The following is a 72,089-nucleotide window of genomic DNA, read 5'->3' as shown; positions in this document are numbered from 1 at the left end:
TATTTCATCCAAAAGTTCGCTAATTTAGAGGCATTTGTTTCACTTTCAATCACTTCCTGCTTCAGAACACATGTATTTTTTCATGGTTCTTGACTGGTCTTTTCATGAGACTTCTTTCGAAACATATTATTTTTGATTTCCATAATCACTTTTGAAGAAAAACTCACACACCTTTCATGATAAACCATAACCTTAATTTTACTATTAGATGTATAACTAGTTGGAATGAATGTAGGTATATCAATATAAGATTTCTTATATATTTTAAGATATGAATCCAATGCATTATTTAAAGTGGACCAGTTATATTATTTATTAACAGTATGGTCTATTCATGCATTAGCTCTATATTCATAGACACAAGGTACACCTCTTTGTACCCCCAATACTAACTTATTAATCTTCAAAATATTGCTCCCAGAAATGATGGAAAAATTACTCATGTCACCTGATCTACATATACATTTTATCACAGTAATATTCTGCAGACAAAATTCAAGGTTCACACTTATTATTGTACCAAAGCCTAAATTGAAAATGAACATGGATTACTAAACACAGCCATGTCCAGGTTGCCTAATGCTCTCAAATATCAATCCAATTAGTGACTACATATTGGTATCTTCCTAAGATCATATATTCAAATTCAACCCTGTTGAAAATGTCTAATCCTATCACCCACTTTATATTTTGCCTTATTTCGTAATATCTCTATTGATATCTGTTTTCCTACATATTTTCTCCGGTTCACTATTGTGACTGACTCTTCACGTGGGCTAACATTTACATTCACACTCTAAACAAAACCCTATTGATAAAGAATATTTTTTTTCCAAAACCTATACTCATTCTTCTTCCTAAACCTAACAACTATCTTCCTAATCCTACCGACTATCCCTTTTTGACTGAATGTTCTTTTCTACACCCAATCATCAAAGTAAACACTGGGCGAGCTTCGGAGGAAGAGACCACCAAAAGACTATCTCATGCAACAGCAAAGGGTTTATAGGGGGTCAGCATGCAGGGGATCGGAGCTCACTTGAATAGAGCAGAGAGCCCTGAGAAGAGCTTAAGCAGAGCTTATATACTTTCTTTGGGGAGGGCAGGGAGTGAAGTTTTTTGATGGGTGAGGGAGAGTGGGCGGTTTGCATTCAACCGGGTGAGGGAGTACATTCTGCAGTTTGGCATTTGGGGACAGGACATTCTGGGAACAAGATTAGCAAACAGTTCTCAAGATTTCAACAGTGTTTTGTTAAGCATACAGAAAAAAAAGTGACAAGTACCTATTTTATTAATCTTTCATTCCCCACTTCTTCTTCTAGCTACTTTTAATCATAAAAGTGATCATTGTGGGGTGTCACATTCTATGGATGCTAGTGGGGTATTACCATGAGTTTAACTTGTCCAATTTGAGCTTAGAGAAAAGAAATTACACGGTTGAGCAAACAGGGTTTTATAGTTAGCAATAATATGGAGATTATTATCGGACAGGCCAGGGTTGATAAAAAAGTAGTCAAACAGGGGGACTATGTGATCCAACAAGATGTCTTTTTAATTAAAATTAAAATAAATTAAAAATTGGAAAAAAAAATAAAATAAAAAAAATATCATATTTTTTTTTACGACTCCATTATGCTCGGAATAAACACAACATTCTTCCCAGGAAGTGACAAATACCTATTTTATTAACCTTTCACTTCTGACTATCCCTTTTTGACTGGATGTTCTCTTCGACATTCAATCATCCAAGGTACAAGGTCCTATGCCATTGTATATTGTTTAATCTGACCAATCTGTGCAGAACCTAATTCAAATCTAAGTATTCCAATCAAGGGCAAAATGCTCTTTTGGGCTTCAAATCTTACCTAGATTTCTGTTTTCATACGTATATTTCACCTATATATTCTCATACATATCGCAGGTTCCCAATACCATTATTCATCCAGCAGAATTATTCCTAATCCAAATCACACATGTTATTAACCCTAACCATACACTGTTCCCTCAATCTAACATTACAGAACAGCAGGGACAGAGTTGGTCTTACAATACAGGAATGTAGTGGATCTTCCACCTGCTGAAAACCTCAAAGGTCCATGCAGAAATGATCCCTGGAGAACATGTAGGCAACTATGAAGAACGTGAGAGAACAAAAGTCATCTTCCATGGAAAACAACCTGGTAAGGATGAAGGGTTGTGTCTCATTCACCCTCTCTCCTTAATGTAGAAAAGATAGACCAACAAAGGCCTTTGTGGAGAGCTGTTCCCGGGTTCCTATGGTTGAGATACCAATCTAACTTGTGAAAGTGTCAGAGGAAGTATGGAAGCAACTGTTCGGAAAAAGTGGTTGCTAAGGCAGTGACGTCATTCAGTTTCTGAAGGAAGTGACCTCACCTCACTTCCTTGGTGATGGAACTCTCTGAACTTGGGATCCAGGAAGCCAGGCATCCAGAACCAGTCCCAGTCCCAGTACAGTGGGATCACTTGTTTGGATTTACCAAGGACAGAGTAAGTCTTTTTTGGTACCTACTGATATGAGGATGGCCAAATGCCAGGAAATTTTGAAGACTGGCCTTTCCAGAGAAAGCAAGAAGTGGCTCACCGCGGGCCCCTGATATTTCACAGAGTTGGCCATGGAGACCAGATCTGAGACAGGACAGGCCATTTCTGGGGAACATAGTATGGCCCACCAGTCAGAGGACACTCTGGATAGTCACAGACTTACTTTGGGGAAGGAGGTGCCTTTTTCAGTGTGGGTGTGAGTTTGTGGTTTTGTCTTATGTTCTGAGAATAGGTAGGAAAGGCGGCTTTCTTGGTTTGGAGTGGAATGTTTCTAGAAAGTCTTTTGACAAGGCGAGTGTTTCTATGTCTGTGTATCCCACTGTGTCCGTGGTTGTAGACATTAGAAAAGAGAATGCATCAATGGATGTGTCCTGTCTAGTAGAAAGCTTCCCAGCATTCATCCTACCCATTTTAGGAATGGACTGCAGGTTGCCTTATCGATGGACAACATGTACTGTCTTCCTAAGTTCCTGTTTTCTTCCTGAATTCTGGCCACTCTCCACAATAGGCTCATGGTTTTGTGTCCAAAATATGTACCACCTCCAAACTCTGTGACGTGGCCATGTAATCCATAGCTGATGGGAATGGCAAGCATCTCAGAAAACTCAGATATCAGTGTGACCAGGAAAGTCTCAGTAGAGAAACCCTGCTTTGGGCCTTTTGCTTACCTATTGTTCTGTTGCCCTGAATGTCAGGAAGGTCTTTGCCTCAGGCCACCCTTTGTGAAGCCTGAAGAAAACAGTTTTAAAATGGAAAGGAATGGGCATCACCAGTGGCTCTTTGCTTAATTACTTTGGAAAGGGATGTGTCTGAATCAGCCTCTTGGCCCTGTGTGAGGCTGTGTCTTATATTATCAGCATCGGATGGATCTAAAGAAAGATCCAATGTGTGCATCCAAAACCAAAATGGCAAAAAATCAGTCATTGTGGGTGAAGTCTCTTGCCTTCCTGTGTTTGGTTCTTGACCTCCATCAAGGGAGTATTGGAATTTTTGGGTCAAATGAGTTCTTCCAATCCCTGCAAAGGTGCTTGGGTTTAATAATGACTCCAAATCACATACTATACCTGATAGTCAGTAGGCCTCAAATTGGAGAAGTAGAGCAGTATTAATGGCAGAACTATGTGATCAATCCTGGTTCACAGGAAGGGTGTCCAGGCCACCCTGAATTTAGGTAAATGAGGAGAAGGGAGCTTATTATGGACACTCTATTGGGCTGTGCCATTTAAGGAAATCTCCAGCCAGAGATTATGATGAGTGACTATATGGAAGTAGATGAGGGCCATGTGGGATTGTTTTGATTTTAATTGTGGTAACTTGTGTGGCTTTTGGAAGAGATGACTGTGTTCACCTGGGCTTTAACACTGGCGTGATTCTCCTAGAAGACTGTGTTCTGTAACTGACTTCAGAGTAGTAATTGCTTTGGAAATGGATATGTTTTAATCAGCCTCTTGGCCCTGTTTGAGGCTGTGGCTTAGATTATCAGCACCAGATGGATCTAAAGAAAGATCCCATGTGTGCATCCAAAACCAAAATGGCCAAAAGAGCAGTAATTGTCGATGAACTCTCTCGCCTTCCTCTGTAAGGTTCTGAAAGAATAAAAGAAATTGAAATTGAAATGTAAAGAACCAGGTTTTGTAAAGTTTCCAAGCTGCACTCAGCACCTGAAATTTCTGTGGCAGTTAAGACAATTCCCGGATTTGCACATTAGATGTGTGTTGAAATCTTCCCTGAGGACCTAGTTACTTAACAGCCCCTTCCCAGAAACCATGCAGCTCACCACGTATACATCACAGTGCATCCACCAATCAATTTAAATGTATACCCCTTCTTACGGCTGACCAATCACCCCCTGCCCAACCTGTTCCCGCCAATGAATGTGCTAATCATGTTTTAGAGTTGTTATTTGATTTTCCCGCGGTATATGATGATTTGCTAAAGGATGCTATGATGTATGTAAAGTCCCTGCCCTCTCTAAAGAATGTATATAAACTCCACTCAAGTGGTTCTCGGGGCTCTTTGTTCTTTGTTCCTCTGAAGTGAGCCCTGAGCTCCAGCACGCTATACCCCCAATAAACCCTTTGGTGTTGCATGAGAAAGCCTGTTGGTGGTCTTTTCCTCCGATGTTCGCCCCACCTTTTCATCTGGAGGCCCCAGGTGAGATATCCGGAGCAGCGGACGAAAGACCCCAAGGGACTCCTCTCGGGGTAAGAAAGGCGCCTCTTTCTGGTTTCGGGTTTCAGGTTAGGGCTTGGCAAAGTGGCTGTCGGTGAAGAGCATTAGCTCTCTCTGACAGTGGGTGGCAGACGTGTCACAGAGCTACTGGCCACGTCCCTGGAGGACACTCCAGAGGACGAGGGAAATCAAGGAATATTAGTTTCCTCAACTCGGTTATATTTTGCTTCAGGATTCGGTTTGCCAGCCCATCAGGTTTTGCTGGCTACACAGTTTTGTTCATTGTCCCGAAATCATGTTGAGTTTACTGTCTGTCTTTATTGTCTAACCCATCAGGTTTTGCCAGTTACTGAGTTCTAATATTTGTCTTGGACCCATGTTAAACGTTTACTGTTTGTCTTTGTTTGTGTTGCGTTTGTGTCTTCACTGTCTCTTTTTGAGTAACTCCCATTATGGGACAAAGCACTTTCACGCTTCTGTCTCTGACCCTTGATCTTTGGACTGATGTCCGCTCAAGGGCCCAGAATAATTATTTTTCAGTTAAATGTCAGACCTGGCAGACTCTCTGTGCTTCAGAATTGCCCATCCTCAAAGTCGGGTGGCCCCCAGAAGGATCCTTCTACTTCAATCTAATCCGAAAAGTCAGAGATATTGTCTTTCAGCCGGGACCACGTGGCCACCCAGATCAACAGCCATATACCCCTTCCCCAGGATCCTATCATTCAAACCTTCCGTTCCCTCCCCATCTTCCCCCCATTCTTCCTGAGTCACAAGACTGGACAATCCTCCCCCTCCTTATCCTCTGCCCTCGCTCCCCAACCCCCAACACATTCCAGATGATTCTCCCGCCACTGACTCAGCCTCTCCGCCACTAGAGGCAATTGGGCCAGACCCAAGCCCTCCAAGGGACTTCTCCGCAGCAGCAGCAGCCCCTCCTTTTCTGGTGGTAGCTGGGCCACCTAAAGAAACCAGCCAGCTACGGAAAATAGAAAACTCAGAAGCCACTGTGATGCTCCCTCTTCATCCTTATGGGCCCATGAACCGACCAAACTGGGATCCCAACACCTTTGAAGGTTGGTAGCATCTTTCCACTTATCACAGGGCTCTAATAGCGGGGCTCCGAGTGGCCTCCAGAGGGCCGACTAATTTGGCCATGGTAAGAGAGATAATCCAACGTCCTAATGAGTCTCCCTCTATGATTCTGGAGAGAATTATGGAAGCATATAGGAAATATACTTCTTTTGATCCTCAGGCAGAGGACGAAAAAACATCTGTTGCAATGGCCTTTATCCAGTTTTGATTCTGACTCCTTAATGTGTTCGACTACATGATTGGTTGCCTTAGGTGGCATAATCAGGGTGCGGCCAACAGTCATCCACCCTGTGGGTCTTGCTGAGGTTGTCCGAGCATAGACAGCAAACTCAACATAGCCCCAACGTTTGGCCTTGGGGTCAGGTATATCTGAAGTATACGATCCATTGTTATCGGATGAAGAGCCTTTATGCCACTTTAGGTAACTAGAAGTCAACCCTTCAGAGTAGCCAAGTGAGTGGTAAGAACAGCTACCACGTTCATCATGGAACCTGCATGACCAATAGGGACACCCATTATATATCTCAGGCCACCAATGACAATAGTCTTTGGTTTGATTAAAAAGGAAGCAAATGAAAGGCCAGTTCCAGCTACCAGGGACGAAGGTCCTTGAAGGTGACAATTTTAGGGAAATAGAGGTGCAGTTGTGGATGAAGCAAGTAGTTGCATCCACTGCGCGGACCTTCTGCATGCCATGTTCTGAGTATCGTTCCCGAAGAGTGAATAAATACATGGTAGGTTAGGAGGGTAAAGACAAGTCCCAACAGAGCACAGAAAAAAAGCAGAGCACAAAAAACAAGCAGTTAGAGAAGACTAGGGTGTTGGGAGAGCTCATTGTGCCTTCTTTAAGAGGAATTGGGCTGCAGGGAACACCGTGTGAGCCGCAACTTAAATGGGTGAGATGGGTGTGGAAAGCAGGATTAAAGGGGAGCTTCAGGAGGTGATTCTTGGAGTTCCTCTGGCATGGTCCTGTGGTCAGCAGGTGGGGCCTCCTGGTGATATGGCTTCAACCTAGAAATGGGAATCCAGGGAGTGAGACGGTTGTCTGGTAAGGAGAGTTTGGCGGCGGTGGGGGTACAGAGAATGAAAGGATAGGGGCTTTCCCATTTTGGTGCAAGAGTCCCTTTCTCCTCTGGGGTATTATAATAGACTAGACTCCCAGGTGTTAAGGGAGGAGTGTTTGGAGAGGAGACTGGGTCCGGAAGAAGCCAGTTCTGACATTTCCAGTGTTCAGAGCGGAGATGAAACAAGAGAGGCAAAGACAAATCCCGGGTGAGAGGTCCTTGTGAAGTGACCAACCCAGAGGGTATAAGAGGTCTTCCATACATTATCTCAAAGGGAGACAGTAAAGATGGTTTCTTAGGGAGAGCTCTGATTCGAAGCAAAGCAAAGGGAAGGATTTTGACCCAGTCTAAGTTTAATTCCATTGTCAATTTGGTAAGGACTTCCTTCAGAGTATGATTTACCCTTTCCACTTTCCCTGAAGCCTGGGGGTAATATGGACAGTGGAAATGCCACTTGAAGGAGAGGGCTTGAGAGACCTTTTGTGTGATCCTATAAATTATCTCAGGGCCATTGTCATATTGTAGGGAAGTGGGCATACAAAACCTAGGGATGATGTCTGTCAGTTAGATTGAAGCTACAGTGGAAGCCTTTTTATTGGAAGTGGGAAATGCCTCAACCCAAACAGAGAAAGTGTCCACAAAGACAAGGAGGTATTTAGTGTGCCATACTGTGGGCATGTTGGTGAAGTCTACTTGCCAGTCAGCAACGGGAATGTGTCCCCGGGCTTGGTGGAAAGGGAAAGGTTTGGGCCTTAAAGGAGTATGAGGTTTGGTCCGCTGACAGATCTGACAATTAGAGGCTATATTCTCTATCATGGCTATGTCAGAAGGGTTGAGGGAGAAGAAGCTCTGTAAAAAAAGGGTCAAAGACTGAGAATTGGAATGGTGTAGAGTATGAAGGAACTTGAAAAGATCCTTTTTCTTACTGGAAGAAGTAGGGGCTTCAGATGAGCTGTCTAAAGTGGCCATAATATGTACCCCATAGGGGCCATAATTGGAAGTGGTAGCAGGCATTCGTGGCGCCTGGTCAGCTTTGGCATTGCCCTCAGTGATAAGAGAGCCGTCCTTCTGATGGGACCTACAATGGACAACTCCCAACTGATTGGGTAAGTGGGAGACCTCCATCAGATTGGTTATAAGAGCCGAATTAGTGATCGCATTACCTTTGGTGGTAAGTAGGCGTCGCTCCCTTCATATTGAAGCATGGGATAATAAGATCTGGAAGACATAGTTTGAATCAGTATAGAGGGTGAGGGATTTGCCTTGTGCTAGAAGGCAGGCACGAGTGGCTGCTATAAGTTCAATCTGCTGGTTGGTAGTTCCTGAAGGCAAAGCTTTGGCGTCTATAATCTCAGTGGCTGAAACTACAGCATATCCAGAGTAATGAGTGCCATTCTGCCTAAAGGAACTGCTGTCAGTAAACCAGATAAGGTCAGGCTTGGTGAGTGGTTCCTCAGAAATGGAAGAATGACAGGGGAGGAAATCTTCTAAGGTTTCCAAGCAATTATGAGTTGGTGTGTTAGACGTGGGAGTCATTGGGAGCAGTGAGGCAAGGTTCAGTGCAGAGCAGGGGAGGAAAGTAATATTAGGGTTTTCCAGAAAGGAAGTGAGGAGCGACAGAACTCTGGATGGAGGAAGGGTTTGAAGGCCCTTATAAGCTGAAAGATCTTTCAAGTGATGTGGGGAGTGGATAGTTCAAGGTGCCCCAAAACTCAGCTTAGAGGCTTCTTTGTGTAAAATTTGTCCAGCAACCAGAGCTCTTAAGCAAGGGGCTCACCCACGGATGGTAGAGTCTAGTTTCTTGGAAAATATGCCACAGGTGCAAATGTAGGCCCATAGTTTCGACCTAAGACCCTAAGTGCTTGCCCCCCTTTTTCATGGACATATAGATGAAATGGTCTTGAAAGATCAGGAAGGTGAAGGGCAGGTGCCTTTAAGAGGAGTTGCTGAAACCTGTGGAAGTGGTAGATGGGGGAGGAGACAAGAGATTCACTAGGGGGTCCATTTGCTTGGTCATACAGGGGTTTGGATAGAAGAGAATAATTTGGGATCCAGGCCCTAAAATAACCTGCTAATCCTAGGAATGATAGTATTTTGGCTTTCATATTGGGCACTGGAAGATCAGAGAGGAGTTGCCTCCTATCCAGTGTTATTTCCTTTTTCCCGGGTCTAAGGCAAAAACCAAGGGAGGTGACAGAAGAATGGGAACCCTGGGCCTTGTGGGGAGACTCCCTATATCACTTGTCTGCTAGGAAATTAAGAAGCTGAGCGGTGTGGGATTGAGAGTGTTCCCAGAGGGACTACATAGAAGAAGGTCATTGACATATGGAAGGAGAATAGTGTCAGGACAGGTCGGGTGAAAGGATGTGAGGTCCTGGGCAAGAACTTGGCCAAAGAGATGGGGGCTATCCCTGAATCCCTGTGGGAGGACAGTCCAGGAAAGCTGATGAGAATGGTGGATGTGAGAGTCAGTCCATGTAAAAGCAAAGATATTCTGAGATTCTGAGAACAAGGGAATAGAAAAGAATGCATCTTTTAAACCTAGGACCGAGAAGTGGGTAGTAGTGGCAGGGATCTGAGAGAGGAGGGTGTAAGGGTTGGGCACTAGCCGGTGGATGGGGACCACAGAGGAGTTGACAAGGAGAAGGTCTTGAACCAGCCTGTAGGACACTTTAGGTTTCTTAAGTGCCAGAATGGGGGTGTTGAAAGGAGAGTGTGTAGGCCTAAGATACCCCTTTCGTAATAAATCCTGGATGATGGGTTCTAATTTGAGGAGGGCTGTGGTTGTGAGTGGATATTGTGATTGACTAATATATCTTGAAGGGTCCCGTAAGACAATATGAATAGGACTGCATTTAGCCATAAGGGGTGTAGTTGTGTCCCAAACCTCAGGCTTAACTGGTTTAGAGAGTCATGGGAGAGTGCATTAAGGAGGTGTATCTGCCCCTAGGAACATCATGAGGAAATGAGAGGTAGGAGAGGTGTGGGGTGATATGTGAATGGTGACTTTTAATAGTGAGAGTATGTCCCTTCCCAGAAGGGGAATGGGGCAATGGCTCATAACGAGAAAGAAGTGAGTGAAGGACAAAAGGGATCCCTGCATATAACATGATGGGGGGGTTTGAGGGAAAATCTGTTTACCTCCTACCCTGACAATAGGAGTTTTTGAGGGTGTGGTAGAACCCCAATACTCCCTTAAGACCGAAAAAGTGGCACCAGTATCCAAGAGGAAGGTAATGAAGCATCCATCCACCAGGAAGGTAAACCTAGGCTCTTGATTCTTGATGGTAATAGTCTGGAGGGAAAGACCAGGGATCCGTCAATCCTCCTCTGCTAAGCCCAAGAAAGGCTGTGGTTGCCTGGCGGCTGACCAACCTCCCTTTCGGGTTGTTGGGCAGTCTGCCCCCCAGTGTCCCCTTTGATGGCATTTTGGGCAGGGGTTGTAGGGTGTCCTCAGTGAAGAACAATCCCTGGCCCAATGTCCCTCCTTACCACATTTGAAGCAAGCTCCCGGGGGTGTCATATTGGGATGGCGTGGTGATGGCCTTCTCTGAATGACCTGGGCCAACATTTGGAACTTGGCATTTTCAGCCCTCTGCCTACGGCATTCACTTTCATCCTCTCTATCATAAAAAACTTTGAAAGCGACAGCGAGGATTTTAGTCTAAGGAGTAGCAGGGCCCTGTTCAAGCTTTTTAAGCTTGGCTTTAATGTCAGGGTAGCTTTGGGCCAGAACATATTTCATTAAGACATGACGGCCATCAGGGGTTTCTGGGTTGAGGTTTGTGTACTGTTAAAGGGCCTTGGTTAGTCTATCCAGGAATTCTGAAGGTGTTTCCTCCTTCCTTTGAATGACCTCCTACACCTTTTTAAAGTTAACAGCCTTGCGGATGGCCTTTTTCAGGCCTGCCAAGAGGCAGGATGTAAAAAGGTCACTAGACTGTAAGCCTTCAGGGGTGTTGTAATCCCATAGGGGTTCCTGCTCTGGGACAGCATGAGGGCCTGTGGGGTGGTTAGGATTGGTCCCATGATTTTCATCAGCATGGGCTTGGGCTAGCTCCCAGACCATTGCCTTTCCTCAGGGAGAAGTGTATTGGCCAAGAGCATGTAGATGTCATTATGAGTGAGACTATATGCTTGCAGGACCCATTGAAACTCCCGAATGCAAGTGGTGGGGTCAGTGGTGAATGAGCCTAACTTCCTCTCTAGCTGAGTAATGTCCGACATGGAGAAGGGCACTTGGATTCTGATGACACCCTCGGGACCAGCTACCTCACAAAGGGGTGCGATTGTCTTGGGGGTGGGAAGGAGTCCCTTAGACCTGGTAACAGGAGGACTGAAAGAGGCAGGAGGCGGACAGGAAGGAGAGGGAGGGGCAGGGAGTGTCTCTTTGGAAGAGGAGGAGGTGGAGCAGGCAGAAGAGGGCGGAGGGGAGGAGGATGAAATGGAAGGCTGAGGATCCCTGGAATCAGGCAGAGGAAGAGGAGGGTATAGTGGGAGAGAAGGGGCAGATAGGACTGGGGGATAAGGTGGGGGTTCATCTGCTGGGTTGAATGAGGAAGAATCTGTGAAGTCAGGAGTAGACGTATGGGAAGAGAAAGGTTTGCAAACAAGGAGGACCTGAGAGGGAGGGCAGGAGGAGCAGCGACAGGGTGCTGTCTGAGAAGGCTAAAACCTTAAATGCAGGGAATCTCACTCCACTTTTTCAGATGCTGGCAGTAGTTAAAAAGGTCGCAGATGAAGTTTGGATGTAAGGAGCCTTCTGGAGGCCAATGATTGCCATTATCCAGTGGATATGTAGGCCAATCTTGGGTACAGAATTTGATTAGAAGTTTGGGCTTGATGTCTGGTGTGAGGGAGAGTGTGGCCAGATTTTTTATTAGACATTTGAGAGGTGAGGCTTCAGGTACAGATGAAGAGGTGCCCATAGTCACAGGGAGAGAAGGAAGACAGAGAGAGAGAGAGAGAGAGAGAGAGAGAGAGAGAGAGAGAGAGAGAGAGAGAGAGAGAGAGAGAATAAGAGTAAGTGAGAGAGACAAAGAGAAAACCCGGGCTGGAACGGCTTTCAGGAAGCTCAGGGCGAACGGGGGTCAGTTGGGCGTCCCCAAAATGACCAGCTGTCATGAGGAAATACAGAGGGCACTACCTGGGCGTCACCAGTGAAGTGCGATCTGTGAGACCCAATGGGTTCGGAGCCACGGGCAACCTGACGTCAGGAAAGTTTTTGAACGCAGCGGAAAAAGTCAGTAATGAAAACAGAACTCCGGTTCCGGCAGAATGTAGTTCCAGGACGGGAGTTCAGTTTTCCTCGAGCAGAGAGGCAGCTTCAGCCAGACACAGCAGCCCTGCAGCAAACAGCAACTCTAGCCAGCAGCGGCAGTGGCAGCAGAGGAGAAAAAACCACAGAGCCTCTTGTGTAAACACAGAAGCCTCACGCCCCAAAGGAAAACGGATCACCAGAGGGTCCACTGCGACCAGTAAAGGTCTTAGTGGCAGGAATTTCCTGCCCCCTACAGGGCGTCGAGAGTGTGCCAGAAGATCAAGGTCACAAAACCAGTGGTAGCCCGAAGGGAGTTGCAGAGCCAGGGTCAGGGGAGGCTTACATATATCAGATCTGTGGTGGGTGCAGGAAGCCGGCGTCTGAAAAGAGCGGACCATGGCGGAGTGTCTCCGGGGGAGCAGGGGACGGGGCTCTTGTTTGAAAGAGCTCACCCATATCCTCACATGGGGCACCAGAATGAAAGAACTTCCCACGCAAAGGCACTTCACTGGGAGAATTCCAATTTTATTGCAAAAAGCCGTGTGCTTATATAGAAGTAAGGGGAAGATGGAAGGGCTTAGATAAATGGCAGGCAAACCGTTTATTGGTAAGTTCTTTCAGATATCAGCTCTGGAGCCCAGGAATTAGTTCTTATTGGGGCTAAGGTTCCCCACCAGCGAGATTTCAAATTGGCGCCAGCGGGAGAGTTCACACGGGTGGGAACATTTGGCACCACTGCAGAAAAAAGAAGGGAGGAAGAAGAAGTCCTTAGGCACCATGTTGGGGTTTTTCTCTGGGGTATGGCTGCCGTTTATACTTTTCCCAACAATGAGTATACCAGACTGTGCCTTGATTGACTGGTTTTCATGAAAATGGTGTTTAACAGAGATGCCAGAAAGTTGGATCCTGCTGAGTAGTGGGCCTAGAGCAATGGTGGGCAGGTGTGTGATAAAACATCTGTGGTGGGGCCATGTAGATCTTTCATTGGATTCCAAATGGCTTGTGACTGACATGGTGAAGCCAGCAGACCCTTATATGTAAAGGCACCGTGTTACATAGAGAGGTTTCAGGACATTGTTCAGAATCAGGTTGCTATGGTCAAGGGGGCAAGCTATGTGGGATAGAGGCCTGGTTCTTGTATTCTCCTGCAGACCCTGACCCACCACACGTGACAGAAATCCCTCCTGCACTGTGTCCCCGTTGAACTCCTTGTATTTCATGAAGCAAATACCAAACTCCCAGTGCAGCAGCAAGAAACACCATGAAAATAGAGGATGACTATATGGATTCAACGTCCACACAGGGAGACATTCAGCCCCCAGGGGCCACAGTTTAGCTACAATGGAAAATTCAGCACTGCTGTCTCATGTTCATTGGAAAATAAGAAACCATGTCCTCCAGGTCACATTGATGCAGACCCAGCTTTTATGGTCTCACTAGAAAGGAAGCTAAAGCTCCTGACAACAACATATATTTCAAGTGCCCAACCTCACAGGCAGTTTCTCAAGAAGTCTCTAGGCCAGCAGACCTTCAAGTTTTTGGAGGGTTTACCCTGTCCCTTACTTTTGGAAACTCCTCTACCACTTCCAAGGTTGTGAACTTCTGATCATATTCCATTCTAGATATGTATTCACGGATTTTCTAACTTTTCTCCTCTGATTGTGTCATACTTGGGCCGTAGGTGTTGTCAAGGCATTGTTCTGGATGAGAGTGGGAAGATTTTGGTGTAGCACATATTTACATACAGATTGGATTCATTTTTCAATTTTCCGTTCAAAATACTGAATCCCTGACACTAACACATACCCTACTAGACTCTGACTACTAATCCTAATATGATGGAGAAAAATAACCCAAACAGAATAGAAATACAAGCGGTTGAGAGGAGGCATGGCGTATAGTTGGTCTTGCCTTTTGCATGATATAGGGTAAGAGTTATAAATCTTGTTAATTTTTTGTTGAAATAGTTCTCCATGTGTTTTTAAAGTTAACACATATGTGAATTTCTGTCTCCCTTTTTCTGTAGCCAATTCAGCACATGTATTTTTATATGCACATATAAAATCCTACCTGGTATCACACGTACATTTTTGTGAGGTGGCTAACTTGGGAGATACAAAGTATGAGAAGAGATGACTCCTCCTAAATGTTTTTGGAACTGAAAATTCAAACTATGAGTGAGCTTCTTAGTTGAAAAACATTATACATAAATCCATGTTCAGTAAAATTAATATTTTTGGATCTGTGAATGATATATATTTCATGATGAATTTTGATTGGCATATATATTGCTACTTTCTAATGTATCTGTGTGATATATATATTTTCAAAATATGAAATATATGTGTCTTATTATACACTCCCTAAATAATTCACTGATGTTCATGTATGTGCTTTTATAATCAACTTTTCATAAGATTGTTTTTAGAAATATTCATCCACCTGAAATACATATTTGTTTCCTAGTACTGAAAACTCACTTCAGTGAATGGTGCAAACAAAGCCTTATATTTCTACAGTAACTGACCCAATTTAACATCAATGAAAGTAGATTTCTATGGGACATGATGTGTATTTTGATGTTCATTTTAATTCAACACTGGTACATTACTATTTCTTCAGTTTTTATACATTGTAGAATATACATTTCATCCACAAGTTCACAAATTGAAAGACATTTGTAACACATTCAATCACTTCCTGCTTCAGAACACATGTATTCCTCCTTGTTTTTGAGTGGTTATTTCATGAGACTTCTTTCCAAACACATTATTTTCTATTTCCATAATCAATTTTGACGCAAAACTCACACACATTTTATGATAAACTACAACCCTAATATTACCATTAGATATATAACTGGTTGGAATGAATGTATGTATATCAATATAAGATTTCCTGTGTATTTTGGGATATCAATTTATTCCAATTTCTAAATTTGGAAACAGTTATATTATTTATTCACAGTATGGTCTATTCATGCATTCTCTCTATATTCATACACACATTGTACACCTATTTGTGCCCCCAATACTAATTTATATCTCTTCAAAATATTGCTCTCAGAAATGGTGCAACAAATACTAATGTCACCTGATCTACATATACATTTTATCACAGTAATATTCTGGCCACAAAATGCAAAGTCACACTTACGACTGTACCAAAGCCTAACTGGAATATGAGTATGGATTATGAAAATCACCCATGTCCAGGTTGCCTAATGCTCTCAAATGTCAATCCTATTGGTGACTACATATTTGTTTCTTCCTAAGATTATTTATTCAAACACAAGCCTGTCGAAAATGTCTAATCCTATCAATCACTTTATCATTTGCTGATTTTCTAATGTCTCTATTGATATCTGCTTTCCTACATATTTTCCCCAGTTCATCATTGTGACTGACTCTTCACATGTGCTGACATTTACATTTTCTCTCTACCCAAAACCCTATTGCTAAAGAACTTTTTGTCCAAATCATATACTCACTCTTTTTCCTAATCCTACCAACTATCTTCCTAATCCTACCAACTATCCTTTTTTGACTGGATGTTCTCTTTGACATTCAATCATCCAAGGTACAAGGTCCTATGCCATTGTGTATAGATTTATCTGAGACACATGTGCAGAACATAATTCAAACCTAAGTATCCCAATCAAGGATCCAAAGCCCTTCTGGGCTTCAAATCTTACCTAGATTTCTGTTTTCATAAATATATTTCCCCTCTATATATTCTAATAAATATTGCAGGTTCCCAATAACATTATTCATCCAGCAGAATGATTCCTAAGCCAAATCAAACATGTTATTAACCCTAACCATACTCTGTTCCCTCAATCTAACTTTACAGAAAAGCAGGGACAGAGTTGGTCTTACAATACAGGAATGTTAGAAATCTTCCACCTGCTGAGAAATGAAAAGGTCCATGCAGAAATGAACCCTGGGGAAGCTATAGGAAGCTATGAAGGACCTGAGAGAGCAAAAGTCATCTTCCACGACAAACAACCTGGTCAGGATGAAGGGGTGTGTCTGAAGCAGTCTCTCTTTTCTTAATGTAGAGAAGATGGACAATACCAGGCCTGTGTGGAGAGCTGTTCCCGGGTGCCTATGTTTGATATACCATTCAAACTTGTGAAAGTGTCACAGGAAGTAGGGGCAGCCTCCATCAATTGGGACACTTGGAAGCAACTATTAGGACAAAGTGGTTGCCAAGGCAGTGACCTCATTCAGTTCCTGAAGGAAGTGACCTACATCACTTTCTTGGTGATGGAACTCTCTGAACTAGGGATCCAGGAAGCCAGGCACCCAGAGGCAGTCCCAGTCCCAGTCCCAGTGGCCTCACATGTTTGGATTTACCAAGGACAGAATCAGTCTTTCTTGGTAACTACTGATGTGAGGATGGCCAAATGCCAGGAAGGTCTGAAGAGGGACCTTTCCTGAGTAAGCAGGTAGTGTCTCACCACTGGCACGTTACAACTTCACAGTGTTGGCCAAGGAGTCCACATCTGACATAGGACAGTCCATTTTGGAGTAACATACTATGGCCCATCAGTCAGAGGACACTCCGGATAGTCATAGACCTACTTGGGGGAAGGAGGTGACTTTTTGGGTGTGGGTGTGAGTTTGTGGTTTTGTCTCATGATCTGAGAATAGGTAGGAAAGTCGGTTTGTTAGGATTGGAGTGGACTGTTTCTAGTAAGTCTTTTGACAATGCGAGTGTTTCTATGTCTGTTTATCCCACTGTGTCCATGGTTGTAGACATTAGAAAAGAGAATGCATCAATGGATGTGTCCTGAATAGAAGAAAGCTTCACAACATTCATCCTGCCCAATTTATGAATGGATTTTGTCTTGCCTAATGGATGGGCAACAACCACTGTCTTCCTAAATTCCTGTTTTCTTCTTGAATTCTGGCCACTCTCCAGAATAGGCTCATGGTTTTGTTTCCAAGACATGAACCACCTCCAAGCTCTGTGACATGGCTATGTACTGGATAGCTGAAGGGAATGGGATCATCTCAGAAAACTCAGATATCATTTTAGAAACCCTGCCTTGGGCCATTTGCTTACCTATTGTTCTGTTGCCCTGAATGTCAGAAAGGTCTTTGCCTCAGGCCACCCCTTTTTGAAGCCTGAAGAAAACGGTTTTCAATGGAAATTAATGGGCATCACCTGTAGATCTTTGCTTAATTGCTTTGGAAAGGGATGTGTCTGCATCAGACTCTTGGCCATGTTTGAGGTTGTTGAATAGATTTTCAGCACCTGATGCATCTAACGAACAATTACATGTGTGCTTCCAAAACCAAAATGGCCAAAAAAGCAGTCATTGTGGACGAAGTCTCTCGCCTTCCTCTGTAAGATTACTGATCTCCATCAAGTGAAAATAGGGATCCTTTTTGTCAAATGAGTTCTTCAAACCCTGCAGAGGATAGCCCATAGGTGCTTGGGTTTTCTCATGATTCCAATTCACATAAAGAATCTATACCCGAGAGTCAGTAGGCCTCAAATTGGAGAATCAGAGCAGTATTTATGGCAGGCTCATTTGATAACTCCTGGTTCTCAGAAAGGGTGTCCAGGCAACCCTGACTTTAGACAAATGACGGGCAAGGGAGGTTATTTTGTACACTGTCTTGGGCTGAGCCCCTCATGGAAACCTCCAGCCACAGGTTATGATGAGTGTCTATATGGAAGAAGATGAGGGCCTTGTGGGAGTGCTTTGGTTTTAATTGTGGTCATTTGTTTGGTGGTTGGAAGTGATGACTGGGTCTATCTGGGCTTGAACTCTGGTGTGATTCCACTTATAGTCTGAGTTCTCGAACTGATCTCAGAGAAATATTGCCATAAACTGTGTTCAGATTTTAGGAGGCCACGCATGTGATTCTCCCTTGGAAACTGAGATCAAATACAAGGGTGGCTTTCCACAGAGCCTCGGAATATCAGCTAGAATATCACATGATTTTATTCTGAAAGATTTGGCAGCCATTGTTGACAGTCAGAACACCCATGGACGTCACATTAAAGACCTCAATGGGCCTGGCTTCATGTGACCTTTTGACCACTCTATGGGAAGACTTGCCTGTGAGATTTCTCCAGAGAATTCATTGAAAATAGCTTCCTCACCATTTAATATTTCCTGAATGAACTGAAACCCACAGTGCCTCCAACTTCATCCATGAAAAATGGCTAGATAAATACAATGAAATCTTTGAAATTCCCTTAACCAGGTGGCACTGGAGAACCTTTAGATGTCTTGTTGCTGATCATGAGTGTACCAGAGAATGCCATGATTGACCGGGTTTCATGAAAATGGTGTAGAACAAAGATGCCAGTAAGTTGGAGCCTGCTGAGAAGTGGGCCTATTGCAGTGGTGGGTGGGTGTGTGATAATACATCTGTGGTGTGGCCATGAGGATTTGCCATTGCCTTCCAAATGGTTTGTGACTGACATGGTGCAGCCAGCAGACCCTTCTATGTAAAGGCATCATTTTATATGGAGAGGTTTCTGGGCTAAGTTCAGAGTCAGATTTCTATGGACAAGGGGGCAAGCTCTGTGAGATAAAAACCAGGTTGGTGCATTCTCCTTCAGACCCTGACCCACCACAAGTGACAGAACTTTCTTCAACACTGGGTTTCAGTTGAACTCGTTGTATTTCATAAAGCATATACCAAACTCCCAGTACAGCAGCAAGAAACACCACAAAAAGTGGAGGATGACCAAATGGCTTCACAGTCCAAACGGGGAGACACTTAGTATCCAGTGGCCACAGTTTACCTACAAAGAGAAAATTCAGCACTGCTGCCTCATGTTCATTATAATACAAGAAACCATGTCCTCCAGGTCACATAGATGCAGACTCAGCTTTGATGGTATCACTAGAAAGGAAGCTAAAGCTCCTTACAACAACATATATTTCAAGTGCCCAAACTCAGAGGAAGTTTCTCAAGAAGTGTTTAGGCTGCAGAGCTCCATGTTTTTGGAGTGTTTACCTGTTAGACCAGGACACAAGAAAAGACCACTGACTCTAATTAAAATCAAATTAAATTAAGCTTATTATTTCCACTGGCTGTGCTACCTCTCCCTCACAAAACGGCGGGAAAAAGACAGCAACCCCAGCTTTCCTACAGGCAGCTTAATAGCCCAGAAAATTACACAAAAGGGGGTTTACAGATAACAGAACTCTGACAAACATCACACTAATGGCAGTCTACATTTTTTTTGCTGTCCCTACATCAGAGTTCATGAAGACCATTAGAGCCTCAGAGAGGGTTGTTGTCTGGCCAAAGAAGGCAAATATTTATGATGTGTCACTAAAGTTTCAGAGAGGGCTGCTATCTGGTCAGAGAGCCGGGCATGGGTGAGTTCAAGGCGTGGGCAGGCATTCCAAGCAGGTTTAGAATTTGAAGTAATTTATGGTAAAGCCAAAATTATCTTTTCATCGCTTTTTGGCAAGATGGCTCCCAATTTAAATTAAAGATCAGGTTGGGTCTATCATTCCCGCCTTTTCTTTGTGTCCCTTTGAAATCTTTGATAGATTATGGGAAGAGCACTGAGGAAATTTTAATCCCTCAGGTAAGAGTCTCCAAATTTTTAGAACTCACCCAAAACCGATCTCCCTGATTTTACCTGACTTAATTAATTACTTATATTGATAGTCTATTTATCTTTCTCTCCATTGTTATAAGAAAAGTGGTGTCACTCATTTTTTCTTCTTCTGACCTGAGACAGGGTGACGTGAGTGGGCATGGGATGAGGGACATGAGTTGCCTTTTAGAAGTCAGTTGAGGGACATGAGTTGCCTTTTAGAAGTCAGTTCGGTTTGAAGTCTGATTGGGGAAGAACACGTTGTAAAGTCATCTGGGGATGGGTTCTTCTATGAGAGAAACAAAAACCATGAGTACTGAATAAATGTTGCAGCACCTGGAACATGTCACTGTATAGAAGTTCCCTCACCAGTCTTTAATATCCCCAGTTATCAGGACTGTCAATTTAGTATTTAACTTTTACTGTTACACTTGTCCCTCCCCATAAGATACAGTTTAATAATTTAATGTCATCTGATCTTGTAAAATCCTGTTACTAGTATGACCTCTGTGTCTCTTTGAGAAACCTTTAATTCTGTTACTCAGGGCTGGATAATTGTACTAGCAAACACCAAGCCAACCTGTGTAGGTTAGGAATATCTGTAGGCCTTAAACTGAAAACTTCTCCCTGTGGCAGGTCTTCTTGATAGTCTCTTTTTATAAGTATCAGGCATTCCTGTCTGAGAATTCTTCTTTGTAGCCACCAGTCTTACTTATTTTGGGAGGCAAACATAAAGTGCATACCTTAACATTATATTATTATTATTATTATTATTATTATTATTATTATTATTATTATTATAATTTAAAATGCCCAGGAATGGATGTATTTTGTTCTTAACTGTCTTTGCTAAGTGTTTAAGATGAAGCAGTCAAACTGACTTTTGTTTCCATCTATTGTTAACAGTCAGCTGACCTTTTATGGGAGTCAATTCTGGGGAAACTTGAGAGCAGATTCTCAGTTCTGCTAGTGCCATTTGCGCTAGGTGGGTCCAGATCTTGCTTGACCATTTGGCTTCCCTCGGAAGCATCAGGGATGTCTCCTTTCTTTGATGACTCTCCTCTTCGTAACAAATACACTGATTGGCTTTCTGTTCTCCAGTGGTCTCATTAATCTCCCTGATCAGGAGGAGGTTATGTGGCTCAGAGTTTCAAAGCTCTTTAGAGAAGTCCCCTGTTCCCTGGATTCAGACTGACTCATAGGGCAAAAGCCAAATATTGGTTTTCTTGGCTCTTTTCATTTAACTTTAATTTTAAATCCTAATCTTAAACATCCAGCAAATAAATTTTAACAGCCTTATATTAAGAGTACTGGGCTTTAATGTCTATAACTATATAATTATCTTTTTATTAATTGTTATCTGTATTATTCTGTCTGTATTGTAAGTAATGACTTATTATATTGAATAAACCCATGTTGTGTTCTTAAAGCAACACGTTTGTAAAACAGTAACAGAGAATCTTTAGATCACTTATAAGAAAATTTCAAAATAAAATTAACAAAAGTAAAAATACTTAGCTTGTGTAACAGCTACCCTGAATTTTTTGGCTGAGTTATACATTATATCCCCTGTTTGAGATCCTAGGAATATTGACCTTAAAAAAAAAACAACTTTTTAACATAACTTTAAAGAAATATTATCTAACCTACTGGTTTCGTAGTCATTCTCACATGTAGTAAGATGGGACACAGAGCCTTATCTCAGCTAAGGCAGGGCTCTTTATAAATCTTAAGTATTTTAGTTCTAAAGCTAATCCTTATTTTTAAATATCATTTGACAAAGTTTACATAAATTGTTTGAGGTCACATGAACATTAGCTAACACCATGATATCACATTTAAAACATGAATTAAAGAAAGGCTGAAAGTTTTTAACCTTTACATCGATTAGGCTCTCATTAACTAAAAAATACATTTAAATTGTTCCCCAATGTAAAAAGTAACATAAAAGTTTACATATCTTATTGATAACAGGTAAATAAATCCCCAATATATTTTTTACCATACAACTTCAGAGCACCAGCTTGATATAATGCTCTTTTAAAGTTTCTACCTTACAGACTTGTATACCTATAAGATATGAAAACATTGATAGCATCACAATTACATTGATGTTTCTACATTAACCAAGTTTAGCTTTTAAAGCAATGGCAGTACAGTGCTCTAAAATAACAGTTCTTATATAATCAGTTGTTTAATTTTTATGGTTGCTTGCTCTGGAGAAAATAAAACTTAATAAATACAACGTTATGGGTAAACTTATGTTTTAAGAAATTTTTGTCTCATTAACACATGACTTATTTTTATATTCTTATACAGACTTTAATAAGAACTTATTCAGACCTTAGTAAATCAATCAGATATCTAAGAAAAGTACTCATGAATGAGCAATCCCATATCAAATTTATTTTACTTATTTATCAAAATACTAGAGAAATGTATTGACAGTGTAAACCATTTTTATGTTGAAGGAAAGGTCCTAGAACCAAGGCATATTAGACATTTTGTAGATATTAATATTTTATTAGATTTTTGAACACCTAAAAAAATTGTAAGCTTAAATTTAAAGACATTGATTTTTATCTGTTTATCCAATTTAAATTGAAACATTTAAATCACGTGAATTAAAGATCTTTGGATCTCCTATTTAAATTTGTTTTAATGAGCGCTTTTTTATGAGCGCTCCTTGTATATGTTAATTTGTGTATCATATATATGATATACGGACATATGTATATGTAGACATACAACACATAACAAAAGTGTGCACACATAATTATAGTAAAGGCCTTGTAACTTTTCTCAGGTGAAATCTCCATTGCAATGTTTCAAAAAGTCTACAGTTGGTCAAAGATAGAACTGATCTGAAAAACATTAACCTAGGTCTGTATGCTCAAAATCATGAGCTCAAAAAAAAAAAAAGTATCTAAGGAAAAAAAAAAGAGTCCTAGAAAAAGTGACTGGCTACTAATTAGTAAATACCATACAATTTACCTTTTTTTTCCCTTAGGCCTCAAATCAGTCTCCTACTAAGCTTTCAGGCTTCTTTCATTTACATTTCAATATAAATCATGGCTGAGGTCTGGAAGGAGCAGGAAAAACTGCTATTCTGAGCAGACACCTCAGGCCTAAGGCATTTTAACCATAATTTTGAGGTTCGGATGTTGAAAATTATGATACAAATTTAAGATACAATTCACAAAATTTTATATCTTTACATCTTGTTTTGTCAACAGATACCATTCTATGATTTACTATCCTTGTCCAAATTAATGCAGTGGTACACACAGTGACATTTTCCGAGGCTATCCAATTCAAAATTGGTGAAAAAAATACTATATGATTGGGAATTTACTTGCCAACTTGGAAGTAGAGTTCTTCAGTTTTCCATACTAAGTATTTAAGTTCTCTGGCATGAATTATCTGAAATCATAAACTAAAAAATTACCTAAACCCGACTTTTAACTGCAAGATTCTGCAATGCTTCAAAAACCCATTCAGATACCAGATTGTTAAAATAAAACATCATCATTTAGACACTCATTCAGCTAAGATCATTCCCAAGAAGCAATTTATAATATCAACACATTATTGCACATGTCTTAAAGGGCCAGATACAAAGACACAAGACAGACAGAAAGGAGGTTCAGACTATGGCTGTCAGAGAGAACCGTTTAAACCAGAGCAGATAAGAGAAAAATCTCCTACACCAGTGTGCACCATAGATATCCACAGGGGGGGGACCACATGTTTTAACAGAGGGGAAACCTGAAATGTAAAATAAAGTGTCTCCATGGTGACTTCACTGCATTTAGTGTCCCCTTTTTCTTTTTCTCTTTTTTAACAAGACAGAGGTGGCATAATTCTTACAGTGCGGGGAGGAAGGAGGTAATTCCCTGAATCAACAGGGCTTTGGCAGCTGCTGGAAGTCCCTCAGTGCCTCCTTTTACTTACAGGATTAGCTCCTCTTGTTCAGTTCCACACCAAGCATGCTTCATCTCCTAATATTTCAGTAGACAGCTCTCACAAAGTTCCGGGGTGGAGGGCGGGTACCAAATTTGTAAATTAAAGTTCGATTCCTCAACTTGACGCCAATTAATACCAATTTAATAATGAGGACTGAGTTTTGAGAAAAAGAAAAAGGGAGGTTTATTGCTTTGCGAACAAAGGAGAAACACAGGGGACTCTGCCAAAGGTTGTGACTCTCTTGATCTGGAGTGACAAGGGGTTTTAAAGGAGTTTCACTTGTTAACCTGGGAGATGCTCAGTTCTTAGGTCCCCAGCAAGCATTGCCCTCTGCAATGGGTGTGCTCCAGGCAGCCAGCTAGGAGCTTCTATCATCCTGCTTAACAAAGGCGAGTAAAGTTCATCGCAGTTCCCTAAAACACAGTCCAAAGGGGTGTCAGGCTTACTCTCTTTATTACCTATTTTTACGTCCAAAATCCTTAAGTTTTTACCACTGAAATCACACAACAAAGTGAACAAAAACAAACAAACAATCAAAAAAATAGAACACAAAACAAAACACAAAAAACAGAAACCATGCGCCTAAACAGAAAAACAGTGGAACAGTGCAACATCTTGCTATAGCTCCAGGGTAGGAGTGCATGCGTGCCCGTCGGCCCCTCTCTACAGTTCCAGAGGAATTTCCTACAGAACAGAACAGAGGACAGAACGATTCTGGTTACTCTCCTGGAAAGGAGTATATGTGAGCCTCCCCAGGCCACATCTCTGTCATCAGAAGAGACCTCCCTTAACCGGATATCAGATGTTATAAAAGCCCCACTTACCTATGGAGGACTCCTCCACCAGGTGCTTGCTAATAGTTTTAGTGCAAAGGTTCACTGCAGTGCTCCCCGGACTAAAGGCTCTCTTCCTAATATAGAGAAGATGGACCAAATCAGGCCTGTGTGGAGAGCTGTTTCTTGGTGCCTATGGTTGATATACCATTCTAATTTGTCAAAGTGCCACAGAAAGTAGGGTAAGCCTCCTTCTCATGGTACGCTTGAAAGCAACTGTTTGGAAAAAGTGGTTGCCAAGGCAGTGACCTCATTCAGTTCCTGAAGGATGCAACCTCACCTCACTTCCTTGGTAATGGAACTCTCTGAACTTGGGATGCAGGAAGCCAGGCACACAGAGTCAGTCCCAGTCCCAGTCCTAGTGGTCTCACTTGCTTCAATTTAACAAGGACAGAGTCAGTCTTTCTTGGTACCTACTGATGTGAGGATGGCCAAATGCCAGGAGTACTCTGAAGAGGGGCCTTTCCTAAAAAAGCAGGTAGTGGCTCACAGCTGGCTCCTGACCACTTCACAGAGTTGGATATGGAGACCAGATCTGAGACAGGATAGGCCATATCTGGGGAACATAGTATGGCCCAGCAGTCAGAGGACACTCCGGATAGTGAGAGACCTATTTGGGGGAAGGAGGTGCCTTTTTGGGTGTGGATGTGTGTTTGTGGTTTTACCCCATGTTCTGAGAAGAGGTAGGAAAGTCGGTTTGTTTGGTTTGGAGTGAACTGTTTCTAGTAAGTTGTTTGACAAGGCGAGTGTTTCTATGTCTGTGTATCCCACTGTGTCGGTGGTTGTAGACATTAGAAAAAGAGAATGCATCAATGGATGTTTCCTGTCTAGTAGAAAGTTTCCCAGCATTCATCCCGCCCAATTTATGAATGCACTAGGGCTTGCCATATCGATGGGCAACACCTGCTATCTTCCTAAGTTCCTGTTTTCTTCCTGAAATCTAGCCACTCTCCAAAATACGCTCATGCTTTTGAGTCCACGATATGTACCACCTCCAAGCACTGTGACATAGACATGTACTGGATAGCTGAAGGGATTGGCAAGCATCTCAGAAAACTCAGATATCGATGTGACCAGGAAAGTCTCAGTGGAGAACCCCTGCAATGAGCCTTTTGATTGCCTATTTTTCTGTTGCCCTGAATGTCAGTAAGTTCTTTGCCTGAGGCCACACCTTTGTGAATCCTGAAGAAAACAGTTTTCAAACGGAAATGAATGGGCATCACCTGTGGCTCTTTGCTTAATTGCTTTGTAAAGGGATGTGTCCGAATCAGCCTCTTGGTCCTGTGTGAGCCTGTGGCTTAGATTCTCAGCACCTGATGGATCTAAAGAACGATCCCATGTGTGGATCCAAAATCAAAATGGCCAAAAATCAGTCACTGTGGATGAAGTCCCTCACATTCCTCTGTAAGGTTCCTTACCTACATCAAGTGAGAATAGGGATCCTTTGGGTCAAATGAGTTCTTCAAAGCCCTGCAGATGCTAGCCCATAGGTTCTTGGGTTTTCTTTTGAATCCAATTCAAATAAAGAATCTAAACCCCACAGTCAGTAGGCCTCAAATTGGAGAACAGAGCTGTATTAATGGCAGACCTATTTGATAACTCCTGGTTCACAGGGAGGGTGTCCAGGCCACCCTGACTATTGGCAAATGAGGGGAAAGGGAGCTTATTTGGAACACTGTCTTGTGCTGCGCCTCTCATGGAATCCTCTTGCCAGAAGTTATGGTGAGTGTCTATATGGAAGAAGATGAGTGGCATGTGGTAGTGTCTTGGTTTTAATTGTGGTCATTTGTGTGGCGGTTGGAAGAGATAATTGGGTCCACCTTGGCTTGAACTTTGGTGTGATTCCCCTTAGAGTCTGTGTTTTGGAATTGACCTCCGAGAATGTATAAGGTCCTATACCATTGTATATCCATATTTCTGGGACATCACTACAGAATGTAATTCAACGCTAAGTATACCAATCAAGAGCCCAATGAACTTCTGGGCTTCAAATCTTACCTATATTTCTGTTTTCATACTTATATTGAAAGGTTAATAAAATAGGTACTTGTCACTTCTTGATTTTCTGTATGCTTAACAAAACACTGTTGAAATCTTGAGAACTGTTTGCTATTCTTGTTCCCAGAATGTGCTGTCCCCAACTGCCAAACTGCAGAATGTACTCGGTCAACCAGTTGCACGCAAACCGCCCACTCGCCCTTACCCATCAATAAACTTCCCTCCCTGCCCTCACCAAGGAAAATATATAAGCACTTCTTAAGCTGTTCTCAGGGCTCTCTGCTCTATTCAAGAGAGCTCTGAGCCCTTGCATGCCGGACTCCCAATAAAGCCTTTGCTGTTGCATGAGACAGTTTCTTGGTGGTCTCTTCAACCAACCCTCGCCCGATCTTTACATCTCGTGGCCCCAGTGAGATCCGGCAGCCGCAGATGAAAGACCCCCAACGGGCTCCTCTGGGGGTAAATAAGGCCCCTCTTTCCGGTTTCAGGATTCAGGTTAGGGTTTCACAAAATGGCTATTGGTAAAGAGCGTGAGCTCTCTCCCACGGTGACTGACACACATGTCACAGAGCCACAGGCCATGTCCCTGGGGGATGAACTCATGAAATAGAGGAACAATAGTCTCCTTGATTCAGTGATATTTTGTTTCAGATTCGGTATTGCCAGCCCATCATGTTTTGCCGGCTACTCAATCCTGGTCTCAGTATTGGACATCCATTGCCTGTCTTTATTGTCTTGTCTTGTCTGTGTCATGTGTCATTGCTTTTATTGTCTGTGTATATTTCATTATGGGACAGAGCACTTCAATGCCTCTGTTCCTGACCCTTGATCACTAGACCAAAGTCTGCTTAAGGGCTCAGAATCTTTCTTTTTCAGTAAAATGCCGGATCTGGCAGATTCTGTGTCTCAGAATGACCCACCTTTGTAGTCGGATGGCCCCTAGAAGGATCTTTCTACTTCGCACTAATTTGAAAAGTTCGAGATATTGTCTTTTAGCAGCGGCCACGTAGACATCCAGATCAACAGCCATATATCTTAACTTGTCAGGACCTCTACAAATCTCCTCCTCCTAGGATGAAGCCTTTCCTTGTCCCTGCACCCGCTCCTACTCCTTCCCCCACGATTCTATCTCTTTAACTCTCTGCTCCTCCTCTTGCACCCTCTGTTCTCCATGAGTCTCAAGACTCTACTGGACTCTCCTCCCCCTCCTTATCCTCTGCCTTCATCCCCCAACTCCCAACACCCTCTAAGTGATTCCCCTGCTCCTGACTCAGCCTCTCCACCATTCAAAGAAGCTAGGATGGCCCAGCACCATCCAGATGACTGTCCCGTGGCACACAGAGCCCCTCCTTCCCTGGAGGAAGCTGGCCCGGCTAAAAGAACTCAGAGAACTCGCCAACGTTTTTACACCTGCCTACTTGGGATAACTGCCAACAACTCCTAGGGACTTTCTTTATGACAGAGGAATAAGAGAAAAACCTCCAAGAAGCTAAAAAAAAAAATCCTCGGACCTGATTGGCAACCAACACAACTTCCCAACATAATCAAAGCCAGCTTACCCTTAAACCAAACCAACTGGAACCCCAACACCTTTGAAGATAAAGAGCATCTGTCCAATTATTGCCTGGCTCTAATAGCGGGTCTCCAAGGGGCTACTAGGTGACCAACTAATTTGGCCATGGTAAGAGAAATTATTCAAAGGCCTGATGAATCTCCCTCTTTGTTTCTAGAAAGAATTATGGAGGCATATAAGAGATATACTCCTTTCGATCCTCAGGCAGCGGATCAAAATTCATCTGTAACGATGGCCTTAATTGGGCAAGCTGCCATGGATATTAAAAAAATTTAAAAGAGAGATTTAGTCAGAGAAGCCGAGAAAATATACTATAAGAGAGAAACAGGGAGAAAGAAAGGGAGCAAAGGAAGGATGAGAGAAGCAAAAGACAGACTAAGGGATTGACCAAGATCCTGGTCACAACAAGAAAGAGGCCAGAAATTAAGACGTAAGGTGACAGGAAGGGATACCTGGGGCCATGCCAGAGGCCACCCCTGGCCTCAGATCAATGTGCCTACTGTAAAAAAAAGGATACTGGGCCAAAGAGTGCCCTATAAAGAGACAGCCACGCCAGCCAGCCATTCTGACTCTGGAGCATGACTAAAAAAGTTGGGGCTCAGATCACTTCCCCTAGCTCAGGGAAACTTTTGAAGTGTAGCGGACCCCAGTAAACTTTGAAATGAAAACAGGAGCAGTATACTCAGCCCTTAAGGCCCCATTGGGCCCTCTATCAAATAAAAGGTCTGTAGTTCAAAGAACTAATGGCAGTAAATATCGGGCTTAGACTACTAAGAGGACCATGGACCTTGGGAAAGGAAAAATCTACCACTCCTTCCTAGTAATCCAGGAATGCCTGGACCCATTGATGGGCAGAGATCTGCTCACCAAGCTCTTGGCCTAAATAACTTTTAACCCTGAAGGCCCCCAAATGAAATTTTTAAATTCTTCAGTAAAAACTCCTATAGTCACGGCTTTAACTATATTAGTAGAAGATGAACATCCACTCTTCACACCCCCCAAGACTGATCAAACAGGCAAGCTACACCAGAAATGGATAACAGATTACGCAGATGCCTGGGCAAAAACTGCTGGGTTAGGCCTGGCCGTGAAACAACCTCCAAAAACAGTGGAGTTAAAAACCTCAGCCTCCCCAATCAATGTCAAATAATATCCTCTAAGCAAAAAAAGCTAAAGATGAGATAAGGCCCCATATTCAGAAATATCTGGACTTAGGGCTCCTAAGGCCCTGTCAATTTCCCTGGAACACTCCCCTGCTACTAGAAAAAAAAAGCCAGGAACCGGGGACTATTGTCCTGTTAAAGACCTAAGAGAGATCAACAACAGAGTGCAGGACATTCACCACACGGTACCTAATCCGTACAATCTGCTTAGCACTCTGAACCCTGAGCGGAAATGGTATACTGTTCTGGACTTAAAAGATGCTTTCTTTTGCTTGCCTCTGCATAAAGATAGTCAGTTGCTGTTTGCTTTTGGGTGGGTAGACCCAGAAACCTGAACGTCTGGTCAACTAACTTTGACTAGACTCCCACTGGGGTTCAAAAACTCCCCCACTCTCTTTGATGAAGCCCTCCACAGAGATCTCAGCAATTTCAGAACTATGCACCCCAAATCACCCAGCTTCAATACGTGAATGACCTACTACTGGCAGCCAACACCAAGGAAAACTGTGAGTCTGGGACCCAAGCACTATTATATGAGCTTGCTCAACTTGGGTATAGAGTTTCGGCCAAAAAAGCCCAAATTTGGTAGCATGAAGTAATCTTCCTGGGCTGTTACCTTAGGGGCAGTAAATGATGGCTCACTGAGCCCAGAAAACAAAACATTGTGTAGATACCACCCCCATCTAACAGGAGACAACTCAGAGAGTTTCTTGGGACTGCTGGCTTTTGCAGGTTATGGATACCTGGGTTTGCGTCTTTAGCTGCTCCTTTATACCCGGTGTTAATGGGAGATGGCCAATTCCAAAGGACCCCTGATCAACAGGAAGTTTTTGATAACATCTATGGACACTGACACTGAATGCCTCAACTTCACTGAGCTCAGGCTGCAATTACAGAAAGCCCTACACTACGTTAAAAATGTACACCAACTCACTCACCTTGGTTCAATGAAACTTCAGGCATTCCTGTAGGATAAAGAACAGAGTTTTCCACTAACCGACTCACAGCGAAAGGAAATAACTGAACGGGTAACAAAAGCCTGTCGAGTCCGTCAATTGGTTAATGCTTACCCTTCCAGTTTCCTAGAGGAAAGCACCTACGAGGAACCAGAAAACGACAATTTTGGGAAGTGGACAATAGTGAAATTAAGCCAGCAACGTATGGACTTAAATATCTCCTAGTCTTTGTAGATACATTTTCAGGATGGACTGAAGCCTTACACACAAACACACACACACACACAAAAACAACCAAACTGCACAAATGGTTTTCAAGAAGATCCTGAAAGATATTTTTCCAAGATACCGTCTGCCTAAGGCAATAGGGTCTGATAATGGACTGGTGTTCATGGCTCAGGTAAGTCAGGTGTTTACTGGGACCCTGTGGATTAATTTGAAGTTACATTATGCTTATATACCCCAGAGCTCAGGACAGGTAGAAAAAAATAAATAGAACCATTAAAGAGACCTTAACGAAATTAAGCTTAGAGCCCAGCATAAAAGATTGGATTATGCTCCTGCCTTATGCACTGTTTCATGCGAGAAATACTCCCTCTCTTTCTTTGTGTAACCTCACCCCCTATGAAATTCTCTATGATGCCCATCATCCAGTAAGGAACCTAACCCCAACTCTAAGGCCTAACGATCACTTCCACACCCCCTTGCTTGACAGACTTAAAGTCATTGAAAGAACTCAGCGATACCTGTGGAAACAGCTGGCCACTGCCTACCAACCTTGGGAGGAGGGGACTCTAAGTCAATATCAAGTAAGAGACTTCGTCTACATAAGACAACATCAGGTGTCATCCCTGGAACCCCACTGGAAAGGAACATACCAGGTGCTACTTATAAAACGTAAAGCGGTAAAAGTAGACGGAATCACTTTTTGGATCCATGCCTCTCATCTCAAGCCTTCGCTGTGTCCAGACTCTTGTTGGAAACTGGAAAAGCCTGCTAACCATTTCAAATTGCATATTCGCTATGTGGATAAGACTATAGACTCTCCCCTTGGCCACCAGTAGTTCTAACCCTCATCATTCCGTTCAGCAGCAATGGCTGATCACAAATCCTACTAGACAAGAAGTATGGTCTATCTCGCATACAGCCCCCTTAGAGACCTGGTGGCCATCTATCCACCCAGACATTTGTCAGCTCGGTATAGGTCTTTCCTATTGAGATATCCCTGCTGAAGAGGATCCCACTAAAATTCCATTAAATCTCTTCTGTACCATAGATAATGGAAACAAACATTATGGATGAAGGGACACGCGAGACAGATTCAGGTTGGCTAGCCTAGATTACTATGTTTGCCTAGCGGACTATCAAAGGCACAAACAGCCACGGCTGTGTCGGGGAGAAGCCGACTTCTTGTGTAAGTCAAGTGAATGTGAGCATACAGGGGCTGCCGGGTGGAACCCAAACTCCTCATCAAATTCAGTACACAGCATTGGCCATATTACCAATTAGACAACCAAATACTATGGCCCCCAGAGGGTTCTCTAGATCCTCAAATTCTGCGTGACATTTTTAACTTTGGCAAGTTCTCAAAAGGGGGAAATTTCCCTATGTGGAATCCTTTTCCCTCCTTTGCTCACATCCTGTACTATGCTTCTCCAATAGTTCCTCACCCTCAGCCTTCTGCTCTAGACTCTCTGCTATCACTCCCATCTTAGCAACCTGATTTCTCCTCTCCAATTACTAAATCAAAAACCCAAACCTCCGCTGGTTCTCAGAACATTGCCCCCTTGCTGAGGTAGCAGGTACCGAGGTACCCCTTCACCCACTCACTCCTCTCTTTTCCTGTCAGTGCCTGCACTAGGTCCCAGCAAGTCCTCTAGCAAGCTAACCCAAAGCTCAAACCAGCTGATAAGAGGCCTCAGACCCCTATACAAGATGTAATGAAAATGGCCTTTAAAGTTGCTTTGTCATCACTGAAAACAGGTTTCTAAGAATTTAAAGTCCCTCAAAGGCTTTTTGGAATATTTACTCCCATCTTCCCCTCTGCTCTACCTGTTCTACTGCTCAAGTTTTGTTTTAGGAAAATCCCAAACCCCTTTCCCATTTTTCTTTTACATCTCTCTTTCCTCATTCTTAGATCCACGGAGCTGCTCTCAGCCTCGACTACCCCGTCTTCCCCCTCTTTACTAGGTCCATAGAAATGTCTTAAATGACCTTCTCCAGAAGTCTTCACCAAGGCTTACTTTAGGTCTTTCAGCAAAAGAGTCCCTCTGAAAGAGTTCAAGGTACATAAACTTGCACTTTTCGTGTTGCCCTGTTCTACTTGACCACTGGCTGGAAAAATCACCACCCCTAAGCTAGACACCTCCTTACCAGTTTTTAACAAAATATGTGAACAAGGCCTCTGGCCTTGAGCTGGGGCTTCACCGAGATGGCTACATTTCTAAGATAAAAATGTTAGCAACTGGGCTCCATGGTGTCAGCTGGCAGGGAGAAAAAAAAGAGACAAAAAAGCTCTCCCCTTCCAAGGTGTCCTTGAAAAGTTAACTTGCCCAGAACAGAGGAAAAAAAAGCAGAAACAAAAACTAATTTTTGTGAATTTCTGCAGACTGTGAACTTCTGAGCCCCTTCCCTTACATGTTGGGTACAAACTCTAAAACTACCAAAACTTGGGTTTCAGGGGATTAATTGATTACAAAAGAAGCAATGCCCTCTAAATCCGGATGCAACTAAATAAGAATGTTTTCCTCACTTTGGTGCTATCTTAGGTGCATTTTCTTGTCCATCCATAAAACAGTATAATTCTATACACTTTAACATTATTTATGTTTTCATAAAATGGTCAATAGATGTGATTAATTATGTAATGATGTAGATGTTTTTCAGAGTGCTCTATCATGATGCAGGTTCATTTAAAGTTCAAATATGGGGGCATACAACCCGGTTCCACCGGGAACCTGTATCCCTCACTTTAGCCATCCTATTAGGAATAATAATTGCTGAAGGCGTGGGCACAGGAAGAACTGCCCTAGTCCATGAGACACAACAAAGACACAATTAGAAGCAGAAATAGACCAAAGCTTAAAGACATTAAAAACCGACATCACAGCTTTACAGGAATTTTAACCTCTCTCTCTCTGAAGTTGTTTTATAGAGCAGGCGAGTGTTGGACCTCCTCTTCATGAGAGAAAGGTGCCTTTTTGCTTGCATTGAGGGAAGAATGTTGTTTTTATGCCGACAATACTGGAGTTGTAAAAGAATCAATGAGTAAATTAAGAAAACGACTTGAAGAGCGTCAAAGAGAGACAGAGGCCCCAGAAGGAAGGTTTGAGTCTTTGTTCACATAGTCAACCTGGTTAACTACGCTTTTATCTGCCAGGGCCGTTCCATTAATAATCCTCATATTATTGCTAATGGTAGGACCCTGTTTGCTCAACCGTGTAGTTTCCTTTCTAAACCAAATCGAACATGTTATTAAACCTAACCATACACTGTTCTCTCAATCTAATTTTCCAGAAAAGTGGGGACAGAGTTGGTCTTAAAATACAGGAATATAGAGGATCTTCCACCTGCTGAGAAACTCAAGGGTCCATGCAGAAATGATCCCTGGAGAAGATGTAGGCAACTATGAAGGACCTGAGAGAGCAGAAGTCTTCCATGGCAAACAACCTGCTCAGGATGAAGGGATGTGTCTGAATCAGCCACTCTCTTCTTAATGTATAGAAGATGGACCAAAGCAGGCATGTGTTGAGCTGCTCCTGCATGCCTATGGTTGACATACCACTCTAACTGGTGAAAGTGTCACAGGAAGTAGGGGCAGCCTCCTTCTCATGGGAACCTTGGAAGAAACTGTTAGGACAAAGTTGTTGCCAAGGCAGTGACCTCATTCAGTTCCTAAAGGAAGTGACCTCACCTAACTTCCTTGGTGATGGAACTCTCTGAACTTGGAATCCAGGAATCCAGGCACCAAGAGCCAGTCCCAGTCCCAGTCCCAGTGGTCAAACTTATTTTGATTTACCAAGGACAGACTCAGTCTTTCTTGGAACCTACTGATGTGAGGATGGCCAAATGCAAGGAAAGCTATGAATAGGGGCCTTTCCTGAGAAAGCAGGGAGTGGCTCACCGCTGGCTCCTGACAACTTCACAGAGTTGGCCAAGGAGACCAGATTTGAGACAGAACAGGCCATTTCCAGAGAACATAGTATGGCCCACCAGTCAGAGGACACTCCGGATAGTCACAGACCTACATGGGGGAAGGAGGTGCCTTTGTGGTGTGGGTTTGTGGTTTTGTCTCATGTTCTGAGAATAGGTATGAAAGGCGGTTTGTTTTGTTTGGAGTGAACTGTTTCTAGTAAGTCGTTTGACAAGGTGAGTGTTTCTATGTCTATGTATCCCACTATGTCCGTGGTTGTAGACATTAGAAAAGAGAATGCATCAATGAATATGTCCTATCTAGTAGAAAGCTTCCCAGCATTCATCCTGCCCTATTTATGAATGGACTGCAGCTTGCCTTATTGATGTGAAACACCTGCTATCTACCTAAGTTCCTGTTTTCTTCCTGAATTCTCGCCACTCTCCAGAAAAGGCTCATGGTTTTGTGTTTAAGATATGTACAACCTTGAAGCTCTGTGACATGACCATGTACTGAATAGCTGAAGGGAATGGCGAGCATCTAAGAAAACTCAGATATCAGTTTGACCAAGAAAGTCTCAGTGAAGAAACCCTGCTTGGGGCCTTTTGTTTACCAATTCTTCTGTTGCCCTGAATGTCAGGAAGGTCTTTTCCTCAGTCCACCACTTTGTGAAGCCTGAATAAAACAGTTTTCAAATGGAAATGAATGGGCATTACCTGTGGCTCTTTGCTTAATTGCTTTGGAAAGGATGTGTCTGAATCAGCCTATTTGCCTTGTGTGAGGGTGTGGCTTAGATTCTCAGCTCCTGATGGATCTAAAGAAAGATCCCATGTGTACATCCAAAACCAAAATGGCCAAAAGAGCAGTCCTTGTGGATGAAGTCTCTCGCCTCTTCTGTAACTTTCCTGACCTCCATCAAGCCAGAATAGGGATCCTTTGGGTCAAATTAGTTCTTCAAAGCCCTGCAGAGGCTAGCCCATAGTTTCTTGGGTTTTCTCAAGACTCCAATTCACATAAGGAATCCAAACTCCACAGTCAGTTGGCCTCAAATTGAAAAAGCAAAGCAGTATTAATGGGAGGCCTATTTGATCTCTCCTGGTTCACAAGAAGGGGGTCCAGGCCACCCTGACTTTAGGCAAATTAGGTGCAAGAGAGCTTATTTTGGACACGGTCTTGGGCTGTGCCCCTCATGGAAAACTTTTGCCAGAGGTCATTATGATTGTCTATATGGAAAAAGATGAGCGCCACATTGGAGTGTTTTGTTTTAAATTGTGGTCATTTGGGTGGCGGTTGGAAGAGATGACTTGGTCCACATGTTCTTGAACTCTGGTGTGATTCCCTTAGAAACTGAGTTCTCAAACTGACCTCAGAGAAGTATTGCCATGAATAGTGATGAGATTTTATGAAGCCAGGCATGAGTGTCACCCTTGGAAACTAAGTTCTAGGCCCAGGATGGCTTTCCACAGAGCACTAGGCCTCTCAGCCAGGATACCACATGATTTTATTCTGAAAGATTTGGCACTCATAGTTGAGAGTCAAAACTCATATGGACCTCACATTGTAGACCTCAATGGGCATAATATCATGTGATCTTTTGGCCACTCTTTGGGAAGCCTTACCTGTGAGTGTTCTCCAGAACTTTCATTGAAATGAGCTTCCTAACCATTTAATGGTTCCTGAAAGAATTGAAACTCACAGTGCCTCCAACTTCATCCTTGAAAAATGGCTAGAAAAATACCATAAAATTTTTGAAATTCCCATCACCAGGTGCCACTGGAGAACCTTTGGATGTCCTTTTACTGATCATGAATATACCAGACAGTGCCTTGATTGACTGGGTTTCATGTAAATGGTGTAGAACAGAGATGCCAGTAAGTTGGACTCTGTTGAGTAGTTGTACTAGAGCAGTGGTGGGCAGGTATGTGATAAAACATCTGTGTTGGGGCCATGTGGATCTTCCATTGGCTTCAAAATGGCTTGTGACTGACATGGTGCAGCCAACAGAACCTTCCATGTAAAGGCAACTTGTTATATGGAGAGTTTTCAGGACATTGTTCAGAATCAGGTTGCTATGGTCAAGGGGGCAAGCTATGTGGGATAGAATCCTGGTTCTTGTATCCTCCTGCAGAACCTGACCCACCACACATGACAGAACTCCCTCTTGCACTGAGACCCAATTGAACTCCTTGTATTTTGTGAAGCAAATACCAAACTCCCAGTGCAGCAGGAAGAAACAAAACGAAAATGGAGGATGACCATATGGCTTCAAAGTGCACATGGAAAGACATTTAGCCCCCAGTGGCCACAGTTTACCTAAAAAGAGAATTTAGCACTGCTGCCTCATGTTCATTGGGAAATAAGAAAGCATGTCCTCCAGGTCTCATAGATGCAGACCAAGCTTTTATGGTCTCACTAGAAAGGAAGCTAAAGCTCCTGACAACAACATATTTTTCAAGTGCCCAACCTCACATGCAGTTTCTCAAGAAGTGTCTATGCCAGCAGACCTCCATGTTTGTGGAGGGTTTACCTTGTCCCTTACCTTTGGAAACTCCTCTGCCACTTCCAAGGTGTGGGCTCCTGAGCATATTCCATTCCAGATATTTGTTCACAGATTTTCTAAATCTTCTCCTCTAATTGTGTCTTACTTGGGGCGAAGGTATTGTCAAGGCATTGTTCTGGATGAGAGTGGGAAGATTTTTGTGTAGCACATATTTACATACACATTGGATTCATTTTTCAATTTTCCATTTGAAATACTGAATCCTTGACACTAACCTATACCCTACTAGATTCTGACAACTAATTCTAATATAATGGAGAAAAATAACCCAAACAGAATAGAAATACTAGCACTTCAGAGGAGCCATGGTGTATAGTTGGTCTTCCCTTTTGCATGATATAGGGTAGGAGTTATAAATCTTGTCAATTTTTTGTTGAAAGAGTTCTGCATGTGTTTTTAAAGTTAACACATATGTGAATTTCTGTCTCCCTTTTTCTGTAGCCAATTCAGCACATGTATTTTTATATGAACATATAGAATCCTACCTGGTATCACACCTACATTCTTGAGAGGTGGCTAACTTGGCAGAGACAAAGTGTGAGAAGAAATCACTCCTCCTAAATGCTTTTGGAACTGATAATTCAAATTATGAGTGAGGTTCTTAGTTGAAAAACATTATACATAAATCCATGTTCAGTAAAATTAATATTTTTGGATCTGTGGATGATATATATTTCACGATGAATTTTAATTGGCATATATATTGCTACTTTTTAATGTCTCTGTGTGTGTTTTGTATATATATATATATATATATATATATATATATATATATATATATACTCTCTAGATTTTTCAAAATATGAAATAAATGTGTCTTATTATACACTCCCTAAATTCATTCTTGTTCATGTATGTGGTTTTATATTCAAATTTTCATAAGATTATTTTCAGAAATATTCATCCACCTGAAATACATATTTGTTTTATAGTATTGAAAACTCACTTCAGTAAATGGTGCAAACAAATCCTTATATTTTTACAGTAACTGACCCACTTTAACATCAATGCAAGTAGATTCCTATGGGACATGATGTGTATTTTGACGTTCATTTTTATACAACACTGGTACATTACTATTTCTTCAGTTTTTGTACATCATAGAATATACATTTCATCCACAACTTCATAAATTTAAAGAAATTTGTAACACATTCTATCACTTCCTGCTTCAGAACATATGTATTCCTCTTTGTTTTGACTGGTCATTTCATGAGTCTTCTTTCCAAACACATTATTTTCGATTTCCATAATCAATTTTGAAGCAAAATTCACACACTCTTTATGATGAACCACACCCGTAATATTTCCTTTGGATGTGTAAATGGTTGGAATGAATGTATGTATATCAACATATGATTCCCTGTGTATATTCAGATATCAATTTATTCCAATTTCTAAAGTTCGAACCAGTTATATTATTTATTTGCACTATGGTCTATTCATGCATTATCTCTACATTCATACACACATGGTACACCTATATGTACCCCCATACTAATTTATACCTCTTCAAAATATTGCTCCAAGAAATGGTGGTAGAAATACTCATGTCACCTGATCTACATATACATTTTATCACAGTAATATTCTGGCCACAAAATGCAAAGTCACACTTACGATTGTACAAAAGCCTAAATGGAATGTGAGTATGGATTATGAAAATCACCCATGTCCAGGTTGCCTAATGCTCTCAAATGTCAATCCTATTGGTGACTACATATTTGTTTCTTCCTAAGATTATATATTCAATCTCAAGCCTGTTGAAAATATCTATTGCTATCACTCATTTTATACTTTGCCTGATTTCCTTATGTCTCTATTGATATCTGCTTTCCTACATATTTTCCCCAGTTCATCATTGTGACTGACTCTTCACATGTGCTGACATTTACATTTTTTTGTGTACCTGAAACCCTATTGCTAAAGAACTTTTTGTCCAAATCCTATACTCACACGTTTTTCTAATCTTACCAACTATCTTCGTAATCTTACCAACTCTCCCTTTTTGAATGGATGTTCTCCTCAACATTCAATCATCTAAGGTCCAAGATCCTATGCCATTGTGTATATATTTATCTGAGACATCTGGGCAGAACATTATTCAAAGCTAACAATTCCAATCAAGGACCCAATGACCTTCTGGGCTTTAAATCTTACTGAGATTTCTGTTTTCATACATATATTTCACCTCTATAATCTTATAAATATCGCAGGTTCCCAATACCATTATTCATCCAGCAGAATGATCCTAACCCAAATCAAAAATGTTATTAACCCTAAACATACACGATTCCCTCAATCTACCTTTATAGAAGAGCAGGGACAGAGTTGGTTTTACAATACAGGAATGTAGGAGATCTTCAACCTGCAGAGAACCTCAAAGGTCCATGCAGAAATGATCCCTGGAGAAGATATAGGCAGCTATGAAGGACCTGAGAGAGCAAAAGTCATCTTCCATGATAAACAACCAGGTAAGGATGAAGGGATGTGTCTGAAGCAGTCTCTCTCTTCTTAATCTAGAGAAGATGGACCAAACCAGGCCTGTGTGGAGAGCTGTTCCCGGGTGCCTATGGTTGATATTCCATTTTAACTTGTAAAAGTGTCATAGGAAGTAGGGGCACGCTCCATTTCATGGACCCTTGGATGCAACTGTTAGGACAAAGTGGTTGCCAAGGCAGTGACCTCATTCAGTTCTAGAGGAAGTGACCTACGTCACTTTCTTTTTGATGTACCACTCTGAACTTTGGATCCAGGGAGACAGGCACCCTGAGGCAGGCCCAGTCCCAGTCCCAGTGGTCTCACATGTTTGGATTAACCAAGGACAGAGTCAGTCTTTCTTGGCAAATACTGAATTGAAGATGGACAAATGCCAGGAAAGATCTGAAGAGGGGCTTTTTTTTTTTTTTTTTTTTTGATAAAGCAGGCAGTGGCTCACCGCTGGCTCCTGACAACATCACAGTGTTGGCCAAGGAGACCAGATCTGACATACAACAGCCCATTTCAGGGGAACATAGTATGGCCCACCAGTCAGAGGATGCTCTGGATAGTCACAGACCTACTTGGGGAAAGAAGGTGCCTTTGTGGGTGTGTTTGTGTGTTAGTGATTTTGTCTCATGTTTTAAGAATATGTAGGAAAGTCGGTTTGTTTAATTTGGAGTGGCCTGTTTCTAGTAAGTCCTTTGAGAAGGTGAGTGTTTCTGTGTATCCCACTGTGTCCGTGGTTGTAGACAATAGAAAAGAGAATGCATCAAAGGATGTGTCCTGTCTAGTAGAAATCTTTGCAGCATTCATCTTGTCCAATTTATGAATGGACTGCAGCTTACCTTATAGATGGGCAACACCTACTACCTTTCTACATTCCTGATTTCTTCCTGAATTCTGGCCACTCTCCCATAGGCTCATGGTTTTGTGTTCAAGATATGTATCTCCTCCACAATCTGGGACATGGCCATGTACTGGATAGCTGAAGGGAAAGGTGAGTATCTCAGAAAACTCAGATATCAGTGTGACCAGGAAAGTCTCAGTGGAGAAACTCTGCTTTGGGAATTTGCTTTCCTATTGTTCTGTTGCCCTGAATGTAAGGAAGGTCTTTGCCTAAGGCCACACCTTTCGAAAGCCTGAAAAAATCAGTTTTCAAATGGAAATAAATGGGCATCACCTGAGGATCTTTGCTTAATTGCTTTGCAAAGGGATATGTCTGAATCCATCTCTTAGTGCAGTGAGAGTCCATGGCTCAGATTCTCAGCACCTGATGGATCTAAAGAAAGATCCCATGTGTGCATCCAATTCCAAAATGGCCCAAAGAGCAATCATTGTTGATGAAGTCTCTTGCTTTCCTCTATAAGGTTCCTGATCTCCATCAAGTCAGAAGAGGGATCCTTTGGGTCAACTGAGTTCTTCAAGCCCTGCAGAGGCTAGCCCATAGGTGCTTGGGTTTTCTCATGACTCCAAATCACATAAAGAAACTATACCTGACAGTCAGTATGCCTCAAATTGGAGAAGCGGAACAGTATTAATGGCAGGCATCTTTGATCAGCCCTGGTTCACAGGAACGGTGTCCAGAAACACTGACTTTAGACAAATGAAGGGCAAGGGAGCTTATTTTGACATTGTCTTGTGCTGTGTGCCTCATGGAAACTTCCAGCCAAGGTTATGATTAGTGTCTATATGAAAGAAGATGAGGGGCATGTGTGAGTGTTTTGGTTTTAATTCTGGTCATTTGTGTGGCGGTTGGAAGAGATGACTGGGTCACCAGGGATTGAACTCTGGTGTGTTTCCCCTTAGAGACTGAGTTCTGAAACTGACCTCAGAGAAGTATTGCCATGAATTGTGTTGGGATTTTAGGAGGCCACGCATGAGAGTCGCCCTTGGAACCTGAGATCTAGGACCAGGTTGGCTTTCCACAAAGAGCTGGGAATCTCAGCCTGGATATCACATGATTTTATTCTGAAAGACTTTGCAGCCATAGTAGAGAGTCAAAACACATAGGACCTCACATTGTAGACCCCAATGGTCCTGGCTTCAAGTGACCTTTTGTCCACTTTTTGGAAAGCCTTGCCTGTGAGAGTTCTCCAGAATTTTCTTTGAATTGAGCTTTCTCAACATTTAATGGTTTCTGAATAACTGAAATTCACAATGCATCCAATGTCATCCGTGAAAAATGGCTAGATAAATACCATAAAATTTTTGAAATTCCCATGACCCGGTGGCACTCAAGAAACATTGGATCTCCTATTGCTTTTCATGAGTGTACCAGAGAGTGCCTTGATTGACAGGGTTTTCTGAAAATTGTTTAGAACAGACATGCCAGTAATTTGTAGCCTGCTGAGTAGTGGGCGTAGAGCAGTGGTGGGCAGGTGTGTGATAAAGTATCATGGTGGGTCCATGTGGATCTGCCATTTACTTCCAAATGGCTTGTGACTGACATAGTGCAGACTTCAGACCCTTATATGTAATGGCATCTTGTTATATGGTGAGGTTTTAGGGCAATGTTCAGAATCAGGTTGGTATGAACAAGGGGGCAATCTTTGAGAGATAGAAACCTGGTTTGTGCATTTTCTTGCAGACCATAACCCACCACACGTGACAGAACTCTCTCCAGCACTGTTTCCCAGTTGAACTCCTTGTATTTCGTGAAGCATGTACCAAACTCCAAGTGCAGCAGCAAGAAACATCACGAAAAGTGGAGGATGACCAAATGGTTTCACAGTCCACACGGGGAGAAAATAAACCCCCAGGGGCCACAGTTTATCTACAAAGAGAGAATTCAGCACTGCTGCCTCGTGTTCATTGGAAAATAAGAAACTTTGTCCTCCAGGTCACATAGATGCAGACCCAGCTATGAGGGTATCACTACAAAGCAAGCTTAACTCCTGACAAAAACCTATATATCAGTGCCCAACCTCTGTGGCAGTTTCTCAAAAAGATTTAGGCATGCAGAGCTCCATGGTTGTGGAGTGTGTACCCTGTCCTTACTTTTGAAAACTCCTATACCACCTCCAAGTTTGTGCACTCCTGAGCATTTTCCATTACAGAAATGTAATCACAGATTTTGCAACTTTTCTTCTCTAATTGTGTCTTACTTGGGGCGAAGATAATTTCAAGGCATTGTTCTGGATGAGAGTCGGAAGATTTGTTTTAGCACATATTTGCATACACATTGGATTAATTTTCCTATTTTTCCATTCGAAATTCTGAATCCCTGACACTAACCCATATTCTAATAGACTCCGACTACTAATCCTAATATGATGGAGAAAAATAACCCAAACAGTACATAAATACATGCAGTTCAGGGTTGGACTTGCCTTTTGCATGATAAAGGGTAGGTATTATGAATCTAGTCAATTTTTAATTGAAATAGTTCTCCATGTGTTTTTAAAGTTAACAAATATGTGAATTACTGTCTCTCATTTTCTGGAGCCTATTCAGCACATGTATTTTTATATGCACAAATAGAATCCTACATGGTATCAAACGTACATTCTTTTGAGTTACACGACTTGGCAGACACAAATTGTGAGAAGTGATCACTCGTCCTAAACGCTGTTAGAACTGAAAATTCAACCTATGGGTGAGCTTCCCAGTGGAACAACATTATACATAAACCCATGTTCAGTAAAATGAATGTTTTTGCATCTTTATGATATATATTTCATGATGAATTTCGATTGGCATATATATTGCTACTTTTTAATTTCTGTGTTTGTGTGTGTGTGTGTGTCCATATATGTGTGTGTGTGTATATATATATATATATACTGTCCAGATTTTTAAAAATATGAAAAATATGTGTCTTATATACACTCCCTAAATTCATTCATGTTCATGGATGTGGATTAATAATCAACTTTTCACAAGATTATTCTTAGAAATACTCATACACATGAAATACATAGTTGTTTCCTAGTACTGAGAACTAACTTGAGTGAAAGGTGCATACAAATTCTAATATGTCTGCATTAACTGACCCAGTTTAACATCAATGCATGTTGGTTCCTATGGGACATGATGTGTATTTTTTCGTTAATTATTATTCCACACTGGTACATTACTATTTCTTCAGTTTATGCACATCATAGGATATATATTTCATTCACTATTTAGCAAATTTATAGGCATTTGTTTCACTTTTAGTCACTTCCTGCTCCAGAACACATGTATTTCTCTATGTTTCTTGACTGGTCTATTCATGAGACTTTTTTTTCCAAATATATTGTTTTCGATTTCCATAATCAATTTTGAAGAAAAACTCACACACCCTTCATGATTAACCATAACCATAAGATAATCATTAGATATATAACTGGTTGGAATTAATGATTGTATATCAATACAACATTTCTTATATATTTTCAGATATCCATTCAATCCATTATTTAAAGTGGATCCAGTTATATTATTTATTCACAGTATGGTCTATTCATGCATTATGTCTATATTAATAGGTACACCTATTTCTACCCCCATACTAATTTATAAATCTTCAAAATATTGCTCTCAGAAATGGTGGAATAAATACTCATGTCACCTGATCTACATACACATTTTATCACAGAAATATTCCGGACACAAAAAGCAAAGGTCACACTTACATTTGTACCAAAGCCTAAATGGAAAGATAGCATGCATTACTAAAAACATCCATGTGCAGGTTGCCTAATGCTCTCAAATATCAATCCTATTGGTGACTACATATTTGTTTCTTCCTAAGATTATATATTCAACTTCAAACCTGTTGAAAATGTCTAACCCTATCACACACTTTATACTTTGCTTGATTTCCTAATATCTCTATTGATATCTGCTTTCCTACATGTTTTCCCCAGTTCATCATTGTGACTGACTCTTCACATGTGCTGACATTTACATACACTCTCTACCCGAAACCCTATTGCTGAAGAACTTTTGGTCCAAATCCTATACTCACTCTTCTTTCTAAACCTACCAACTTCCTTCCTAATCCTACCGAATATCGGTTTTTGACTGGATGTTCTCTTCAGCATTCAATCATCCAAGGTACAAGGTCCGATGTATATTGATTTATCTGAGACATCTGTGCAGCACATTACTCAAAGTTAGGTATCCCACTCAAGTCCCCAATGCCCTTCTGGGCTTCAAATCTTACCTAGATTTCTGCTTTCATACTTATATTTCACATGTATACTCTTGTAAATATCGCAGGTTGCCAATACCATTATTCATCCCGCAGAATGATTCGTAACCCAAATCGAACATGTTATTAACCCTAACCATACACTGTTCCCTCAATATAACTAACTTAAGAGCAGCGACAGAGTGGGTCTTACAATATAGGAATGTAGAAGATCTTCCACCTGCTGAGAACCTCAAAGATCAATGAAGAAATGATCCTTGGAGAATATGTACCAGCTATATAGGACCTGAGAGAGCAATAGTCATCTTCCATGGCAAACAACCTGGTCAGGATGAATTGATGTGTCTGAGTCAGCCTCTCTCTTCTTAATGTAGAGAAGATGGACCAAACCAGGCCTCTGTGGAGAGCTGTTCCAGGGTGCCTATGGTTGATATATCATTCTAACTTCTGAATGTGTCACAGGATGTTGGGGCAGCCTCTATCTCATGGGAACCTTGGAAGCAACTGTTAGGACAAAGTGGTTACCAAGGAAGTGACCATATTCAGTTCCTGAAAGAAGTGACCTCACTTCACTTCCTTGGTGATGGAATTCTCTGAACTTGGGATCCAGGAAGCCAGGCACCAAGAGCCAGTCCCACTCCAGACCCAGTGGGCTAACTTGTTTGCTTTTCCCAAAGACATAGTCAGTCTTTCTTGGTACCTGCTGATATGAGGATGGCCAAATGCCAGCAGAGCTCTGAAGAGGGGCCTTTCCTGAGAAAGCAGGTTGTGGCTCACCGCTGGCTCTTTACAACTTCACAGAGTTGGACAAGGAGACCAGATGTGAAACAGGACAGGCCATTTTGGGGGAACATAGTATGGCCCACCAGTCAGAAGACACTCCGGATAGTCACAGACCTATTTAGGGGAAGAAAGTGCCTTTGCCGTTGTAGGTGTGAGTTTGTGGTTTTTTCTCATGTTCTGAGAATAGGTAGGAAAGGTGGTTTGTTTGGTTTGGAGTGGACTGTTTCTAGTAAGTCGTTTGACATTGTGAGTGTTTCTATGTCTGTGTATCCCACTGTATCCATGGTTGTAGACATTAGAAAACAGAATGCATCAATGGATGTGTTGTCTCTAGTTGAAAGCTTCTGTGATTCATACTGCGCAATTGATTAATGGACTGCAGCTTGCCTTATGGATGGGCAACATCTATTATCTTCTAAAGTTCCACTTTTCTTCGTGAATTCTGGCCACTCTCCAGAATAGAATCATGGTTTTGTTTCCCAGATATGTAACACCACAAGGCTCTGTGACATGGCCATGTTCTGGATAGCTGAAGGGAATGAGAGCATCTCAGAAAACTCAGATATCAGTGTGACCAGTAAAGTCTCAGTGGAGAAACCCTTCTTTGGGCCATTTGCTTAATTCTATTTCTATTACCCTGAATGTCAGAAAGGTCTTTGCCTCAGGCCACCCCTTTGTGTAGCCTGAAGAACACTGTTTTCATATGGAAATGAATGGACACCACCTGTGGCTCTTTGCTTAATTGCTTTGGAATGGGATGTGTCTGAATCAGCCTCTTGTCCTTGTATGAGGTTGTGGCTTAGATTCTCAGCACCTGATGGATTTGAAGAAAGATCCCATGTGCTTCCAAAACTAAAATGTCCAAAAGAGCAGTCATTGTGGATGAATATTTTTGCCTTCTTGTTTTAGGTTCCTGAACTCCATCAAGTGAGAATAGGGATCATTTGGGTCAAATGAGTTCTTGAAATCCGTGCAGAGGCTACCCCATATGTGCTTGGGTTTTCTCATGACTCCAAATCACATAAAGAATTATACCCTACAGCCAGTAGGCTGAAATTGGAGAAGTGGAACACTTTAACAGCAGGAATATTTGATCACTCCTGGTTCACAGGAAGAGTGTCCAGGCCACCATGATTTTAGGCAAATAAGGGGCAAGTGAGCTTATTTTGGACACTACCTTGGGCTCATAGAAACCTCCAGCTAGAGGTTATGAGGAGTGTCTACAAGCAAGAAGATGATGGGCCTGTGGGAGTGTTTTGATTTTAATTGTGGTAATTTTTGTGGCGGTTGGAAGGGATGACTGGATCGACCTGGGCTTGAACTCTGGTGTGATTTCCCTTAGAGACTGCGTTCTGGAATTGACCTCAGAGAAGTATTGCCATGAATTGTGTTGGGATTTTAGGAGGACACACATAAGACTCACTCTTGGAAACTGAGATCTATGCCCAGGGTGGCTTTCCACAGAGGCCTGGGAATCTCAGCCAGGATATCACATGATTTTATTATGAAAGACTTGGCAGCCATAGATGAGAGTCAAAACACACATGGACCTTACATTGTAGACGTCAATTGGCCTGGCTTTATGTGACCACTTGGTAATTCTTTGAGAAGCCTTGACTGTGAGAGTTCTCTAGAGCTTTCATTGAAATGAACTTTCTCAACACTTAATGGTTCCTGAATGAATTGAGACGCACAGTGCCTCTAACTTCATTTTTGAAAAATTGCTAAATAAATACCATGAAATTTTTGAAATTCCCATGACCAGGTGGAACTGCAGAAAATTTGATGTCCTGTTGCTTATCATGTGTATACCAGACAGTGCCTTGTTTGACTGGGTTTCATGAAAATGATGTAGAACACGAGATGCCAGTAATTTGGAGCCTTCTGAGTAGTGCGCCTAGAACAGTGGTGGGAAGGAGTGTGATAAAACATCATGGAGGGGCTATGTGGATCTGCCATTGGCTTCCAAATGGCTTGTGACTGATATAGTGCAGACATGAGACCCTTATATGTAAAGGCATCCTGTTATATCGAGAGTTTTAAGGGCAATGTTCAGAATAAGGTTGCTATGGTTATTGGGGCAAGCTCTGTGCGATAGAAGCCTGGTTGGTGCATTCTCCTGCAGACAAAGACCCACCACAAGTGACAGAACTCCCTCCAGCACTGTATCCCAGATGAACTTCTTATATTTTGTGAAGCAAATACCAAATTCCCAGTGCAGCAGCAAAAAACACCATGAAAAGTGGAGGATGACCAAATGTCTTCACAGTCCCCACTGGGAGACACTTAGCCTCCAGTGGCCACACTTTACCTACAAAGAGAGAATTGAGCACCGCTGCCTCATGTTCATTGGAATATAAGAAACCATCTCTTCCCGGTAACATAGATGCAGACCCAGCTTTGATGGTCTCACTACAAAGGAAGCTAAAGCTCATGACAGCAACATATATTTCAGGATCCCAACCTCAGAGGCCATTTCCCAAGAATTCTTAGGCCAGCAGAGCTCCTTGTTTGTGGAGTGTTTACCCTTTCCTTTACTTTTGGAAACTCCTCTACCACCTCCAAGGTTGTGAACTCCCGAGCATATTCCATTCCATATATGTATTCCTAGATTTTTACACTTTTCTACTCTAATTGTGTCTTACTTGGGGCAAAGGTATTGTCAAGGCATTGCTCTGGATGTGAGTGGGAAGATTTTTGTGTAGCACATATTTACATACACATTGGATTCATTTTCCAATTTTCCATTTGAAATACTTAACCCCTGACACTAACCCGTACCCTACTAGTCTCTGACTAATAATCCTAAAATGATGGTGAAAAATAACCCAAAAAGAATAGAAATACAAGCAGTTCAGAGGAGGCATGGTGTATAGTTGGAATTGCCTTTTGCATTATATAATGTAGGAGTTTTAAATCTAGTCAATTTTTTTGTTGAAATAGTTCTACATGTGTTTTTAAAATTAACAAATATGTGAATCCCTGTCTCCCTTTCTCTGTAGCCTATTCAGCACATGTATTTTTATATGCACATATAGAATCCTACCTGATATCACTTGTACACACATGTGAGGTGGCTGAATTGGCAGATGCAAATTGTGAGAAGAGATCACTCCTCCTAAACGATGTTGGAACTGAAAATTCAACCTACGGGTGAGCTTCCTAGTTGAATAACATTATACATAAATCCATGTTCAGTAAAATGAATATTTTTCGATCTTTGGATTATATATATTTCATGATGAATTTCGATTGGCATATATATTGCTACCTTTTTTTTCCTTTATTGGTTGCTCAAAACATTACAAAGCTCTTGACATATCATATTTCATACATTAAATTCAAGTGGGTTTTGAACTCCAATTTTTACTCCAAATACAGAATGCAGAATCACATTAGTTACACATCCATATTTTTACATAATGTCTTATTAATTACTGTTGTATTCTGCTACCTTTCCTATGCTCTACAATCCCCCCTCCCCTCTCTTCCCATCTCCTCTCTCTACCCTACCTACTGTCATTCATTTCTCTTATTGTTTATTTTCCCATTACACTCACAACCTCTTATATGTAATTTTTTTGTAACAATAAGGGTCTCCCTCCATTACCATGCAATTTCTCTTTTCTCTCCCTTTCCCTGCCACCTCATGTCTCTGCTTAATGTTAATCTTTTCTTCATGCTCTTCCTCTCTGCTCTGTTCTTAGTTGCTCTCATTATATCAAATAAGTCATTTGGTATTTGTTTTTTTGGGATTGGCTAGCTTCACTAAGCATTATCTGCTCTAGTGCCATCCATTTCCCTGCAAATTCCATGATTTTGTCATTTTTTAGTGCTGCGTAATCCTCCATAGTATATTAAAAAAAAAAGAACATTTTTTTTATCCATTCATCTATTGAAGGGAATCTGGGTTGGTTCCACAGTGTAGCAATTGTGAATTGTGCTGCTATGAACATCGATGTGGCAGTATCCCTGTAGTACGCTCTTTTAAGGTCTTCAGGGAATAGTCCGAGAAGGGCAATAGCTGGTTCAAATGGTGCTTCCATTCCCGGCTTTCCCAGGAATCTCCATACTGCTTTCCAAATTGGCTGCACCAGTTTCAGTCCCATCAGCAATGTACAAGAGTACCCTTTTCCCCACATCGTCGCCAGCACTTGTTGTTGTTTGACTTCATAATGGCTACCAATCTCACAGGATTGAGATGGTATTTTAGGGTGGTTTTGATTTGCATTTCTCTGACTGCAAGAAATGGAGAGCATTTTTTCATGTACTTATTGATTGATTCTATGTCCTCCTCTGAGAAGTGTCTGTTCAGGTCCTTGGCCCATTGGGTTATTTGTTATCTTATTGTCTAATTATTTGAATTCTTTGTATACTTTGTATACTCTGGATATTAGGGCTCCATCTGAAGGGTGAGGAGTAAAAATTTGTTCCCATGATCTAGGCTCCATATTTACCTTTCTTATTGTTTCTCTTTCTGAGAAAAAAAAATTTCAGTTTAAGTAACTCCCATTTGTTGATTCTTGTTATTAACTCTTGTGCTATGGGTGTCCTATTAAGGAATTTGGAGCCTGACCATACAATATGTAGATCGGAACCAACTTTTTCTTCTATCAAATGCAGAGTCTCTGATTTGAATCTAGCTCCTTGATCCACTTTGAGTTAACTTTTGTGCATGGCGAGAAAAAGGGATTCAGTTTCATTTTGTTGCATGTGGATTTCCAGTTTTCCCAACACGATTGGTTGAAGATGGTATCCTTCCTCAATTGCATGCTTATAGCTCCTTTATCAAATATAAGATAGTTGCAGCTTTTTGGATTAGTCTCTGTGTCCTCCATTCTGTACCATTGGTCCACCCGCCTGTTTTGGTACCAGTACCATGCTGTTTTTGTTATTATTGCTCTGTAATATAGTTTGAAATCTGGTATCGCTATACCGCCTGATTCACACTTCCTGGTTAGAATTGCTTTTGCTATTCTGGGTCGTTTATTTTTCCATATGAATTTCATGATTGGTTTATTTATTTCTACAAAAAATTCCTTTGGGATTTAGATTGGCATTTCATTAAACCTATGGAGAACTTTTTAGTAATATCGCCATTTTGATGATGTTCATTCTGCCTATCCATGAACAGGGTATATTTTTCCATCTTCTAAGATCTTATTCTACTTCTCTTTTTAGGGTTCTGTAGTTTGCATTGTATAAATCTTTCACCTCTTTTGTTAGGTTGATTCCCAAGTATTTAATTTTTTATGAGGATATTGTGAATGCAATGTTTTTCCTCATTTTCTTTTCAGAAGTTTTGTCGCTGATATACAGAAATGCCTTTGATTTATGCATGTTGATTTCATTTCCTGCCACATTGCTGAATTCATTTATTAGTTCTAGTAGTTTTTTCTGTAGACCCTTTTGGGTCTTCTATGTATAGAATCATGTCATCTTCAAATAGTGATAATTTAAGTTCTTTTTTTCCTATTTTTATGCCTTTAATGTCTTTCATCTGTCTAATTGCTCTGGCCAGTTTTTCGAGAACTATATTGAATAGAAGTGGTGATAGAGGACATTCCTGTCTTGTTCCAGATTTTAGAGGGAATGCCTTCATTTTTTCTCCATTCAGAATGATGCTAGCCTGAGGCTTAACATAGATAGCTTTTACAATGTCGAGGTATGTTCCTGTTATCCCTAGTTTTTCTAATGTTTTGAACATAAAGGAATGCTCTACTTTGTCTAATGGTTTTTCTGCATCTATCAAGATGATCTTATGGTTCTTATTTTTAAGTCTAGTGATGTTGTGAATAACATTTATTGATTTCCATATATTGAACCCTCCTTGCATCCCAGGGATGAATCCTAGTTGATCATGGTGCACAATTTTTTTGATGTGCCTTTGTATCCAAACCACCAGAATTTTAATGAAAATTTTTGCATCGAGGTTCATCAGAGATATTGGTCTGTAGTTTTCTTTCATTGAGGTGTCTTTGTCTGGTTTCAGAATCAGGGTGATGTTGGTCTCATAGAATGAACTTGGCAGAGCTCCCTGTTTTTCTATTTCCTGAATAACTTGAAAAGTATTGGTATTAAATCTTCTTTAAATGTTTTGTAAAACTCCGCTGTATACCCATCCGGTCCTGGGCTTTTCTTGGTTGGTAGTCATTTGATTGCTTCTTCTATTTCATCGATTGATATTGGTCTGTTTAAATTGTGTGTATCCTCCTGACTCCGTCTAGGCAAATTATATGACTTAACAAATGTATCGATGTCTTCACTATTTTCTATTTTATTGGAATATAGGTTTTCAAAATAATTTCTAATTGTCTTGCGTATTTATGTAGCTTCTGTTGTGATATTGCCTTTTTCATCCCGTATGTTAGTAATTTGAGTTCTCTCTCTTCTTCTCCTCGTTAGCATGGCTAAGGGTCTGTCCATCTTATTTATTTTTTCGAAGAACCAACTTTTAGTTTTGTTAATTTTTTAATAGTTTCTTTTGTTTCAATTTCGTGATTTACTCTCTGATTTTAATTATTTCTTGCCTTCTGCTACATTTGCTGTTGTTTTGCTCTTCCTTTTCTAGTGCTTTGAGATGAAGTGAGAGCTCATTTATTTGTTGTTTTTGGTTTTTTTTTTCTTTTTTTGAGGAATGACCTCCAGGCGATGAATTTGCCTCTTGAATCTTGTTTCATTGTGTCCCATTGAATCTGATATGTTGTGTCTGTATTTTCATTTATCTCTAAGAATTTTTTGATTTCCTCTTTTATGTCTTCTGTAACCCATTGATCATTCAGTAACATATTGTTCATTTTCCATGTGATGTAGGATTTTTCCTTCCTTCTTTTACCATTGGTTTCCAGTTTCATTCCATTGTGATCAGAAAAAAATTCATGGTATTATCTCCACCCCTTTATATTTACTGAGTGTTGCCCTATGGCATAATATATGGTCTATTTTTGAGAAGGATCCATGTGCTGGTGAGAAAAAAGTATATCCACTTGATGATGGTTGATATATTCTATATATGTCAGTTAAGTCTAGGGTATTGATTGTGATATTGAATTCTATATTTTTTTTATTCAACTTTTGTTTGGAGGATTTGTCCAATGGTGAGAGAGGTGAGTTGAAGTCTCCCATAATTATTGTGTTGTGGTCTATTTGATTCTTGAAATTGAGGAGAATTTGTTTTATAAATGTCGCAGCACCATTATTTGCTGTGTAAATATTGATAATTGTTATGTCTTGTTGGTGAATGGTTCCTTTTAACAGTATATAATGTCCTTCCGTATCCCTTTTGATTAAATTTGTCTTGAAGTCGATTTTATTCCGTATGAGGATGGCCACCCCTGCTTGCTTACAAGGATCATGTGCATGGTATAAATTTTCCCAACCTTTCACCTTCAGCCTGTGTATGTATTTCCATTCAGATGTGTCTCCTGGAAGCAACATATTGTTGGATTTGTTTTTTTTTAGTCCACGTTACAAGCCTATGTCACTTTATTGGAGAGTTTAAGCCATTAACGATTAGAGTTACTATTGATATATGGTTTGTATTGCCACCCGTGTTTGATTATTTATCTTTTTTTTTAAATTTAGTTTGTTTATCCATGATTAGCTTTTCCCCCTCCCTCTGTCATTACTGAGGCAATTCCCACTGATGGTTTTCGTTGTTGATATTCATTTTTTCCTCGTGTAGTGTTTTCCTTAAGATGCTTTGCAATGCTGGTTTTCTGGCTGCAAATTCTTTTAGCTTTTGTTTATCACAAAATATTTTTATTTAGTTGTCTTACCTGAAACTTAATTTTTCTGAATACAGATTTCTTGGTTGTCATCCATTGTTTTTAAGTGTTTGAAATACGTTGTTCCAGGATCTGCTCACTTTCAGCGTCTGTGATGAAAAATCTGTTGTTAACATTTTTGGTTTACCACTGGTTGTAATCTGCCTCCTTTCTCTTGTAGCTTTTAATATTTTCTCTTTGTTTTGTATATTGGATATCTTCATAACAATGTTTCTTGGCATTGGTCTACTGTGATTTTTTTGTGCTCGGTGTCTTGTAAGCATCTACAATTTTTTTTATCCGTTTCCATTTTTATTTCTGGAAAGTTTTCTGTAATTATTTCATTCAGCAGGTTACTCATTCCCTTGGTTTGAATCTCTGTACCTTACTCTATCCAGATGACTCATAAGTTTTTTTTTTTTTTTTATGATATCCCATATCTCTTGGATGTTTTTCTCATGACTTTTTACCAGCATTTCTTTGTTGGCTAGACTTTTTTCAAGATGATATATTTTGTCTTCATTATCTGACATTCTGTCTTCTACTCACTCCACTCTGTTAGTGATACTCTCAATTGAGTTTTTAATTTGGTTTATCATTTCCTTCATTTCTAGAATTATTGTTTGATTTTTTAATAATCTCTATCTCCTAATAAAGATGCTTAATTTCTTTTTATATCTGTTTATGTAATTCATTTTCAATGTGTTCTTTCACTGTTTGGTTTTGATGTCTCGTATCCTCTTTAAGGTTCCATTCCATCTGTCTAAGGTATTCCTTGAGTTCTTTACATGACCATTTTTCTGATGATTCCTTCTGAATATTTAGGCTGTCCATTGTTCTTTGTACTCCTTTTCTTTCTTGTTTTTTTATCCAGCTCATGTTACTTCTTGTTTTGTTTGACTGCTGAGTTACTGCTTACTCTTATAAATTTATTTGATGCTTCGGAGGAAAGATATTAGAAGGGAAGGGAAGAAGTCACTAAAGAGAATGAGAGTAGGCAGGTAGAATTCAAGGAAGGGGGAATAAGAAAATTGAAAAGAAATGAAAAGACAAAAGAAAAATAGAAAATAAATAAAGAAAAAAAATTTAAATAATAATTATAATTAAAAGATGAAAATTAAAATTTAAAATAATATTAATAATAATAATGATAAAATAAAAAAATAAAAACATTAAAAAAAGTTAAAGAACAACAACAACAAAAATGAAAATGAAAGAAATAGAAAAAATATAAATTAAAAAAATAATAATAATAAATGCAGTCATAGAGTTCAATTAACTTCTCTTTCAGTAGGTGGAGCTGTGTGCACTGGGCCAAGCTTCTCCTCTGAATAAGTGGGAACCAATCACTGTGCAGCAGCTCTTCCTCCCAGACTTGGCGGATCTCCAATCCTGAGTGCCTAGGGCCTTCTCTTGTGCTTCCTCAAGCCATGCCTTGCTCACCTGTGACGCTCACCACAATAGTGGTTACAAGCCAGAACTCTACTCCTGGCAGCCCTGTTTTCATGAATGCCTGGGCACACTCTCCCTGTTTGCCTCCCTCAGACCCTAGTTTTGTAGAGCTTGGGGCTGAGGACTCCCAGCGAATTTTCTTGCCCTCTGGGAGCCATGCCCCCGGTACGTGGTGTAAGAGACCTCAATTGGCAGCACTTGTGGGATCAGGAGCCGGGAATTCCACGCGCTAGTCCGGAGCCAATCCTGATTTCCTAGGTCTGGCTATCGTGCTCACGGGAGAGCTGGGAGAGGCCCTTAAGGCTGAGCTGGGAGGGGCCCTTAAGGTTTCCCCGCTGTGTTGAGAGAGATGGCTAGGGGATTACACACCTGTCACGCTGGTTTTAATGAAGTTATCTCCTCTGCCCGTGACGTCATTTCTATGCTATGGTGGTATCCCATGCAAATGGTGACCGTTTGTTCCCTTTGCAAGGTAACCAACGCAACGGGTGGTTCCTGACTGTCTCTCCCAAGCGCCGTTTCAATCCTGTGGCCACTGCTTTTGAAGGCTTGGTTGGCTTTTACCTCTGAAAGTTCAGGAGGGCCGAACAGTTATTTCAGTGGGATCTTAGTGCTGAGTCATGAGAACCAGGCAAACCGGAGGTTGAATGCAGCCCATCCAGGCTCGGTGTGTGTTCTGAGGGGCCCAGAATGTTCGCCCCAGATCCACATCAGGTCAACATTGCCTACTGATTCTGAGCAAACAGCATTTAGACAGTTTACGACTCCCTATGCCCGCTCAGCTGAAGAGGTCAGAGACTTGATTTTTCCATGCCTGCCTTCATGATGGATCTCCTGTATTGCTAATTTTTATATCTGTGCATGTGAGTGTGTATGTATGAGAGTGTATATATATATATATATACACTCTCCAGATTTTTTAAAATATGAAATATATGTGTCTTATTATACACTCCCTAAATTCATTCATATTCATATATGTGTATTTATAATCAACTTTCCACAAGATTATTCTCAGAATTAATCATCCACCTGAAAGACATATTTGTTTTCTAGTACTGAAAACTAAATTCAGTGAAAGGTGCAAACAAAACCTAATATTTCTACAGTTACTGAGCTAGTTTAACATCAATGCAAGTATATTCTTAGGGGACATGATGTGTATTTTGACTATCATTTTTATTCAACACTGGTACATTACTACTCCTTCAGTTAATGCACATCATAGGATATATATTTCGTTCACAAGTTAGAAAATTTATAGGCATTTGTTTCACGATCAATCACTTCCTGATTCAGAACACATGATTCTTCTATGTTTCTTGACTGGTCTTTTCATGAGACTTCTTTCCAAACACATTATTTTCATTTAAATCATCACTTATAAAGCAAAACTCAAACACCCTTCATGATAAACCATAATCCTAATATTACCATTAGATATATAACTGGTTGGAATGAATGATTATATATCAATATAAGATTTCTTATATATTTTCAGATTTCAATTCAATCCATTATTTAAAGTGGAACCAGTTACATTATTTATTCATATTATCGTCTATTCATGCATTATTTCTATATTCATAGACACAGGGTACACCTCTTTGTAACCCTAATACTAATGTATATGTCTTCAAAATATTGCTCCCAGACATAGTGAAAGAAATACTCATGTTACCTGATCTACATATACATTTTACCACAGTAATATTCTGAACAAAAAAAATGTAAAGGTCACACTTATGATTGTACCAAAGCCTAAAAGGAAAGTGAACATGGATAACTAATAACATCCGTGTCCAGGTTGCCTAATTCTCTCAAATGTAAATCCCATTGGTGACAACATATTTGTTTTTACCTATGATTATATATTCAAACTCAACCCTGTTGAAAATGTCTAATCCTATCACTCATTTATACTTTGCCTGATTTCGTTATGTCGCTATTGATACTTGCTTTTCTACATAATTTCCCCAGTTCATTATTGTGAATGACTCTTCACATGTACTGACATTTACATTCACTCTCTAAACGAAACCCTATTGCTAAATAAGCTTTTTATTCCAAATCATATTCTCACTCTTCTTCCTAAACCTACCGACTATCTTTCTAATCCTACCGACTATCACTTTTTGACTGGATGTTCTCTTCTACATTCAATCATCCAAGGTACATGGTCCTATGCCATTGTATATTGATTTAACTGAGACAATTGTACAGAACGTAATTCAACACTATGTATCCCAATCAAGGGCCCAATGCCCTTCTGGGCTTCAAATCTTTCTTAGATTTCCGTTTTCATACATATATTTCACTTATATATTCTTATAAATATCGCAGGTACCCAATCCCTTTATACATCCTGCAGAATGATTCCTAACCCAAATCGAACATATAATTAACCCTAACCATACACTAACTTTACCGAAGAGCAGGGACAGAGTTGGTATTAAAATACAGGAATGTAGGGTATCTTCACCTGCTGAGAACCTCAAATGTTCATTTAGAAATGATCCCTGGTGAAGATTAAGGCAGCTATGAAAGACCTCAGAAAGCAAAAGTCATCTTCCATGGCAATCATCCTGGTCGGGTTGAAGGGTTGTGTCTGAATCATTCTCTCTCTTCTTAATGTATACAAGATGGACCAAACCAGTTCTGTGTGGAGAGCTGCTCCGGGGTGCTTATGATTGATATGACATTCTAACTTGTGAAAGTGTTACAGGAAAACTGGGGCAGCCTCCACCTCATGGGACTTTTGGAAGCAACTGTTAGGGCAAAGTGGTTGTCAAGGCAGTGACATAATTCAGATCCTGAAGGAAGTGACCTCACCTCACTTCCTTGGTGATAAAACTCTCTGAACTTGGGATCCAGGAAGCCAGGCACTCAGAGACAGTCCCTGTCCCAGTCCCAGTGGTCTCACATGTTTGGATTTACCAAGGACAGAGTCAGTCTTTCTTGGAACCTACAGATGTGAGGATGACGAAATGCCAGGAAACCTTTGAAGAGGGGCTTTTCCTGAGAAAGCAGGTAGTGTCTCACCACTGGCTCTTGACAACTTCACAGAGTTGGCCATGCAGACCAGAACTGAGACAGGAGAAGTCATTTTGGGGAAACATAGTATGGCCCACCAGTCAGAGGACACTCCGGAGAGTCACAGACCTACTTGGGGGAAGGAGGTGCCTTTTTGGGTGTGGGTGTGATTTTGTGGTTTTGTCTCATGTTCTCAGAATAGGTAGGAAAGGCGGTTTGTTTGGTTTAGAGTGGACTATTTTTAGTAAGTCCTTTGACAATGCGAGTGTCTGTGTATCCCACTGTGTTCATGATTGTAGACATTAGAAGAGAGAATGGATCAATGGATGTTTCCTGTCTACTAGAAAGCTTGCCAGCATTCATTGTGCCCAATATATGAGTGGACTCAGGCTTGCCTTATAGATGGGCAACACCTACTAGCTTCATAATTTCCTGTTTTCTCCTTCAATTCTGGCAACACTCCAGAATAGTATCATGGTTTTGTGTCCAAGATATGTACCACCTCCAATATCTGTGACATGGCCATGTACTAGATAGTTGAAGGGAATGGCTAGCATCTCAGAAATCTCAGATATCAGTTGACCAGGAAAGTCTCAGTGGAGAAACCCTGCTTTGGTCCTTTTGCTTACCTATTGTTCTGTTGCCCTGAATGTCAGGAAGATCTTTGCCTCAAGCCACCACTTTGTGAAGCCTGAAGAAAACAGTTTTCAAATGCAAAAAATGGGCATCACCTGTGGATCCATGCTTAATTGCTTTGAAAAGGGATATGTCTGAATCAGTCTCTTGGCCCTGTGTGAGGCTGTGGCTTAGATTCTCAGCACCTGATGGATCTAAAGATAGATCCCATGCATGCATCCAAAACCAAAATGGCAAAAAGATCAGATATTGTTGATTAACTCTCTTGCCTTCCTCTGGTAGGTTCCTGAAATCCATCAAGTGAGAACAGGGATCCTTTGGGTCAAATAAGTTCTTCAAAACCCAGCAGAGGCTAGCCCATAGATGCTTGTTTTTTCTCATGACTCCAATTCACTTAAAGAATCTAAACCTCAAAGTCAGTAGTCCCCAAGTTGGAGAAGCCAAACAGTATTAAAGGAAGGCCTATTTGATCACTCCTGGTTTACAGGAAGGGTGTCCACGCCACCCTGACTTTAGGCAAATGAGGGGCAGGAAGCTTATTTTGGACACTGACGTGGGCTGCTCCCCTCATGGAAACCTCCAGCCACAGGTTATGATGAGTGCCTATATGGAAGAAGATTTGGGCCATGTGGGAGTGTTTTGGTTTTATTTGTGGACATTTGAATGGTGGTTGGAAGAGATGACTGGGTCCACCTGGGCTTGCACTCTGGTGTGATTCCCCTTAGAGACTGAGTTCTGGTACTGATCTCAGAGAAGTATTGCCATGAATTGTGTTGGGATTTTAGATGGCCATGCATGAGAGTTGCCCTTGGAAAGTGACATCTAGGCCCAAGTTGACTTTCCAAAGATCACAGGAAATCTCATCCAGGATATCACATGATTTTATTCTTAAAGACTTGGCAGCCATTTATGAGAGTCAAAACACACATGGACCTCACATTGTAGACCTAAATTGGCCTGGCTTAATCTGACATTTTGGCCACTCTTTGGGAAGCCTTGCCTGTGAGAATTCTCCAGAGTTTTCATTGAAATGAGCTTAGTCACCATTTAATGGTTCCTGAATAAATTGAAACCCACAGTGCCTCCAACTTCTTTCTTGAAAATTGGCTAGATAAATACCATAAAAATTTTTGAAATTCCCATGACCGGGTGGCAGGAGAACATTTGGATGTCCTGTTGCTGATCATGAGTATGTAAGACAGTGCCCTGATTGACTTGGTTTTATGAAAATGGTGTAGAACAGAGATGCCAGTAAGTTGGATCCTGCTGAGTAGTTGTCCTAGAGCAGTGGTTGGCAGGTGGGTGATAAAACATCTGTGGTGGGCCATGTGGATCTGCCATTGGCTTGCAAATTGATTGTTACTGACATTTTGCAGCCAGTAGACTCTTATATGTAAAAGCATATTGTTATATGGAGAGGTTTCAGGGCAATGTTCAAAATCAGGTTGCTATGGTCAATGGGGCAAGCAATGTGGGATAGAAGCCTGGTTGGTGCATTCTCCTGTAGAACCCGACCCACCACAATTGACAGAACTCACTTCAGCACTGTGTCCCTGTTGAACTCTTTATAATTCATGAAGCAAATTCCAAACTCCCAGTGCAGCAGCAAGAAACACCATGAATAGTGGAGGATGACCAAATGGATTTACAGTGCACACGGGGAGACACTTAGACCCCAGTGGCCACAAGTTACATACAAATAGAAAATTCAGCACTGCTGCCTCATGTTCATTGGAAAATAAGAAACAATGTCATCCATGTCACATAGATGAAGACCCAGCTTTGATGGTGTCACTCCAAATGAAGCTAATGCTCCTGACAACAGCATATATTTCATTGCCAAACCTTAGAGGCAGTTTCTCCAGATGTCAGGCTGGCAGAATTTCATGTTTGTGGAGTGTTTACCCTGTCCCTTACTTTTGGAACCTCTTCTACCACCTCCAAATTTGTGAACCCCTGAGCATTTTCCATTCCACATATGTATTCACAGATTTTCTAACTCCTCTCCTCTAATTGTGTCTTATGTGGGGCGAAGGTAATGTCAAGGCATTGTTCTGAATGAGAGTGGGAAGTTTTTTGTGTAGCACATATTTGCATACACATTGGATACATTTTCAAATTTTCCATTCGAAATACTGAATCCCTGACACTAACACATACCCTAATAGACTTTGACTTTTAATCCTAATATTATGGAGAAAAATAACCCAAACAGAATAGAAATACAAGAGGTTCACAGGAGGCATGGTGTATAGTTGAACTTGCCTTTCGTATGATAAATGGTAGGTGTTATAAATCTAGCAAATTTTAATTGAAATAGTTCTCCATGTGTTTTAAAAGTTAACAAATATGTGAATAACTGTCTCCCTTTCTCTGTAGCCTATTCATCACATGTATTTTTATATGCACATATCGAATTCTACCTGGTATCACTCGTACATTTTGTGAGGTGGCTGGCTTGGCAGATACAAATTGTGAGAAGAGATCACTCCTACTTAATGCTGTTGGAACTGAAAATTCAACATACGGGTGAGCTTCTTAGTTGAACGACATAAATCCATGTTCATTAAAATGAATATTTTTGGATCTGTGGATGATATATATTTCATGGTGAATTTCGATTGGCATACATAATGCTACTTTTTAATGTCTCTGTGTGTATGTATATATATATATATATATATATATATATATATATATATATATATACATTTATATATATATATATATATATATATTTTTTCACTCTGCAGATTTTTCAAAATATGAAGTATATTTTTCTTATTATACACTCCCTAAATTCATTCATATTCATGTATGTGGATTTATAATCAACTTTTCAAAAGATTATTCTCAGAAATATTCATCCACTTGAAATACTTATTTGTTTCCTAGTACTGAAAACTAACTTCAGGGGATCATATGATGGCTGCGAAGGGAGTGCATCACCCCCATGTACTGCGTCACTGTGCGGGAGAATGACGAGTTAGAATGGCTAAAACCTATCTTGTTAGGAATTTCCAGCAAAATTGTGGTTCTCCAAAACCAAGTGTACATATTTCCATCTCAGGAGGATCAGCTATGGGGCTCAAACGCGAGTGATTTGTCCTCACAGAAGGTCATGCGACTTATTCAGGAAATCGCTCCGTGGCTAGAGTCTGTGGCGCGTCCTGGGAAACGACGAGATAGCAAGGCAAATATACAGCGGTGCAGGTACTGTGGGCTCCTGCCAGGTATGCAATCACTGTGCTCAGTGCTGAATTCTGGGTTTGAGACAGGAAAGCATGCAGTCCAACTCGTTTCTCCACACCCGTAAGACCACAGAGGAACCCAGCGGCCACCATCATGGAGAGGTGACTTCATCATCCCTGTTTTCGACTGATTGCAGCTTATTCAGGTATAGAACAGGTAATTTCAGGATGCCATTCACCTTTGTGTTGCAGACAAATTACTCAGGCTCAGTGCTAAAGAACCCGCAGAAACTGCGTCTTGGAGCCTGCTTCTATTAGAACATACACCGAGCCCAGAACGGCCGAATTCCGCCTCCCGGAACTGATCTGGCCCAGGGCTAAAGAACCGGCAGAAACTGCTTCTCGGTCCGGGTCTTGCTGAATATCAGTAAATATCAACCGAGCCTTCATAGGCAGTGGCAACAGGATTGAGACGGGGCTTCTGAATGCCGGTCAGGACTCACCGATTGCTTTAGTCACCCAGCAAAGGGAACGAAATGCTGCCTTTTGCATGGGATACCAACATGGCAGAGATCTGATGTCATCAGAAAGCAGCAGAGGAGATAACCTCATTGATACCAGCGGTGACAGAAACAGTTGGTCTCCTGGTAAAGAAAGTGAGTCACAAACACCCGGGTCTCTCTCACTTTGTCATCAAGCCAGAGGGGCAGAGCAGAGCCGCCGCCCACGCCCGGAACAGGCCCAGCGACACACCTGCATGGTAGTCACGTCACCCCAATTGGAATAGAGGCAGAGCAGAGCCGCCGCCCTTGCCCAGAACAGGCCCAGCGACCCGCAGGCGTGGTAGTCACATCAACCGAATTGGAGTAGTTGCAGAGCAGAGCCTTCTCCCGCACCTAGTACAATCCCAGTGGCCCACCGGCATGGTAGTCAGGTCACCCCAATATTAGTAGGGGAAGAGCAGAGCCTTCGCCCGCACCCAGAACAGGCCCAGCAACCTGCCGGCATGGTAGTCACGACCCCCCAATTGGAGTAGGGGCAGAGCAGAGCCATCACCCGCGCCCGCAAGGTATTCACACCTGCACCTGACTGGCAGAAGAGGCCCATCGCCCTGCCGGCACGGCAGACACTTCACCCCATTTGGAATAGGAGCAGAGCAGATCCATTGCCCGTGCCCGCAAGGCAGGCAGACCTGCGACAAACTGGCGGAACAGGCCCAGCAACACACCTGCATGGTAGTCACGTCACCCCAATTGGAATAGGGGCAGAGCAGAGCCGCCGCCAGCACCTACAAGGTAGGCAGACCTGCGACCGATCGGCAGAACACCCCAGGGGTCCACGGGTAATAGCTGCAGCAGATGGAATGTCAGATAAAGAACTCAGGATATACATGCTTCAGATGATCTGGAGTCTCAAGGAAGACATTAGACAGCAAAATCAGACAATGAAAGATCACTTCGACAATGAATTACATAAACAAATCCAAGAAGCAAAAGATCAGCTATACAGAGAGATAGAGGTTGTAAAAAATAACAAACAGAAATCCTAGAAATGCAGAAAGCAATAAACGAACTAAAAAACTCAATTGAGAAGACTACCAGCAGAGTCGAACACTTAGAAGATAGAACATCAGACAATGAAGACAAAGTATTCCAACTTGAAAAGAACATAGACAGCTCAGCAAGACTGTTAAGAAACCATGAACAGAATATCCAAGAAATACAGGATAACATAAAGAGACCAAACATAAGAGTCATTGGAATACAGGAAGGTATAGAGGTTAAAACCAAAGCAATGAGGAATGTATTCAATGAAATAATACGAGAAAACTTCCCAGACTTGAAGAATCAGACTGACTCCCAAGTCCTAGAAGCCTACAGGACGCCAAATGTGCAAAATCATAAGAGATCCACACCTAGACACATTATAATGAAGATGCCCAACGTACACAATAAGGAGAGAATTTTAAATGCTACAAGAGAAAAAAAGCAGATTACATTTAGGGGTAAAACAATCAGGATAACAGCTGATCTTTCAACACAGACTCTGAAAGCTAGAAAATCCTTGAATAACATTTTTCAAACACTGAAAGAAAATGGATTCCAACCAAGAATTGTGTATCCAGTGAAATTAAGCTTCAGGATGGAAGATAAAATTATAACCTTCCATGATAAAAAAAAGTTAAAATAATTTGTAGCTAGAAAACCATCTCTTCAAAACATCCTCGGAAAATATTACAGGAAGAAGAAAGGGAAATAACAATAAAAACCAACAGTGGGATGTAGTACAGTAAAAGTGGGAAATAATCAAAGAAGAAAACAATCCATGTTTAATAACATAAATAAACAAATAGGGCTGGAAGAGCAACCATTATCTCAATAATAACTGTAAATGTTAATGCCTTAAACTCACCAATTAAGAGACAGAGGCTAGTAGAATGGATCACAAAACAAGACCCAATAATATGCTGCCTACAGGAGACGCATTTGATAGGAAAAGACATACATAGACTGAAGGGGAAAGGTTGGGAAAAATCATATCACTTATATGGATTTTGGAAACAAGTAGGAGTGTCCATACTCATATCAAATAAAATAGATTTCAAGCCAAAGTTAATCAAAAGGGATAAAGAGGGACACTATATACTGCTCAAGAGAACCATACAGCAACAAGACATAACCATTATAAATATATATATGCCCCAAACAATGGTGCAGCTATGTCCATCAAACAAACTTTTCTCAAGATCAAGAGTCTAATAGACCACCATACAATAATCATGGGAGACTTCAACACACCTCTCTCACCACTGGACAGATCTTCCAAACAAAAGTTGAAATAGAAAACTATAGAACTCAATAACACAATTAATAACCTAGACTTAATTGACATATATAGAATATACTCCACAACATCAAGCAGTTACATTTTTCCTCAGCAGCACATGGATCCTTCTCAAAAATAGATCATATATTATGTCACAGGGCAATTCGTAGACAATATAAAGCAGTAGAGATAATACCATGCATCTTATCTGATCATAATGGAATATAAACTAAAAATCAATGATAAAAGAAGGAAGGAAAAATCATGCATCACTTGGAGAATGAACAACAGGTTACTGAATGAACAATGGGTTATAGAAGACATAAAGGAGGAAATTAAAAAATTCTTAGAGATAAATGAAAACACAGGCACAACATATCAGAATCTATGGGACACATTGAAATCCGTTCTAAGAGGAAAATTCATTGCTTGGATTTCATTCCTTAAAAAAAGAAAAAAACAACAGCAAATAAATGATCTCATACTTCATCTCAGAATCCTAGAAAAAGAAGAGGAAAACAACAGCAAAATAAGTAGAAGGTAAGATTTAATTAAAATCAAAGATGAAATTAATGAAATCAAAACAAAAGAAACAATTGAAAAAATTGAGGAAACTAAAAGTTGGTTCTTTGAAAAAATAAATAAAATCGACAGACCCTTAGCCATGCTAATGAAAGAAGAAGAGAGAAAACTCAAATTACTAGCATACGGGTGAAAAAGTCAATATCACATGTTAAGGTCTATAAACAAGTCAGCATGGCACTTGGTATTTTGCCAGAGAAATGTTAGGGTCTGTAAACAAGTCTGGATGGCGCCTGGCCAAATGCCATAGGGAGTGGTTTTTGAAGTAACAAAAGCAAGCCATTAAGTGTGGAGATTCCTTATTGGTTGACTGCTGTATCTATTTTATGCTAATTAGATAAGCTTTATAAAATGTATAAATATCGCTCGGATGCTACAATAAACGGCTTCCACTCTTGCTGTATCAATCTACACAAGTTATTTGTCACCCCCTGGCAATCACAGCAGATATTTCTGAAATACAGAAGATAATAAGAAATTAATTTGATTCGTTATACTCCAATATAATAGAAGATAGTGAAGGCATCGAAAAATTTCTTAAGTCATATGATCTGTCCAGATTGAGTCAGGAGGATATAGACAACCTAAACAGACCAATATCAATTGAGGAAATAGAAGAAACCATCCAAAGATTACCAACTAAGAAAAGACCAGGACAGTATGGGTATATAGCAGAGTTTTACAAACCCTTAAATATGAACTAATACCAATACTTATCAAGCTATTTCAGGAAATTGAAAAAGAGGGAGATCTTCCAAATTCATTCTACCAGGCCAATATCACCCTAATTTCTACACCAGACATAAACACTTCAAACAAAGAAAACTACAGACCAATATCCCTAAAGAACCTAAATGCAAAAATCCCTAATTAAATTCTGGCTAATCAGATACAAAAACATATTAAAAAAATTGTGCACCATGATCAAGTAGGATTCATTCATGGAATGCAAGGCTTGTTCAATATACGAAAATCAATAAATGTTATTCACCACATCAATAGACTTAAAAATAAGAACCATATGATCATCTCGATAGATGCACAAAAAGCATTCGACAAAGTACAGCATCCCTTTATCTTCAAAACTTTAGAAAAACTAGGAATAACAGGAACATACCTCAATATTGTAAAAGCAATCTATGCTAAGCCTCAAGCTAGCATCATTCTGAATCTAGAAAAATTGAAGGCATTCCCTCTAAAATCTGGAACAAGAATGGGATGCCCTCTCTCACCACTTCTGTTCAATACAGTTCTCGAAACACTGGCCAGAGCAATTAGACAGACGGAAGAAATTAAAGGCATAAAAATAGGAAAAGAAGAACTTAAATTATTACTATTGCAGAAGACATGATTCTATACCTAGCAGACCCAAAAGGGTCTACATAGAAACTAATACAGCTAATAAATGAATTCAGCAAAGTGGCAGGATATAAAATCAACACACATAAATCAAAGGCATTCCTCTATATCAGCGACAAATCCTCTGAAATGGAAATGAGAACAACCACTCCATTCACAATATCCTAAAAAAAAAAAAAAGATGGGAATCAACCTAACAAAAGAGGTGAAAGTCTTATACAATGAAAACTACAGAACCCTAAAGAGAGAAATATAAGAAAATCTTAGAAGATGTAAAAATATATCCTGTTCATGGATAGGCAGAACTAACATCATCAAAATGGCGATATTACCAAAATTTCTCTATAGGTTTAATGCAATGCCAATCAAAATCCCAAAGGCATTTCTTGTAGAAATAAAGAAAGCAATCATGAAATACATATGGAAAAATAAAAGTCCCAGAATAGCAAAAACAATGCTAGGCAGGAAGTGTGAATCAGGCGGTAGAGCGATACCAGACTTCAAACTATACTACAGAGCAATAGTAACAACAATAGCATGGTACTGGTACCAATATAGGCCGGTGGACCAATGGTACAGGATAGAGGACACAGAAACCAATCCACAAAACTACAACTATCTTATATTTGATAAAGGGGCTAAAAGCATGCAATGGAGGAAGGATAGCATCTTCAACAAATGGTGTTTGGAAAACTGGAAATCCATATGTAACAAATTGAAACTGAATCCCTTTCTCTTGCCATGCACAAAAGTTAACTCAAAATGGATCAATGAGCTTGATATCAAATCAGAGACACAGTGTCTGATAGAAGAAAAATTTGCTTACGATGTGCATACTGTGGGGTCGGGCTCCAAATTCCTCAATAGGACACCCATAGCACAAGAGTTAATAACTAGAATCAACAAATGGGACATAAACTAAAAAGTTTTTTCGCAGCAAAAGAAGCAATAAGAGAGGTAAATAGGGAGCCTACATCCTGGGAAGAAATCTTTACTCCTCACACTTCAGATAGAGCCCTAATATCCAGAGTATACAAAAAACTCAAAAAATTAGACAATAAAATAACAAATAACCCAATCAACAAATGGGCTGAGGACCTCAACAGACACTTATCAGATGAGGACTTACAATCAATCAACAAGTACATGAAAAAATGCTCACCATCTCCAGCAGTCAGAGAAATGCAAATCAAAACCACCCTAAGATACCATCTCACTCCAGTAAGATTGGCAGACATTATGAAGTCAAACAACAACAAGTTCTGTCAAGGATGTGGGGAAAGAGGTACATTTGTACATTGCTGGTGGGACTGCAAATTGGTGCAGCCAATTTGGAAAGCAGTATGGAGATTTCTTGGAAAGCTGGGAATGGAACCACCATTTGACCCAGCTATTCCACTACTCAGTCTATTCACTAAAGACCTAAAAAGAGCATGCTACAGGGACACTGCTACATCGATGTTCATAGCAGAACAATTCACAACAGGAAGACTGTGGAACCAACTTAGATGCCCTTCAATGAAAGAATGGAGAAAATACTGTGGCATTTATACACAATGGAGTATTACTCTGCATTGAAAAATGAAAAAAATCATAGAATTTGGAGGGAAATGGATGGCATTAGAGCAGATTATGCTAAGTGAAGCTACCCAATCCTTAAAAAACAAATGCCAAATGTCATCTTTGATATACGGAGAGTAACTAAGAACAGAGGAGAGACAAAGAGCATGACAAGATGATTAACATTAAACCAGGATGAGAGGTGGAAAGGAAAGGGAGAGAGAAGGAAAATTGCATGGAATTGGAAGGAGACCCTCAGGGTTATATAGAATTACATACAAGAGAAAGTGAGGGGAAAGGGAAAAATAATACAAGGGGGACAAATTTATTACAGTAGAGGGGGTAGAGAGAGAAGAGGGAGGGGTGGGGAGGGGAGGGGGGATAGTAGAGGATAGGATAGGCAGCAGAATTCAATAGACACTAGTATGGCAATATGTGAATCAATAGATGTGTAAATGATGTGATTCTGTAATCTGTACATGGGGTAAAAATGGGAGTTCATAATGCACTTGAATCAAAGTGTGAAATATGATATAACAACAACTATGTAGTGTTTTGAACAATTATAAATAAAAATGAAAAAAAATAAAACTACGGTGAATAATGCATGAAATCCTAATATTTCTACAGTAACTGAACCAGTTTAACATCAATGCAAGTAGATTCCTATGGGACATGATGTGTACTTTGACCTTCATTTTTATTCAACACTGGTACATTACTATTTCATCAGTTTATGCACATCACAGGATATATATTTCATCCACAATTTAGCAAAGTTATAGGCATTTGTTTCACTTTCAATCAATTCCTGCTTTGAACGCAGGGATTCCTCCATATTTCTTGACTGGTCTTTTCATGAGACTTCCTTCCAAACACATTATTTTCGATTTCCATAAACACTTTTGAAACAAAACTCACACACACTTCATGATAAACAATAACCCTAAGATTACCATTATATGTGTAACTGGTTGGAGTGAATGATTGTATGTCAATATATGATTTCCTATATATTTTAAGATATCAATTCAATCCATTATTTAAAGTGAAAAAAGTTATATTATTTATTCACACTAAGGTCTATTCATGCATTATCTCTATATTCGTAGACACAGGGTACACCACTTGGTACCCACAATACTAATTTATGTGTCCTCAAATATTGCTCCCAGAAATGGTGGAAGAAATACACATATCATATGATCTACATATATATTTGATCACAATAATTTTCTGGGCACAAAATGCAAAGGTCACACTTATGATTGTACCAAATCCTAAATGGAAAGTGAACATGGCTTACTAAAAACATCCATATCCAGGTTGCCTAATGCTTTCAAATGTCATTCCTATTGGTGACTACATATTTGTTTCTTCCTAAGATTATGTATTCAATCTCAACCCTGTTGAAAATGTCTAATCCTATCACTCACTATATAATTGCTTCATTTCATAATGTCTCTATTGATATTTTCCTTCCTACATATTTTCCCCAGTTAATCATTGTGACTGACTCTTCACATGTGCTGACATTTACATTCACTCTATAACCGAAACCCTATTGCAACAGAAATTTTTGTCCAAATTTTATACTCACTCTTTTTTATAAACCTACCGACTATCTTCCTAATCCCACCGACTATCTCAATTTGAGTGGATGTTCTCTTCTAAAATCAAACATCCAAGGTATAAGGTCCTATGCCATTGATTATCAATTTATCTGAGACATCTGTGTAGAACGTAATTAAAAGCTAAGTATCCCAATCAAGGGCCTAATGCCCTTCTGGGCTTCAAATCTTACCAACATTTCTGTTTTCATACTTATATTTCACCTCTATAATCTTATAAATATCGCAGGTTCCCAATACTATTAATCATCCTGCAGGATGATTCGTAATCCAAATCGAACATGTTAATAACCCTAACCATACACTCTTCCCTCAATCTAACTTTACAGAAGAGCAGCGAGAGAGTTCATCTTACAATACAGGAATGTAGGGGATCTGCCTCCTGCTGAGAACCTCAAAGGTCCATGCAGATTTGATCCCTGGAGAAGATTAGGCAGCTATGAAAGACCTGAGAGAGCAAAAGTCATCTTCCATCGCAAACAACCTTTCCAGAATGAAGGGTTTTGTCTGAATAAGCCTCTCTTCTTAATGTAGAGAAGATGGACCATACCAGGCATGTGTGGAGAGCTGTTCCTGGGTGCCTATGGTTGATATACCATTCTAACATATGAAAGTGTCACAGGAAGTAAGGGCTGCCTCCATCTCATAGGACTATTGGAAGCTACTGTTAGGACAAAGTGGTTGCCAAGGCAGTGACCTCATTAAATTCCTGAAGGAAGTAATCTCACCTCACTTCCTTGGTGATGAAACTCTCTGAACTTGGGATCCGGGAAGCCAGGCACGCAGAGCCAGTCCCATTCCCAGTCCCAGTGGTCTCACTTGTTTGGATTTAACAAGGACAGAGTCAGTCTTTCTTGGTACCTACTGATGTGAGGATGGACAAATGTCAGGAAAGCTCTGAAGAGAGGCCTTTCCTGAGAAAGCAGGTAGTGGCTCACAGCTGGCTAGTGACAACTTCACAGATTGGGCCAATGAGACCATATCTGACACAGGACAGGCGATTTCATCAGAACATAGTATGGCCCACCTGTCAGAGGACACTCCTGATAGTCACAGACCTACTTGGGGGAAGGAGCTGCCTTTGTGTGTGTGGGTGTGGGTTTGAGGTTTTGTCTCATGTTCTGAGAATAGGTAGGAAAGGCGGTTTGTTTGTTTTGGAGTGAACTGTTTCTGGTAAGTCGTTTGACAAGGCCAGTGTCTCTTTGTCTGTGTATCCCACTGTGTCCGTGGTTTTAGACATTAAAAAAGAGAATGAATCATTGTATGTGTCCTGACTAGTAGAAAGCTTCCCAAGATTCATCTTGCCCAATTTATGAATGGACTGTGGCTTGACTTATGGGTGGGCAACTCCTACAATCTTGCTAAGGTCCTGTTTTCTTCCTGAATTCTGGCCAATTTCCAGAATAGTCTCATTGTTTTGTGTCCAAAATATGTACCACCTCCAAGCTCTGAGACTTGGCCATGTACTGGATTGCTGAAAGGAATGGGAGCATCTAAGAAAACTCAGATATGAGTGTGACCAGAAAATTCTAATGGAGAAACCCTGCTTTGGGCCTTTTGCTTACCAATTGTCTGTTGCCCTGAATGTCAGAACGTCTTTGCCTCAGGCCACACCTTTGTAGAGTCAAAAGAAATAGTTTTCAAATAGAAATGAATGGGCATCACCTGTGGCTCTTTGCTTAATTGCTTTGGAAAGGGATGTGTCTGAATCAGCTTTTTGGCCCTGTGTGAGACTGTGGCTTAGATTCTTAGCACCTGATGGATCTACAGAAAGATCCCATGTGTGCATCCAAAACAAAAATGGACAAAAGAGCATTCATTTTGGATGAAGTCTCTCGCATTCCTCTGTAAGGTTCCTGACCTTCATCAAGTGAGAATAGTGATCATTTGGTTTAAATGTGTTCCTCAAAACCCTGCAGAGGATAGCCCATAAGTGCTTGATTTTTCTCATGACTCCAAATCACATAAAGACTCTAAACCCCACAGTCAGTAGGCCTCAAATTGGAGAAGCAGTGCCATCTTAATGGCCGGCCAATTTGATCACTCCTGGTTCACTGGAAGGATGTCCAGGCCACCCTGATTTTAGGCAAATGAGGGGCAAGGGTGGTTATTTTGGACACTGTCTTGGGCAGCACCCCTCATGGAAACCTCCAGCCAGAGGTTATGATGAGTGGGTATATAGAAAAGATGAGTGACATGTGGGAGTGTTTTGGATTTAATTGTGGATATTTGTGTGGCAGTTGGAAGACATAACTGGGTCTACCTGGGCTTGAACTTTGGTGTGATTCCCCTTAGAGACTGAGTTCAGAAACTGACCTCAAAAAAGTATTGCCATGTATTGTGTTGAGATTAAAGAGGCCATGTATGAGAGTCACCCTTGGAAACTGAGATCTACCCCCAGAGTGGCTTTGCACAGAGCACTGGGAATCTCAGCCAAGGTATCACATGATTTCATTCGAAAGACTTGGCAGCCATATTTGAGAGTCAAAACACACATGGAACTCACATTGTAGACCTCAATGGGCCTGGCATAATGTGACCTTTTGTCCACTCTTTGAGAAGCCTTGCCTGTGAGGGTTCTTCAGAGCTTTTATTGAAATAATCTTCCTCACCATTTAATGGTTCCTGAAAAAATTGAAACCCACAGTGCTTCCAACTTCATCCTTGTAAAATGTCTAGATAAATACCATGAAATTTTTGAAATTCCCATGACTAGGTTGCACTAGAGAACCTTTGGATG

This window comes from Callospermophilus lateralis, unplaced genomic scaffold, assembly GCF_048772815.1.
Source record: "Callospermophilus lateralis isolate mCalLat2 unplaced genomic scaffold, mCalLat2.hap1 Scaffold_72, whole genome shotgun sequence".
Taxonomy (NCBI): Eukaryota; Metazoa; Chordata; class Mammalia; order Rodentia; family Sciuridae; genus Callospermophilus; species Callospermophilus lateralis.
The sequence above is the reverse complement of the archived record's forward strand: the minus strand, read 5'-3'. Positions refer to the sequence as shown.